This window comes from Puccinia triticina, chromosome 3A (assembly GCF_026914185.1).
Source record: "Puccinia triticina chromosome 3A, complete sequence".
Classification (NCBI taxonomy): Eukaryota; Fungi; Basidiomycota; class Pucciniomycetes; order Pucciniales; family Pucciniaceae; genus Puccinia; species Puccinia triticina.
In genome coordinates, this window is record NC_070560.1 from 5,769,991 (window position 1) to 5,841,171 (window position 71,181).

General features: G+C 46.7%; 7 protein-coding genes across 7 annotated transcripts; 4 read left to right on the forward strand and 3 right to left on the reverse strand.

Moving 5' to 3' along the window:
- Nucleotides 1–16,017: 16,017 nt before the first annotated feature.
- PtA15_3A626 (uncharacterized protein) lies at nt 16,018–16,623 on the forward strand (the record flags this gene model as incomplete). Its single annotated transcript, XM_053167612.1, has 1 exon — nt 16,018–16,623. The coding sequence occupies one exon, from the start codon at nt 16,018–16,020 to the stop codon at nt 16,621–16,623; it is 606 nt and encodes a 201-aa protein (XP_053018812.1).
- Nucleotides 16,624–21,271: 4,648 nt separating this feature from the next.
- Nucleotides 21,272–30,428, forward strand: PtA15_3A627 (uncharacterized protein; the record flags this gene model as incomplete). The annotated part of the gene is made up of 13 exons (XM_053167613.1): nt 21,272–23,264; nt 23,354–23,513; nt 23,595–24,150; nt 24,219–24,291; nt 24,338–24,698; nt 25,455–25,748; nt 25,819–25,981; nt 26,057–26,287; nt 26,361–27,116; nt 27,211–27,728; nt 27,800–30,177; nt 30,252–30,298; nt 30,381–30,428. 13 exons carry the CDS (start codon nt 21,272–21,274, stop codon nt 30,426–30,428), a joined length of 7,578 nt encoding a protein of 2,525 aa, XP_053018813.1.
- A 3,864-nt stretch (nt 30,429–34,292) lies between these two features.
- On the reverse strand, nt 34,293–34,623 carry PtA15_3A628 (uncharacterized protein; the record flags this gene model as incomplete). Its single annotated transcript, XM_053167614.1, has 2 exons — nt 34,293–34,354; nt 34,446–34,623. The coding sequence occupies 2 exons, from the start codon at nt 34,621–34,623 to the stop codon at nt 34,293–34,295; spliced, it is 240 nt and encodes a 79-aa protein (XP_053018814.1).
- Nucleotides 34,624–37,802: 3,179 nt separating this feature from the next.
- On the reverse strand, nt 37,803–38,739 carry PtA15_3A629 (uncharacterized protein; the record flags this gene model as incomplete). The annotated part of the gene is made up of 3 exons (XM_053167615.1): nt 37,803–37,872; nt 37,959–38,484; nt 38,547–38,739. The coding sequence occupies 3 exons, from the start codon at nt 38,737–38,739 to the stop codon at nt 37,803–37,805; spliced, it is 789 nt and encodes a 262-aa protein (XP_053018815.1).
- A 2,818-nt stretch (nt 38,740–41,557) lies between these two features.
- PtA15_3A630 (uncharacterized protein) lies at nt 41,558–44,341 on the forward strand (the record flags this gene model as incomplete). The annotated part of the gene is made up of 7 exons (XM_053167617.1): nt 41,558–41,716; nt 41,784–41,864; nt 41,982–42,269; nt 42,406–42,601; nt 42,673–43,004; nt 43,096–43,798; nt 43,866–44,341. 7 exons carry the CDS (start codon nt 41,558–41,560, stop codon nt 44,339–44,341), a joined length of 2,235 nt encoding a protein of 744 aa, XP_053018816.1.
- Nucleotides 44,342–45,858: 1,517 nt separating this feature from the next.
- PtA15_3A631 (uncharacterized protein) lies at nt 45,859–47,207 on the reverse strand (the record flags this gene model as incomplete). Its single annotated transcript, XM_053167618.1, has 3 exons — nt 45,859–46,660; nt 46,744–46,939; nt 47,021–47,207. The coding sequence occupies 3 exons, from the start codon at nt 47,205–47,207 to the stop codon at nt 45,859–45,861; spliced, it is 1,185 nt and encodes a 394-aa protein (XP_053018817.1).
- A 14,479-nt stretch (nt 47,208–61,686) lies between these two features.
- PtA15_3A632 (uncharacterized protein) lies at nt 61,687–62,953 on the forward strand (the record flags this gene model as incomplete). Its single annotated transcript, XM_053167619.1, has 5 exons — nt 61,687–61,689; nt 61,757–61,799; nt 61,891–62,609; nt 62,693–62,781; nt 62,848–62,953. 5 exons carry the CDS (start codon nt 61,687–61,689, stop codon nt 62,951–62,953), a joined length of 960 nt encoding a protein of 319 aa, XP_053018818.1.
- Between the last annotated feature and the right edge of the window lie 8,228 nt (nt 62,954–71,181).

Below are 71,181 nucleotides of genomic sequence, written 5' to 3' on the forward strand. Positions count from 1 at the left end.
CTCTAAACAATATGTGTTCCAGTGTTTGAGCATATTCCCAGATTAATCTTTGAATTCCAGGATTTTTCTCCAGAGTTTGTCCTCCATATGTTGATCTTGGTCCTTTGATGAATACCCCCACATGTTCAGGAATCTCGTCTTGCAGAATCCACATCATCTGGGCCTGGTATACCGCCACCAAATTTCTTGCACCTTGAGGTAATTGAGTGAGTTGAAATTGTCCTAATGGAGTGTCAAAAGTTGTGAGAGGCCTTGATTTAGAGAATGTCAAAACAGACCCGGGTATAATTTACACCGCCGGTACCCGTGTGTTTTTACCCAAAAACAGGCACCCAGCACCGCATCCAGCACCGCCTGGCGGGTACCAGCGGTCTTTTAGGCGGGTATCAGCGGTACCCAGGTGTCCTGGATCTAAGTTTCAATAAAACAGTGATTTACAGAAATTTTTATCATGGGTTTGCCCTGATTCTTTTGTCTAATGACTCTGGTTAACCCAGCTCTTGCGCCCCCATTGCCTTGTGTATCTATCAACAAGACTGGCGCGAGTCCCGCTAACCAGCCTCAAGCCCCCATTCCATTAAGCCCCCATTGTAACAGGCGACCCCGGGCAGCATAAAAAGCCAAAATCCGGAGCTGCAAGAGAGACATCTCACATGAAGGGTTGACAGGTTTATATGCCCATGAGGTCCTCTTTTTTTTGAATTTTTATTTTCCCTCTCCACCGGTTTCCAGGAACCCACAGCCGCTCCCGTACACTCCACCGTCTTCAAATTCCCCCTAAACTACGCCACCTCCTTTTTTATCACTGCATCGGCCGCCCCTTCGGGATATTACGCCCCAAACTCAGCACAGTACCCAGGCAGTTTTTTATCTTACGAGTTGTTTCAACCCCAAACTCGTCCGGAACTATCAACAACACCCCATATTTCGACCCCAACTCGTCCAGAACCCTCAAGAATGTCACATAAATCAACATCACCCTTATTCACACGCACTACATCCGCCCCTTTGGGATATTTCGCCCCAAACTCGGCACAATACCTGTTGGAATATCGCGCGCGCGCTCTCGTTTCCGCTCCCTGTCCTCCGGTCTCTGCCTCGCCAGACTTGCCTCATCGCTCTCCTCGAAACTTCTCTTATCTCTTATCTCCAACTTCTCAATCCTCAAACATGTCTCAACAGCCTCAAGAACCATTCTCCATTGCAACCACATTCTAGCCACATTTTGCAACTCCTTCAACCACAAGTCGGCCCCTCGATCAAGACTATAAAAGGACCCTCACTTCACCACCTCATTCTCTCCCTCAGCAGTCTCAGCGATCTCGATCTCTATCCTGTCGCCCTCACCTCAAAATCTTCAGCCTCAACTGCTCGGCCTCCGCTCCTCAACCACCACAACCATCAACATTCCCGTCCTCAATCTATCAATTCGATTCCGACTATTCCCTTCCTTTTTTCTTTACTTTCTATCCCTCTTCTCACTACTCATCCAATCCAACCGCTTTCGCCATCGGCTCGACTCTCCATCATCATCTCCACAGTTGATTCTAGTCGCGCCTACTCTCTCGTTGGAACTCATCAATTGGCTTCTTCCAATTTGTTGAGAAAACACTAACCACCTGACTCCTCGATATCATCATCTTCTCACCGACTTCAATCCATTAACCTCTATTTGACTTCTTTTTTCTCACAGTGTCTACTATTTCTCCTTGTTCGATATTGTCTATCTCAGTCTTTCTGTTCTGATTCCCTCTAAAACTCACTCCTATTGTGGTATGCTCATTCTCTTCAAAAATTCAATTTGTTTTCTTTATCAAATTCTAACCTTGTTTTTCATCCAGTTCTGGTTCTAGTTTCAATTATAAAAACTGTTTTTTCTCAATACCCAGGCAGTTTCTCATCTTACGAGTTGTTTCAACAGGTTTCAACCCCGAACTCGTCCGGAAACCTCAAGAACACCACATATTTCGACCCCGAACTCGTCTACAACGTTCAAGAACATCACATAAATGAACATCATCTTTACTCACACGCATTAAATGGTTATTTTCGCCTTATCGGACTCAGTATGAGGGGTAATGTTTTTTTTTTGTAGCTCACATCCTCAATTAGTTGCCTTCACCTTTTCCGCTGACACTTCAACTACAGCTTTTTTGCCCATAAAGATTCGCATCCAACACCGAATACCCGTTTCTTGGGGACCCCCTCATCTTGTAATACATCCGCTGGTAACCTTGGGATTCTATTTCCTTTGGTGTTCACCTCAAACTCAATTACCCTTTGAGTTCATCCCTAATATTTTGGTCGCAATGGTTGAACTTGTGTGAGTCAAACGCTCATAACACGAGTGAAATACAATTTTACTGGCGGGTTGACTGGGCTGAACGACCATGCCTGTGATTGTCTGATTCATAACACAAAGCTTGCCAACAAGTTGACGTATGGGGAACTTTACGCGCTGAAGGGATTTCTTGTTGGGACGAAAAGACACAAAATGTGTTTTTCTATGTGTGACGTCAACGGAAAACATGAGGTACCCCCAAACTATCCAGAACAAGACATTCAAATCAGGTCCCTTGGCCGTATCAACAAACCTCTTTGTGATCTTGATAATCAACGAGATGAAGGCACAATATCCGTTGTTGTTTGCCATGACGGTGTCGATGAAGACGTTAGTTATTCCCTTGCATGACCTAATCAGAAACTGACATTACCACTCAACAGGACAAAGAAGATGAAAGCATGCTAGTTGAATGCGTTGTCCCTTGGAATAATTTGGCTAAAACATTTTCTGAGGCTTTTACGGTTGGCAGACAAGTCTTGTTCTGTGGTACGTTAGGAGGGTGGAGTCAAAGGCTTGACATGATGAGCGTAAAGGTGAGCAGAGAATCATTAGTGAAATTTTACGGTAAAACACATTCCTGACTCCTTCTCAGGTGACCAGCGGGTATCTTCACAACGGACAAGTCAGGAAATAGCTTAAATAGATTGTAGGGATCACCAATGTTAGGTTCTTGAGGGTGATTGTTGAGGCTCCCGATTGATTAGGAACTGGTGCAAATGGAATTCAACTCAAAATCCAACTGCTCAATTGGTCAAGATACAAGATTTCGGATCATGGCGGCCGCATTGCGACTCAATTTAATCATTTAGACCCTGCGGGCCCAATCAGGTTGATACCGTTGCATCCTAATTTCACAGATTTCTTTTAAGTGTGAAGCTAACAAGTAACCTTGGTGTTTCCAATCTTGTAAAGCTGAATTTCCAATTTCCTTCAATAAAGAATTGCCTTGAGATGATTGTGATTAGTGTAGCATTTCAAAATTTGATTAAGCTTCTATTTCCTTTCAAGTTTAAACAATTAAACGGTGGTTATTGAAAATTTTATGTTACATACATAATTAATAAGTCTGAGCTTGAGGCTGATTTTCCTGATCATTTAAAATTATAGCCCAGAGTGAGGGTCTTTCTAAATAATCGAAGTATGTTTTTATTTTTCCTAGGCCAGTTCAATGAATGCTAATTCCTCAATTTCCAGCTTAAACCAGGGAATTTTGATAGCCCTCCATCTTATCACAACAGCAGATCTTCTGATTTTTTGTCAATTTTCCATGTGCCTGTTTGAAATACGCACTTATCATTCTCTTCAGATGACAAAAAAGAACTGACATGTAAATCTGCTTTTCCTCTTCCCAATTCTCCTCATTGTTCTCAATTGATCTTTCAACCGCATCTATTATAGGGATGGCACTTTGCACCCGGGTACCCAGACGGGTGCGGGTACCCGGACAGAATTTCAGTAAAATCAGACACCCGCACCCGCACCCGCACCCGCCCAGCGGGTACCTGGGTGCAAGTGGCGGGTACCTGGAGGATACCCGGGTGCAAGTGGCGGATACCCGGGTGCAAGTGGCCAGTACTGGGGTGCAATTGGTAGAGATGGTTGATTTGAATCTGGATACCCACTCATGTTTGGGTATCTGAGGCGTTTTTTTCCCAATTCCTGGCATCCGCATCCGCTGGCGGATGCCTCCGTGTGTGAGCGGATACCCGCCACTCAAAAGGCGACCCTAGGGGTGGCGCCTGTCCTGTCCGTTTGCATGGGACGCCGTGTTTTGTCCTGTCCGTTTGCACGCAAGCGGACAGGACGCTGTGTTTTGTCCTTTCTGTTTGCGTGCAAACGGACAGGACAACATGTTTTGTCCTGTCTGTTTGCGTGCAAACGGACATGACACCGTGTTTTGTCCTGTTCGTCATTTGCGTGCAAACGGACAGGACGCCGATGTCTTTCCTGTCTGTTTGCGTGCAAACGCGGACAAGACAGCCCCAAAAAGTACTCCGTCCTGTCCGTTTGCACGTAAACAGACAGGACAAAACATCGGTGTCCTGTCCGTTTGCGTGCAGGACAAAACATCGGCGTCCTGTCTGTTTGTGTGCAAATGGACAGGACGGAGACCAGGACAAAAAATTGGCTCCACACAAACAGACAGGACAAAACATTGGTGTCCTGTCCGTTTGCGTGCAGGATGCATGTGTAACCCTTCGCATGCATATTGCTTGGTCAGATAGGCGGGTACACGTGCGGGTACCCGGGTATTGAATTTTTGGCTAGCCCTGACACCCGCACCCGCACCCGGTATCCGCTGGCGGGTACCCGCGCCAGCCACGGGTACCCGCGGCCATCCCTAATCTATTATATTGGAAACTCAATTTTACTCCTTCCAGAATTCTGTTGTAAAGCCGTCAACAGATACTCAAATTAGAGTTTGAATTCAACTTTAAATTTAACCAAGGTCTGCAACGAGCGGCAGCGAAGCCGCCTTGAAAGTCTAGTGACCGGAATAGACGCGTCATCAAGAGGTCCTCCCCTCGATGACCGCAACAGGTTGGTCATTGAGGACCTCTCAATGACCAGAAAAGCAATGACAGACCTGTTCCGGTCATCAAACAGGTTGGTCATGGTCATTGAGGGTGCTCCCCCAACAACCAGCATGGTCTTGTCCTTGAGGGGAGTGACAACTCCCCTTGATGATTGCACCAAGGACCGTCCTTGATTACCGGTCTATTGTCAGTCATCAAGGGCAGCTCAGAGAGGGCTGGGGGTCCTGGGGTCACCCGATTAACCCGGCGGGGGAAAGCGGTACTTGGGGGCAGTACCCGGGTACCGCACCGCTTTTTCCAAAAAAACGGGCACCTGGCACCGCCTGGCGGGTGTGGGAGGTACCCGCCTGCGGGTGCCGGGTACCGGTTGACATTCTCTACCTTGATTTGTCCACTAATTCCCATTTGTTGTATCCTCCCATGATATTGCCAAGTCCATAGCAAGCTCTCCCTGCAAAGGATTCAATGAATTCTTCCGTCACAGGAGGTAAGCCAGCATCTTTAATTGTCACTTTGTTCATTTCTTGCAGATCATGCACAATCCTAAGTTTTCCCTCATGTTTGGCTACACAAAATACTGGACTTGAACAGCTTGAGGTTGAGGGTTCGTAAAGTCTGGTCCTAATTTGTTTGCGCACTAATTCCGTGTATTCTTCCTTAATTGCCACCAGAAGAGGTATTGGTTTCTTCTGCCATGGAGTATGTTCTATCATTGGTATGACATAGGGTAAGCCATAGGAGTGTTTCAACAGTCCACATTCCGCCGGGCAGAATGCTAGAGCGTTTTGTCGGATAGTAATGAGATGCTTAAATAATTTTATTTCCTCTGGCCAGAGCCAACCTTCAGGTCCAAAATTGATGACTTTCAAATGTTCTTTGGTTATTTTTGCTGTAGGTTGAAACTCCGGTGGATTTGGTGTTAGAGATGTTTTATAAGGATCTTGTGATAAGGTAGGTTGTTGAAGAGGTGGATTAATTGACTGTGGCATAGCTTGGTTGATAGGTCAAACTTTCTTGGCAACCGGTTTTTATTTAGTCATACACCACAAGTTATCCTCTTTCCAATTTTTACAGAGATCTTGCTGCGCTGAGGCCCCTAGTCTGGTGACTGCACCACAGGAGAAATCAAGGAAATCTCAAGTGTTCCCTTGACGCTCGACGAAATATTGAATGTCTGCTGGACGCTTGAGGGAGCAAAACGTCCGTTAAACCCACAAGACATGGGCTTTGCGTTGAGGGTTTTGTGACGTTGTCAGATCCCTCCCTCAACGCGAAGTTTGTTTTAACATCGGGGCGGTTCTGGGACTGCCTGTTTTTCGGATGTACCAGTTCTCTCAACGCTCTGCCAAAGTGTTGAGGGAACAGTGGCCCGGAATCAAGCTGTTATCTGAATGCACCAGTTCCCTCAACGTCTGGTAATCTGTTGAGGGAACTGGAGCATTGGAAGAACAATTGGGTCCCGGGCCGCTGTTCTCCAAGAGTTTTGGAAGGGCGTTGAGGGGACCCTTGCGTCCAGTCAACATTATGCTAGAAAATTAGCTTAAGGGCATGAAAGCACCTTTTGCTGTTTGTTTTTGGGCTTTGCATGATGCCCCATAAAGTCTCTGATAAGTTTTTTTTTTGTTAAAAAAGTACTTGAACAAAAACTCAAATTGATAAGCGTGAGGTTCATAGTGGAATCTCATAGGAAGACGGTAGATATGTGGAGAAACCCAGCTCCCGACAAGAATGATTGCTGATCGCTTATCAGGTAAAGCATCAGTCTTAGGTCATCAGCCTCACCCTCAGGGTGGCAGGTTCGACTCTTGAGTTGTGCCAAACCCTTTTGGCCCGGGCGACTTACTGGGCAACGTTCAATCAACGTTGCCTGGCCAGAGTGGCAGGGTCAAACACATGTCCTCCCCACCAAAACCACCAAAACCAATTGTTGGTTAAGAATGCGCCAACCGTGTGACAACGTCGCCCTGCAAGCAAGAGTGCAACATTTGAGTAACCTCCAGGTCCTGCGATGACCTAACGTTGGGCTGCTCCTGTGGTGTAGTAAGCTATTGATTTGTAAGTCTTTGTCCAAAGTTGGAGGTTGTATTGTGATCTGAGGTAAGGTTTTCTCCTTTTCTGGTTTCTTCCTGAGACGCAGGCACATGTTCTTAACCCATCCCAGCTTCCTTGATATTTTAGATCAAAATTTGATGGAGTCGGTGTTGTTTGAGAAGCGCAACTGATTCAAATGCTGAGTCATGTAAGCTGTTATTTGTGCCAATTGTGTGGGATCTTGTCCTAAATGTTTCAATTGATTCCATCCTTGTCCAAATTTAGCAATTGGTACCGTAATCCTTTGTCCGCTGTCACCTTGAAAAGATATAAATTCGCCAGTGCCTGGATAATCCAACGTACAGTCGTAGTCAAAAAGGAAAGGTCGTCCAAGGATACATTCTTTGGCTTGAGGTGAAACAAAGAGGTGTACGGGTCCGGAGAATTGCCGAATTCCAATGGTGCAGTTTTCCACTACTCCCTTGATATCACATCTTTCCCCTCCAATGCCTCTCATTGGGATCTCTACTTTGACTACTTCTATATCTAGATCAATTGCTGCCTGGCTGGGAATTACGTTCACCATCGATCCTGAATCCACCATGAATGGTACTTTTTGTCCAGAGATTTTAGTGTCGATAAATTCCAAGGCACAACTGTAGTAAAAGTTATATTCTGAGTCTTCTTCCTCTTGTTTGAGTAACATCAAAGCCAAAACTTTGGGATCTGATTTTTTTCTGTCCATGTATGACATTGCAGAGGTTTTGTACCCTGGAATTTGAGTTTGAAGTTTGTTGATAAATTCTTGAGCATAAGTTGGAGAAATTGTTGTAAGTTGAGAAAATGTAGTTGGTATCTTCAAGTTTTCCAGTTCCGTGACTAAGGCCGCTTCCGCTGACTTTTCTACCTTTGTGAGAGTTGTTTTTTATTAGGGTCCAAGATCTGCCCTGGCGTCTTCCTAGTTGCCGGTACTTCTTGAATGACCTCTTCTGGTCCGTCTTCTGGGTCCACGTCCATTGCTGAATTGTTTTTTTGTGCCGGGGTTTTTTGTTGTCCACGGAGCGCTTCTGCTCTAGTTGTTGCTGCATTTGCTTCAAGTTTAACCTTTTCAAAGTTTGCTGACCCAAGTCTTGGTGGTTCCCAGTCAATTTTGTGCATTGAAGAGATACAGTTGGATTCTTGCTGAGTTTCTTCATTGTTGATTGAAAACACAGCCGTATGATTGGTTCTGAATGCCGCGTTGACTTGTGTTTTAGGTTTTGCGGAGTCGGCAGCTACCACCTTTCAAATAGGTCTGGAAGGATTCCAAGGAATTTTATCCCCATTAGGTAAGCAGAAGTCCTTTCCCTCCTGTTTTACTAAGCCTTCTCTTTCATCTTTCTGTGCTTCATAACTCATGGATGTTGGATGACCTTCTCGATGACAGTAAGCACAAGGTTGAGCTTTGTAGAGTTGTCCAACTGGTTGTTTGTTTCCGCAAGAGTATTCCGCCTTTGGTGGGTTTGCTAACTTGCCAGTTAGTGCATCAATTGCTTTTGCCAAACTGTCAACCTGCTTTTGAAGCACCTCTGGTGAGTTTTCTTCAACCATTTTCTCCCGCTTCTTGCTGTTGCCTTTTCTCTCATCCAACTTCTTCTGCATTGCTCGATTGGCTTCACTGAACCTGCTTCCTACAAACGTCTCGTCTTCTGCAGCTTGGACTTTGTAGTGAGGTGGGGTGTGCAAACTCCACTTTTGGAGTATGGAGTGTCCAAGAGGCGGGCAGGGAGGAGCAATGTAGAGTCAAGGGTTTTTGTTCTTTTCACTAGCAACAGATTAAGATTCGACTGCTCACCAACTCGCTAGCACATTTGGATCGAGTCCTCGGCATAATTGGTTTGGTGTATGGTAAACACTCGTCGGGATAGACCTGAAATCGTAGGACCGCTACCCCCTCCGACTCGAGCAAAACACCCAAAGCAAACAAAACAGTACAAGGAACTTCTCAAGTTACCACCGCTACCACCGCCCTTGTTTGGAGAATTAATCGATCCATCAGAGGCAGATCGTCCTCCTTCCCCTTTTACATTGGCACTCTCGCACATCTTTTCCCAGTTCTTAACTCAACAATTTGAATCTGGTCAATTACTCTCAGCATCCAATCTTCTGACATCAACACCCGGCATAGGATCTATATCTGGTGCGGCATCTTTGTATCGACCCCGCAACAATCAACCACGGTCGACATCTCCGGATCAAACTTCGTCCGATACTTTGTCATTTGTCCAGTCAAGGGTCCCGAGCCCCTCACCAATTCTACAGTTCAACGACTCTGACGAGGATTTGAGTCATCAACTACATCTTTTTTCCATGTCACAAACGGCATCATCCGAGGTCACTCCAAGGAACAAGTTCCTTCAGCAGCCCAGCGTTTACAAGTCGGAAGTCAAACAACTCACGGCCGACAGATCAAACTTCAACAAGTGGAAACGTGATCTCTCAAGGGTTATCTTGTTAACACTGAATCATGCGGCTTTCTTCAACAATTCGGACAACTACAAGAAGATATCCATACAGGAAGAGACCTGCTTACTCTATCTCATTCAAATTACGGTACACAATGAATTATCGTCCCTTGTTGACCGGTACACCAAAGGAACTGAGGCTTTTGATGCGGTTCAAGCAAATTTTCAAGGCACAGTTCGGTTTCGTCAAATGGAACTTATCGACAGACTCCTTGAATTCAGGATTACTGGACCCGCCACTGACCCATCGCAAGTCCAAGGTTTGTTCAACAAGGTGTTCGACGTATTTGCCAATCTCAAGAATGTTCAGGCTGCACTGCCCCCTTTGGTTGAGGGTCTTATTCTTCAGGCCATCGCACCACCTTCGCCCACCATGTCTCGGTCTCAGTTGTTTCAGAATATCTCCCTCCAACTGGGGGATAGGAAGAACGTCACCGCCCGCGAAATCCAGACCATCATTACTTCGGCATATGGAGAAAGCAACCGGTTTGATAATAATCAGCCCTCGACCGTCTCCGTTTTTCAATCTTTTCAACCTAACTGGCAAACGCCAAGATATCAACAACAACCTTCTCAGCAACCTGTGGGCCGGTTCAACAACAGACCGGCACAATCAAGTAATCAAACGACACATCGCCAACCAAATGTGGGAAAACCTGGAAACCCAACGGTGGACGACATATTGGCAGCTCTCAACAACATCCGGAAAGGCAACCAAGGCCCGACGGATCCAACATTATTTAACGGCAAGCCGTGTTCATACTGTGGAGTGCAGGGGCACTGGAGGTCATCATGTCCGACACTCCGCGACAATGCCAAGTTGCCGGCCCCAAACACTCTTCTACCTGGTTGCCCCACTTCCGGTTTCGCCCGTCTGGCTGCACCCCCGAACGACCCACCCACAGGCCCGGATCGGAATGTGGCAGTTCGTTTGGCTGTGGGTGCGGATGCGAAGGGTGCCGTTGACGCTGGCACGGTTTTGGATTCAGGGGCGACCCACCACGTGAGCGGATCTCTCTTATCATTTTCTTCCTTATCTCCCATCACGCCGCCGATGAAACTAAGATTGGCGTCTTCCGATGGTTCAATGCTGGCAACCCATAGTGGACACCTCAAGATGGTCAATGGGGATGGTACCCTCATGATTCCGAAAGTACTGTACAGCCCGGAAATGACCGGCACACTCCTTAGTCTCGGCCAGTTAATCGAATCTGGTTTCCAACCTTTCTTTCTCCCAAACCACGACATTCACTTAGTATCTAGTTTCGCTTCCATCACCGCCAAATTCCATCATCGATCTTGGATCTTAACTCCGGCTTCATTCAATTTCCTTTCTTCTTCTGTCCGCGCGGTGTCCACTCGTTCTGCTAGCCAAGTCATCTCTCCAGCATACGAATGGCACTGTCGGCTAGGTCACATCTCCGACTCAGTAGTAAGGGAATTCTTAAAACGCTTTGTGCCATCCTTCGATCTAAAATACTGGACACCCTTCATTTGCGAAACATGCAAACAAACCAAAAGTGAACGACATCGGCATTCCTTACCCGAAGTCATTCCTCGTGAGAATCGGCTCAATCTTCTTGTTACGGATGTCATGGGCCCTTTTGACCCTGATGTTTCTGGCAATAAATTTCTCCTCACTATTCGCGACCACGCCACCACCTATTCCTTTGTGTACCCTATGAAATCCCGCTCGGAAGTGCCTCATATTATCATTGCACTTGTGAAGAAACTGGTCACTCATTTCAAGACATCTCCAAAATTCATTCGATCCAACAACGCAAAGGAATACACTGTCAAGCCTCTCTCAGACTATCTCAATTCTGTGGGTTCACAAATAATCTTCACCTTGCCTTATACACCGGAGCAAAATGGGGAAGCTGAGCACCTCAACCAAACTCTAGGCGATATCACACGCACAACACTTGCTCATTCCAACCTACCCCAGAAGCTCTGGTCTTATGCGTATCGATGCGCATGTTATCTAGTCAATCGAATTCCAAACCAGTGCTGTAAATCAACTCCTCTTGAAGAATGGGCTGGACGACAGCCATGTGCCGAAGCATTCTATCCTTTTGGTTCTCGGGCCAGCGTTCATATTCCTAAAGAGCGGCGTCGAAAACTCGATCAACGAGGTTGGACAGGGTATCTTGTTGGTTACCAGGACGACGAGAGGGGCTGGTTTTTTTGGAATCCAACAACTCAGAAAGTCATTAATTCTGAGTGTGCCACTTTCTTGGATTTTCAAGGGAAAATCATTTTTCCAACTCCACCGTCCTTAGCTAACAAACCACTTGCCCGTAGAATTCTGACCTTGGGACAAGAACGCACCAAGGAAATTTGTGACGATCAAGACAGTCAGATCGATCTTCTTCAAGCAACATCCAATGTTGATATTCCAAATACTCTGAGGAATGCGCTACGTTCTCCGGCTGGCGCCGAATGGCGAAAGGCTTGCATATCTGAATGGAATCAACTTACTGAAATCGACACTTTCGACATCCTGGAGAAGGAAGGCAAACATTCCATTGGAACCCGCTTTGTCTTTGACATCAAACGCAACACCGATGGCTCGGTCAACAGGTTAAAAGCGCGGTTTGTGGTACGAGGCTTCAAACAACGGCTTGGAAAAGATGTTTGTTTGACCTTTGCTCCGACGGCGTCTCTGTCAACTCTGCGAATCCTTCTTACCTTGGCGACACGAAATAAATGGATTATAAACTCTTTCGACATCACCGGAGCATTCGTTCATAGTCCTATTGAAGAAACAATCTATGTCGATCCTCCTGTTGAACTCTTTCCACATCTGGAAGGAAAAGTTCTCAAACTCAAGAAGGCCTTATATGGTACTCGGCAAGCCAGCCGGTGTTGGTGGAAACACTTCAAGGGATTATTGCACAGCTGGGGTTTCGAGTGTGATGAGGTGGAGGAATGTTTGTATCAATACAGGAAGGATGACTCCATCATCATAGTCTGGATACATGTTGATGACGGTATAGTTTTTGGTAACAATCAAAAAGACGTTGACCTTCTTCGACAGAACATGGACAAGAATTTACGCCTCAAGTGGGACTCAAGGCCTGACAAGCTCGTGGGAATTCGACTTGAATATGAATCCAACGCTATCTTCCTTTCTCAACACATGCTCATCGATCAATTGGTAGACAAATACAAGAAAGAGGTTAATGAACATTTGATCACGACCCACACTCCTCTAACCGGCGACAATCTTACAACTTCGGACGGAGAGCCGGTGTCGGCAACTCTTTACCAATCGTTTATCGGCTCCATCAACTATCTCGCGCTCGGCAGTCGACCAGACATAAGTTTTGCGGTCAATTATCTTGCCCGATTCAGTGCTAATCCAAATACCTCACACTGGAATGCCTTATCACATCTAGTACAGTACATTCACACTACTAGGTCCAAACAATTAAAACTATCGAGTTCGGGAGATGAGATGGTGACGTGGGTGGATGCGAATTGGGGTGGCGAATTTCAACGGTCCACATTGGGATTCGTCATCACTCTGTTTGGTGCTCCGGTGGCTTGGGGTTTGCGGAGGCAAAAAGTAGTGGCAACTTCAACATGCGCAGCAGAATTCATTGCACTGGGACAATCGGTCGATTTTCTTCTTTTCCTTTTACCCATTCTCAAATCACTCGGCCTTCATCTCAATCTATCAATCAAATGCGATAATAGGGCTGCGGTCTTGATTTCCAACAACAACGCTTCAAAAGGCAGGATGAAAAGTTTGGAGCGCAATTTCTTTTTTGTCAATGATGCCGTCCGTGAACATCAAATAACGCTTCACTGGGTTTTGACAGACGCAAACATAGCCAATTTTCTGACCAAACCGGTGAAGGCAACCATTCACTCAAATTCAATGAAAAAATTATTTCCTTAATGCTCTTACGTTTTTATCTCATGCTTGTCTGATTGATTTCCAATTTTCCATCCTCAACTCCTTCTGTTTCTTAGTTTTTTTTTTTTATCTCATGTCTTTCTTCATGTTCTTCTCACATTTTTGTAGTTAGGGTGTGGAGTTTGAGGGGGGGTGTAGTGAGGTGGGGTGTGCAAACTCCACTTTTGGAGTATGGAGTGTCCAAGAGGCGGGCAGGGAGGAGCAATGTAGAGTCAAGGGTTTTTGTTCTTTTCACTAGCAACAGACTTCATCCTCAGCTACATCCATCAAATCTTCTAGGTGGGGCGTCTTGGGATAGCCATCCTTGCCATAGGGAATCAGGTCTTGCTTGACCATTTTGTGTTTGATCGACTTCTGTAATTCTCTAGAAAAAGCCATAAAAAAGAGGTGAGTAACGTCTTGTTGGTCTCTAAAGTTCTCATTAGCAACCAAATACTTTTTTATTAATAAAAATTTGGGTTTACTTTGTGCACGGAGGGAAACTTGTTGCACACGGGAATTTCTGTTGACTCGACGTCACGTGACGTCGGGCCCCCCTCCGTGCGCGCCACCAGCTCCCCTCAAAAAAATATCTGCACACAGGGGTTCTGTGTGGTGACAGGTGGCCAGGGTGAAGCAGTCCGGCCATCCGGAGGAAACAATCCCCTCGATGACCGGAATAGGATAAAAATAATCAGACATACTTCGCGCACTGCGAAAAACACTTCGCGCACTGCACAGTGCGCGGATTCCCAAACACTTTGAGCACTGCGGGTAAAATACGCAAATTTTTGAAGATTTTTTTTGACCAATCAATAGACATGCCTCTCATTGGCCTCTCTGAATTTTTTGGGAGTTTTTCAAAGCATTCTTCTATGTTAAAAAAAAAAACATTGAAAACCAGAAGAAATGTAGGATTTGGGCGCCTAAAAAACAAGGTTCCCATAGCCCAAAAATTTCAAATCATTTATTGAGTACTGAAACATGTAAGAACAGCTACTTCAAAAGTTTTCAGCCACATTGTGCAAGCATACGGGTCTGAAAAATAACAAACTTCACCACATATTAGCACATTGCATCTAAATTATCCTGATTTTTCAGACCTGTATTCTTGCAAAAAGTGGCTAAAAACTTCTGAAGTAGGTGTTCTTGCATGTTTCATTACTCAATAAATGATTTGGAATTTTGGGGCTATGAGAACCTTGTTTTTTAGGCGCCCAAATCCTACATTTCTTCTGGTTTTTAATGATTTTTTTTTAACATAGAAGAATGCTTTGAAAAACTCCCAAAAATTCAGAGAGGCCAATGAGAGGCATGTCTATTGATTGGTCAAAAAAAATCTTCAAAAATTTGCGTATTTTACCCGCAGTGCGCGAAGTGTTTGGGAATCCGCGCACTGTGCAGTGCGCAAAGTGTTTTTCACAGTGCGCGAAGTATGTCCGAAAATAATTAAGGCCTTTATGAACAATTTTTTAAAAAATGAAGAAGTTGCTCTGATTCTCAGGGGACACCCAGTCCTGCACATCTTGCCAGATTTCTAAAAATTTGTTGATAAAGGCCTTAAAATTGACTCTAAAATTTTATTTTTATCGTATTGTGAACCCCCCTATTTTGAACCAAACCCAAAACTATCCCAAAACTTGTTTATAATTGGGCTCTAAGTGTGTGGAAGATCTGAGTATTGCTAACTAGGTTGGGATCTAAGTGCATACTTATGTGATAAAGAAGGTTTTGTAATCTTAATGGACATCTAAACACTCTAACACTTGTTTCATGGAATCCCGAAGTTGGAAGGTGTATACATGTGGTACACGTTTCATGCATCTGTATTTTGTGAAATCACATTTTTTGATTTTTCAAAACGGTGGATGCGTGTCCCTCTAGGCTTCCGTACATGACTGCACGCAAAGCATTTTCTGAGCCATTCCCAACCGAAAACGTTTCACTTCGGTCTTAACAATACCAGCCGTAGTGTACATAAATAGACAGATGTCCAGAGCGCTTTCCAGCCCGCTCAAGTTCGGCACTCAAGACACCAGGGCATCCCCACCACTCTCTAGTCCCGAAAAATAATTGAGATTCAAGCAGCTTCAAGCAAAATCGCTCGACCGATACATACATACTTCCTTTCATATCAAGCTCAAAGGAGACGAGATCATGATCATCATCGCCAAGAAATGCGTATTTTACACTGCTATCCAAATGCTAGGGGCCATTCAATTTTTAAAGTGTGCTCCCATGGATACATTTAGTAAGAGATTTGCTTGCATTGAGTTCGTGATTCTGCACTCTGACTGATTTGCTCATCCCTCATATTTTGGTATGTACTAACAGAAGAGACGGAAGAGGTAGCATCTTCAAGGTGTGGGCACTCGCCCGGAAACTTTCATCAGATGGGTGTGTCAGGCCCTAGAAAAGTCACTGGATTTAACCTAGATGGGCAGCAGGGTATCAAACATTCAGACTTGAAGGACCAATGTAAATAATAGCATATCCAATTTTCCTTTTAGAAAAGTCAAACATCTTATTGATTAACTGTTTCTGCATTTAGCAGCTAGCATTAGTCATGATATCCTAAACTTCGCGAGTCGCCAGAAACCCGAACCCGTGAAGCCGGAAGGTGATCCCGACAGCGAGCAAAACGTGATTCTTCGTGAACTGAGGGAGGAATTCGATAATCATTCCAACGAGGAAGTTATGACACTCACCAACACGGAAGGTTTCCAAATAGTAGAAGATATGACCAAGATTCTCAATCAAATTGATGCGCAACTAAGCGATGTCCAAGATAAAGACCGCGAAGAAACAGAGGAGATCCTCGACCGGGTTGATGAATGGGAGGTCAGGGTGAACGAGGCGGAAGAATTAAGGTGGATAATGGACAACCACCGGCAAACAGGGACAACGGAAAACCATTACTACCATGACGAAGTTTCCGGGGAAATGGGGACAATGGAAAACCATGATTACAATGACGAAGTTAACCGGAAGACGGCGACAAAGGAAAGCCATGAACACATTGACAAAGGAGCTGCCGAGGTAACCAAATACATAGTCCAGGCAATCCTGAAGCTACAAAAAAAGCTGATTGGACTTATTTATCGAAATCGACAAGACGTTACCGCGCCTCTACGTCTAGAGGAAGATGACTACTTGAAGGGAATTGGTACCTGGAAGGCATGGGCGCAAAAAAATGGGATAAATGAAAACGAATTCGTTGAGATGGTTCAAGAGGCAATCCGCAAGATGGGCGGAGAACTGCCTTATCCAGATTCCCGACGAACCCCGCGTGCCACGGAGTAGGACCCCCGGTAGTTTCTTGGAAATGTGCTCAACAAAGAACAACCGCTCAAAGGATCAGGAAACAGCATATTTATATTCACACAAGCACATGAAAAAGTTACCAATCCTAAATCAACATTTCATCACCTGCTCCTTGACAAACATATCCCGGTTTTTACCTTCCTTTACTATCGGGAACTCATCATCTTTCTTTTGGTTACATATTTTGCTTTTGGGACTTAGTTGCATAATTTGTGGTTATCTTCACAACTGCTGGTGTTCATTCGCTTGGGGTTCCTTTCCCTTTTGGTGTGATATTGCTTTTTGGTGTTTTTTTGCTTGGTGGTGTCATTTTTCTCGTTGGTACTTTTTCTTTCTTTTTGGTGTTTGTTTTCTTGTTTGTACATGTTCTACTGCTTGTTGGCGTTCTTTGACTAGCTTGATCACAGCAAGCCTCGGATTCTGTCAATTCATGTTACAGACAGCCCTTCTTAATGCCGCTGAAGATATGGCATTACCAAATGGGTCTGAGTTCCTTCTAGCCAACGCGACACCTTGACTGAGTTAATACTATGTATCGCAAGTGAGCCCTGTGTGAATGTCCCAACTTGCATGCCTGGTCTCTCCACTTCAAGCTAATTTTTCCAAGTCCAGGTCCCGTGAAAACTTGCTGGGGAGAGCCATTTCGCTCTTAGTCGGCCCCTCCCTTCTGTCACTGAGGTGACGGGTATACTGTGAGACAGAGACCCTTCGAGATACTTATCCAGAGAGGCTTGGTTTATACTCGCAGCCAAACGAGCGGAGCCCGGGTGAGGATTTCTTGGTTGCTGGCGCTATTTTGACGTTTCGTGACATTTACTTTTCTTTGCTCATGGGAACTATTAGATGAGTGTACCCCGAATGTGCGCAAGATGCAACACGCGTTTGCCCCAGTTTATTTTCTTTGGTTCCCTTATCCTTCCCGTTTTTTCTTTCAACATAAATACACAATATGTGTCCTGTGCAGCCTCCCGACCGTCTCCCCAATGTATCTTTTCCCTTCAGCCAAGAAACAACCAGGCATGTACGCGATTATGATCGGAAATCTTGCCTCCTATAGTCCATCCATGGAACATTTGAGCACCGTCGAAATTATACCTTGAGAGACAGATATTGAACTAAAGAATGGTGTCGGCCGAGGCTATTATTGCTTACCTTCGATTATAGAATGTACATAGAGGATAGATACATACTATGAGCTTTGTCCACAGGTTCAGGGCGGCCGGTGGTCGACTGATGCCGCCTAGACCATGATGCCAACATAAGGTGACATCGGCTCATGTTGAAAGAAACAATCCGTCCCCCTGAGAGTATAAATTCGTGGGATTTGTGAACCTGATGACGGCGAACTGTCTCCTGCATCGTGGACAAGAATCATTGGGGTGTTGTATTGTGCCCGGGAGTGAACAAATCGTCTCACAATCTGAATTTTATCGGTGATATGATAAATAGCCACCGCTGCGAACATAGATTGGCACTATCGAAAGGTAGTTGGAATCAAGCACCGTTACATATGTAGTTGGTATCACGATTCCTTTGTAGTGGCAGTGATTATGGAATGAGAGAAAAATAAGAATCGTTTGGCTCAGTAGAAGTTTAAGCAATGGTAGAATCCAACAAACAAAAAAACAATGTCTACTTCGTTTTGAACCTCAGTCCATGATGTACAGCGCTTTACTTGGTCGCGTCAGTGATGTGCTTGCTGAACGGAGATTGTTTCCGCGGTCGATTTGGCTTATAAAAGGAGGGCTCAGGCAGCCCATTCGGTTCTGTCCCCCACCCAACTTACTCCCAACTTCCTCCGGTTCGAGAACGATTCCCTTCATATTTCTGGTGAAGCCAGACTCACATAGCCTTCTCCTGCTTGCTCTCATCCTCGAGATTCTCTTAACTTTTCCCACTCCGTCAATCCTGATAGTCGGAATGACTAGTCGACTCGAGGCTTCAAAAGCCAGATTTCCCAGACCTCCATTCCCTTTTATATCACCTGTGGATCCAGGTCCCTCTTTTGATCGTTCTCTCCACGTCGCTCCCTCCATACTGGGGCATAGCCCTTAGCCACCGCGTATTCACCGATGAAACAAGTGTAGACGGATCTTTCGTGAAGCGATTCAACGAGTTTTATTTTGGGCTGGATGTATATCAAGCCGTCTCGCTATCATGGTTCGGAGCAGACGTGATTACTCTTCCATCACTCCTTCAATACGGCTTTTCGATACCTGTTGGTATGGCGCTGGGAGATTATGGCACCATGCTATCAGTTGCCCTTAGTCGTTGAAATGACGTCCTCGTCAAGCATCACATTTCATTTACTCTTGCACGATGCATTCTGTTTCATTCTTATTCTTCCAGATTAGTTTATGGGCGCGCAAACGGGACTAATGGCCTATTCATCATGACTGACCAACCAAAATCTCAAGTCAGCCAAGTGTCGTCGTATCTTTCTCAAAGAGTCATCGCTCAAATCTATTACGTTTCTATTACAGGATGCATGATGCAAGATTGATTTGCTTCAATCTCTCATCCGGTGCAAGCAGGGTACATCCTGGCACTTCAACGTTTCTCACTTGGATCATCGCACTTGATATGCTGGATTATATATCCATTTCATAAAGTCGCAACAGGCGTATCTGATCAGGGTTCTATCCTCATTTGAACGTTTCTCACTTGGATCATCGCACTTGATATGCTGGATTATATATCCATTTCATAAAGTCGCGACAGGTGTATCTGATCGGGGTTCAATCCTCATTCATGGGATGGAAGGGTAAATATCCTGTTCGAGTTGGATGCTTTTTCCTCTCGGCCATCTCGCGATTCGATTTGCTTTCTATCCCAGGGCTGGGCGAGCAGATTATATCTGCGATGCACTCCCGATGTCACCTGATGACTCCTCTTCGCAATACCCAACAAACACACTCAAAGACTCATTATTTTGTTGTTGCCGGGCGTTCGGCGCGTCGGGTGACACATGTGAGCTCTAACCTTTCTCCTCTCTTATCAGCAGGAAGTCCTGCTCTTACTAGGACGCGCTAACGTAATTTTAAATTTTCTTGAGCATCCCTAGTTCGGCTTGACATGCGAGATACTCCCTTCGTCTACTTTTTGCACCAATCTGTTGGCTGAGCCAGTCCCGAACAAGTATATCAATCCACATTCCATCGTTCATTTCTGGCCACTTCGGAAATTCCCAGACAGGACGACCCACCGAACTGACCTTAAACTTAAAGGTACTCGATCTCACTGTCCCATATCAGACTGACCAGTACAGGATCAACTCTTCTCACTGATGATTCTATTCGCTCTCAGGCCCCCTTCATCCTTCCCCTTGCCCCGGGCGTATTCAAAACCATCAACTTTTGATCCGGGGGATTAGGATCCTGCCGATGAGATCTCGATTGCTGCTCATGTTTGAGTCAGGTGGCCTTTCTGCTCGCACTCGGGCACTCTGCGCTTGTTGCACTCAGTCAAGATTTCTGAGCAGTTGATTGGGAAGATATCCCAAAGGTTTCCTCAGTTCATGGCACTCGATATTCCGAAGGCTCCCTCGCCAAACAAACAGGAGAGGATGACCCGGCGCAAGAATTGCCTCGATGTTGTGCTTTGGACTCGCTGCCGGCTCCCCGACCGCTTCATAATTCATGGACAGGGCTCCAGCAACAACCTTGCCTGCCATCGACTGTCTCCGGAGTACCGCATACCCCCAATCTCCAGCGGTTCAACATACACGGGCTTCACAATCACTGTGTCCGATACACGATTACTTCGCTCCCCAGAGGCTCCAGCAAGAACCTCATAGTCATCGATCGTCTCCGAAATCCCGCAAATCGACCGATATCTGTCGTGTTCCGGCTATGCGATCGATCGCAAGCCCCAGCCTCATTCCGACCCCGAGTAAGGGTAACAAGTGTGTTACGATATCTATGGGAAAGCTCTGATTGGTGGCCGAGATGCGAATTCCTCGTGCTTGAATGACTGATTGATGGTAAACATCGAGCAGTGTTGTATGTAGACTATATTTTTCTCCTTCGTTGGCTCGTCTCGATCTGTTATCTTGCTCTCCGCTCTCGGTTAGCACTGATCATCCTATCGGAGGACCGCACTGCTGACTGGGAAAGTGGTGAATAACCACATTCACCGGTCTCAAGAGTGTCGATCGCCGTGAATGGTTGAATAGCAAAGCAGTTTCCTTCATGGAAATACATTTTTCTCTCGTATACTGTTGCAGAATCATTTTCTCGATGTTGATAGTTTTCTTGGGTTGTCTGGTGTCAAGTAAATTGTAACACCCATTTGACCACTGGTCTCCTTGACTTGATGACTTTGTGAGAAAAAATTGATCGGTGATTTGTTGTGGATATGCCCAACTGGATCCATCTCTCGCTGTTGCCTCAACTGATGATACCGGAGGGAACGAGAAAGAATGAGAGAATGCACCAAGACTCAAGTTGCTGAGTTTTTTCACCACCTGCCGATAGCAATTGCCAATTGCTCTCAGTCTCTGCGAAGATGTGCGCAATCTGTGACAGCATGGGTGTTGGCTGTGAACAGTCAGTGACAGCTGGTTGTCTGCTCCAGCGATCGCCCACTTGGACTTCACAGCACTGCACCACCGCCGCAGGACACCGTCATGGATTCCCTCGAGGCAGCCATCAGCCGACAGGACTGGCCAAGCGCAGAACGACTAGCAAACTCACTCGACATCGAGCCAGCATTCATCCACAAACACATCCTCGCCCACCACCTAGCATCGGCCGAACAAGGCCCCATCAGCCTAGCCTCACTCGAAACCGTGCTCGGAACAGATCCTACCTGGGTGGCTCGGCTGATAGTCAACTACCTCAACAGACCTACCCCCTCACTGCCATCAACATCCAAATCAACTTATTCGTACCCTCAAGAACATAAGCTGATCAAGATCCTAGCCGAATCGACAGACCTTTGGCTCGATCAACTTTCGTCTGCTCACCTCGATTTTTCACTCAAGCAAGCCCTCGGCGAACCCGTAGAAGAGCCTGAGGACGCAACGAAGATTGATAGAGTCGAGCAGCTAATCAAACAAAACCCGGAAATTGCTGAAGCTTGTTCGGCGAAATGGTTTTCAGTGCAGGCGTCATCAAAATGGGAGGTCTACAATCAGATTTATCAGGCCGAACAAGCGGATGAAGACAATCAACACGATAAAAATGAAGCCGTGGAAGATGAAGTGGAGGAGACCGCTGATTGGGGGGACCTCGAGCTTGATCCAATCGAAGATCTGGGCGAGGCTGTCGATCAACCAGACTCAAATCCTCCCTTTATTTCATTCCTTCAATCAGATCTAGATGAACTGGCATTGCTCTTTGCGTCTCAACTCCAGCTGGATCGATTGAAAAGACTGCTCGACACCCACCATCTAAGCCTAGATTCAATTACCCTATTTGATTCGATTCCATTGCACGCACGACCGGGTGATCTGGACTATGGACAAGACCTCATTGCTCTCCTGCCCCGGCCTATCCCCAAACCCAAGTCATCCATATCCTCCAAAGACGTCATCACCTCGATTTTTAATCCTACCCAGCAACGATCTCTCTCGAGTGAACTAGCTGAGCAGCAATTAACCGACTGGTATTTGTTACGTGTCAAGGCTATTGATCATTTCACCGGCTGTATCGACGCTGCCATCGAAATCATCCAGCATGGTGCGGCCTCAGGAGTACCTGGCCTCGAATCGCTTGCTGAAGATTTAAGTCTGCTAGCCAAGCTCCTCTATGATGCCCCGTACTCATCAGGTGAGTATGATTGGACCCTGGAGGAATGGTCGGCCAAGTCTCCCGATGAAATAGTCAAAGCCTACCTCGCTGGATCATGCCCTTCCAGTTTGATCAAGGACATCCATCGATTGGTTTTACCGTACCTCGGGGTACTCGAAAGCCGAAGAGCAAGAGCTTCGATCCCCGGAGCTGAATCTACGATTCCGGACTCACTTCGGACGTGGGCCCTCAACCAGGCTAATCATTTGCCGATGCTTGAAGCCCTCATCAAAGCCAGTTCACCCACGAACAAGCTCCCTGAGCGGCCGATCAAAAGCAACGAAGACCTCGCCCGGATCCTCGTCGCCTGTCTGTACACAAGCTCGTCCGTTAATGAATGGGAATGTATGGGGCGGATGTTTGAATGCATGCCTGCCTTTCCCGATAACATCCCCTCCTCTGACGAGTTCAATTCGGCAGACTACTTGCATGGGCTTTTCACGACTAGCAGCACAGGCTCGACAACATGGAGCTCAGGGGGGGCCACTTCTGTCTACGATGCGTTGCGACTGCTTGATACGGGACGACTGTCATCCATTTTAGATGGCCTGGACGAACATCTAACGACTGCAGAGGTTCTAGCTCGTTGGAACGTGCCTCTCAGACTTGCCGATCTCGTGCTCAGGTTCCATGGAAATAAAACCGCCCAGCAGAAACTGGCGACCAGGATTGCTCGACAAGAGGGTGGGATCGAGATGGAGAGCGAGGAAGAGTGGGAAGTGCTGCTGGAAGCTATGATCGAGTTATCCCAGCCCGGCCGCGCACTGGATTTGTTGGACAAACAAGAAATCCCCAAGCTTTTTTTCTCTGGCTTACTGACTTCCGGAAGTAAGCTCTTCCCTCCGTTCTTTTAGTCTCTGTGGGCTCAAGATATCAGCAAAATTCTAATGATCTGTTCTGCGCGTTTTTTTAATCAGAGTTCAAGCTTGCCAAGTCCTTGTTTTCTTCGACCTCCGATGGTCCTTTACTAGAGGCCTCAACTCAGGAAGAGCTTGTCATCGCTGCATCGCGCGAGTTTTACGACAATGCCGAATCAGGCAACTTACACACAAAGGAAATGAAGATGGCTTATGATTGGTACGTCAGATATCTGAAGCACTGTACGCACAATACATCTTCAGAACAAAGTGTGAATTAACAAATGGTGCTTTATACCAGTCTTACTGTTGTGCCTCAAACTTCAAACATCAAAAAGGAGCGAGACTTTATCGAAGCAACCAGTCGGTTGGCCTCATTCAAGATTGAATCGCAAGCAGGGGTTCTCATGACACCCATCGAGTTTCGGTTGAAACCCAACAAATTGGATCTTATTGCGAAAGTACTCGAAGTTAACCGTACGGCGTATGAGCATCAAGACATGATCATCGACTTGGTCAACAAGCTGGGTTATGGCGAAGATTCACTTGTTCAGATCAAAGCGTTGTCGATGGTAGTTCGATCTGCGATCGGGGAGGGAAATCTGTCGGTTGGGACTGAGACATGTGAGCGGATGCTTGGGATACTTGAACGCCTGAAGAAGCGCTTGAGACAAGACGACCGCGCAGGGTTATCATCCAGAGTGGAGGAGGCCTCGGAAGTGGTCTGGAAGACGTGTGAGGGGATCAGCAGATACGGAGGCTATGGGGCCAACCACGCGAGTCTGCACGGCTTCAAGACCAAGTTCATGGCCCATGCGATCATCATCTGTCCACCCGAAGAGATCCCGCGGCTGCTGGTGGAATGCAAAGAAGCGGAGGCCAGGGAGGCGTGTGAGGAGAGGAACGGAGTGGAGAGAAGCACGAGGTCGGACTCGGTGCCCCGGGCGGGCTCGATGTGGAACTCGACGGAGCTCGAGAAATCGTTGAGCGACTCGAACGTGATTTCGGGAGGAGGGACTCACCTGGGTCTGTTGGCGGGGACAGAGCTGGCCAGTCGGACGCTCGAACGGGCCGCCTCGCTGTTCCCCTTCAAGAGCAAAACCTTGCCCCCTCTGGGCGGGTTCCGATCGGTGGTGACCGACTCTAGTCCGCCTCGGATGGCGCTGTCGACCTCGATGGGCGCCGCTCACTCGTCCTCTGCTCGTCCGCCTGCTCGCCCGGCCAGTCCTGATCCACACCCGCAACGCGACTTCAGCGGCGCCCTCGAAGGCCTCCTCCAGCCCGATCAAGACCAGCAGACCGCCGGCTTTGGCGTCGCTGTTGGCACGGATCGGTTGACGGCCGCGCTCAGTAACAAGTTCACGTCTGGCGTCGGATGGCTGATCGGCGCGAATGAGGACGAATTGTCTTAGCCTATACATCATCCTTTCTCTCTCTTTCTTTCTTTACATACCTGCACGTTCTCGTCGTTTGTTGTACATAAATACCAAGCCAAGAAAGCTTTCCTTATCAAGGTAGTCCATTGACCGTTTTCTCTTGAGCGTGTACCTTCTGTTGGGTGGCTTATCCCCCAAGGAGAAGGACGGCAGATTGTTTTGAGTGGACTGTGCTGGATAGATGTAACTGATACTGGGACGTCAGTTGATGGGAGGAGGGAAATGCTCTTCACAGCACTTGAGCTTCCCCTCTGAGGCTTCAGCCATGAGCCATGAGCCATGCCGGCCTCTTGTATTAAATACATATTTTACACGGCCTCGGTAAGGGACGCTGGTTTTTGAACTTCTTCTGCATGATGGGTTGTTGTCTCTGCATGGCGTGGAGTGGACGATTCTCTTCTCTCAGAGTGGGGGGCTGCGCTGTGGAGATTTTTTAAGTTCCGTTGGGCATCTTCAAGTGTCCGTCTTCTCTCCTTCCACTTCTTCTTCGTCTTCTTCCTCTTTTTACTTATTTAAACAATTTTAATTCTCTTCTTTCCCGCTTTCTTTACAATACAGTCCGACCACCAGATGTCACCCTCCTCGCTCACTCGCCCAGCCCAATCGAGAACTACCACCACCACCAGCCAAACACAACCCAACCACCCCTCGATCACCCCAAACACCACCACCGAACCACCCGCAACACCCACACACACCACCACTCATGCGCCCGGAAGCAACAGCCAGGTCACCGAAGAAATAGAACACCCCCAGACCAGCAGGATCATCACCACCACCAACCAACTCGACCCCCCAGAGGGCCCCAACTCCGCGCCCGCCTCGGCCTCCAAACGCTGGGGCGCTGTCAAGGCCAAGCTGGTCCGTGGCTCGTCTGTCGGATTGAGCCCCGTCGTTCGCGACAGCTCCGGCCGCGCTGCCACCGCTATCAACCAACTCATCCGAATCAAATCCAAAGACAAGAAAACCCTCAGTGGGCCCGCACTTACTGCCCAACTCTCCAGTGGATCACTAGCAATGTGCGTAGCGTGCCTCCTCATCATTTACTGAGCTATCACTTCTTTCTGAATGCTGTCTTTGTGTGTGTAGAATTATGCTCAAAATGGCCATGGACAGAGATGAACATGGCCAGCATCGAATCCCGATCCTCATGAACTATCTCAAACTAAAAATCAGTGACAGCATCCATCCATTCCATGCAACTCACGCCGTCTTCAAGATTGAGCTGGAATATGGAGATGGCTTACTCAACGTCAGTGTCTCCGATCATCTTACATCTGCCGTCCTGATTTATTCACTCTCTCCTTTTTTCTTTCTTTGGCGACAGTGGGTCATTTATCGTGAACTACGCGACTTTGTCAATCTTCACGCCGCGTATAAAGCATCCAACATCGTCTCTCGGAATTCCAACGATGTCACCTTACCCAACTTCCCTAGGACTTCTTTGCCGTACTACAACTTACTTAAGCGCGAAGGCAAGGCTGAAGGCAAGGCAGAGTTCGCTCGACTCCAACGAGCCGGCCTGCAGGAGTATCTCATCAAGCTCACCAAGGCTACCGTTCGTCTGCCCTCGAACAAGACGTTTTCCATTTGCCAAAATTAGTGCTGAACCCATTCTTCTTCCGTGATAGATGTTCGTTCCGGAAGCAAATCGACTCTGCAAATTTCTCGAGATCTCCGCGCTTTCTCTAGCCTTGGCCAATCGAGGCGGGTTCCAAGGCAAACAGGGATACCTCAGAATCATGTCCAACGGCGCATTTTCCAGGCGCCAGCGAGCCGGTTTCCATCCATTCAAATTCAAAGGTCGCCGCGAACCCAAGTGGTTTATCGTTCGGGAATCTTACCTGATCTCAGTCGATGAGCCAGATCAGACCGAAATCTATGACATCTTCTTGGTAGATGACGAGTTTCAACTGAAGCGGCCCACCCGTCTCCTCAAGCAAGGTATCCATCTCCTCGATTGGCATGATGCATCAAAGGAGCAACACGCACCAGCACTCAACTTTGAAAATGAAGTAGATCCCAATCAGTCTGCCCAAGGCAATCCCTCAGGCAGTGGCGATCCTGACGAGGGCGTGACTGCTGAACTAGCCGCCGACTCTCGTCAAGTCCAACACGCATCATCACACGTCTTTTACATCACCAACTCGGAGCGCGAGGTCAAGCTGATTGCCAAGAATGAGAGACAGATGGATCAATTTATCGCCTCGATCGAACGTATGGTGGCTAGGTCCATTTGGCACGGAAAGAACCGATTCGATAGTTATGCGCCTATCAGGATGAACGTCTCTGCGCAGTGGCTGATCGATGGTAGAGACTATTTTTGGAATCTCAGCAAAGCGATCCTACTGGCAAAGGAGCGGATCTACATCCATGACTGGTGGCTAGTGAGTGATCCACTCAAATTCGTCTTGAAGAGAGGTTTCACGTGTGAATGACCCACATTTCTCTTCCTCTCCCTCCGCTATGCACGCGTTAAAGTCGCCAGAACTCTACTTGAGAAGACCGCCGGCACAAAACCAAAAATGGCGACTGGATAAACTGCTCGAGCGCAAGGCGAACGAAGGAGTTCAGATCTTTGTGATCGTTTACAAAGAAGTATCTAATGGCTTCACGCCCGTCGAATCAGGCTACACCAAATCCCGACTTTTATCATTATCACCTAATATTCACATGCAACGATCTCCTTCGCACACGGGGACTGGAAACCTTCTGTGGTCTCACCACGAAAAGCTGTGTGTGATTGATGAAACGATCGCGTTCATGGGCGGACTCGATCTGTGTTTTGGGCGCTGGGATACGCCTGGACATGCCCTCATTGACGACGCTACAGGTGGCTTGGACTTTATCGAATCTGTCCATCCTCAATCCGCTGAAGCTGCGGATGGCCAGATCTGGCCTGGTAAAGATTACAGCAACCAGCGCGTTTCTGATTTCTTTAATCTAAGTAAACCTGAAGAAGATATGTATGACCGTGACCGAGTACCCCGACAACCCTGGTATGTGAAATCGATTATTCAATTCATCCTTGCATCAATTGAACGTTATTTTATTTAAACACACTTCCTAGGCATGATATCGGACTACAGCTGGTTGGCCAGCCTGCGCGTGACTTGTGCCGGCATTTTGTTCAGCGATGGAATTATCTTTTGCGTACCAAGAACCATACTCGTCTGATGCCTTTCCTCATCCCGCCATCGGACTTTACACCGATGGAGCTTTCAGAGCGTCGAATCATCGGGACTTGCGAAGCTCAGATCTGTAGATCGTGTGGGCCATGGTCAATTGGGACCCCTAACAAAGTCGAACATTCGATCCAAAGCGCTTATGTCAAGGCGATCCAATGCAGTGAACATTTTGTTTACATCGAAAATCAGTTCTTTATCACATCCTGCATTGTCGAGGGAACGGTCATCACTAACAAGATCGGGGACGCCCTAGTTAACCGAATCATACAAGCCCATGAGGAAGGAACTCCTTGGAAGGCAGTCATCATCATCCCAACCATGCCTGGCTATCCTTCTCCGTTGAATGAAGATGCCGCAGGCTCTGTCCGTCTGATTGTTGATTGTCAAAACAAGTCGATCTGTCGAGGAGAAACGTCTATCTTTGGTCGTCTACGTGCTGAAGGAATCAACCCCAACGATTACATCAATTTCTTTAGTCTTCGTGGATGGGGAAAGCTGAAGAACGGCCAATTGACTACCGAGGGAGTCTACATCCATGCCAAGGCGATGATCGTCGATGACCGGTGTGTGATCATAGGATCGGCTAATATCAACGAGCGATCGCAAAGAGGCGATCGGGATTCGGAGTTGGCATGCGTGATCAGAGACACCGACATGATCGATAGTAAGATGGCCGGGAAGCCTTACAAAGTCGGGAGATTTGCGCACACCATGCGCGTCCGTCTGATGCGGGAACACCTTGGGATCGATGTTGATGCGATGGATGCTGAAGACGCAAATATGGACTTGATTGATCATCAGGTCAAAGCCCAAGAGGAGCATGCCCAACACCAGGCCGAGGCTCTGATGACACCTAAGGTTGACCACAAATCTTCGTCGACCTCCTTGGCTTCTCAAGCTTGGGATCCGGATCGAGAAGAACGAGAGCGAGCTACCTCGCGTGAGGGAATCACCCAGCTCATCCCACCTGGCGCCAGATTTGTGAACGGAATCAAGTCGATGGGGCAAAGTGTCAAAGACAAGTTGGACCCTCACTCCAACGATATTAACAAGGGTGGCGATCCAGGATTGAACATCTCAGTTCATGATCGGCTTTTAAAGCAAACGCGCGAAAATCCACAGGTGGCCAAGGGTAAGGACCAGTCCAAGCGTGGCGAGGCTGAACCGACTTCGCGACTAGTGGCCACATTAGAAGAAATCGACCGCCCGGTGAATGCTTCTAGCGGTGAGCCCCTAGCTGCATCTAGTGGGAAAACCTCGACGGGTCGGCCCCCAGTCATCGTGCAGCCTGACTACTTGCGCGAGAAAGAGACCCCTCCCAACGGTAACGGCAAGGCTCGCTCTCGATCGCCAACCGAGGAGTCCAACGCCAATCTTCGCTCCGCGACACCCACCCAATCCCAACCCAAAGCGACGGGTCTACCACAACATGAATTCTTGAATGCAGAGCCCAACATCCGACGGAATCGAACGCTGAATCCGAAGAAGTCCCAGTTCGTGGTCTCGACGCCGTCGATCGAGGTGGATCCGAATGGGTTCGAAGATCCGATTGACGACCGATTCTACGATTCGGTGTGGACGGCGATTGCGAGTCGAAACACGCAGATCTTCCGGACGGTGTTCAAGTGTGTGCCGGATGACAAGGTGACGACCTGGCAGGGATACAAGGAGTTCGCGGCGTGGGAGAGTCGGCACGGGAAGCCGTTGAGGGAGCCCGCCCGCCCCGCCAGCTGGAACAGTTGTGGCGGAAACGGCGAGGAGGATAACTTGAACGTGGCCAATAATGGTGCCGCGGCGGGAGGGGAAGGGACGGCCAATAAGGGCGGCGAGCCCTCGCAGCCCGCGACGCTGTTGAATGGCTCGCAAGGTCAGTCCAATCAGCCGACAGGCAAGGAGGCCAAACAGTCTTCTTCGCGCGCGCGCGGGATGAGTGTGGCCAGTGGGGGGACGCTGGGCGGCGGGGTGCGGGTAGTAGGCGAGGGCCATGGCCGAGCAGCGACGACGACGGCGGGCGAGAGCGAGCACCTCAACAGCAGCGTCCACACGGCCCATTCCAAGGAGCCCTCCTCCGGGGCTGCAGGGCTGGCCTCCTCCGGCGGGACGATCTCGAAGGCCGGCTCGTCTACCACTCGCAAGAAATCGCTCGGAAGCACCAGCAAATCCGCCGAAAGTAAGAAGGCTTTCGACGAGCGCGCTGGCTTCACTGCCGCTGAACGCGACCAGATGGAGGAGATGTTGACCGAGGTCCAGGGCCATTTGGGTCCGCCACTCTCTCTCTCTCTTTCTCTTGGTGGTCTTCTCTGATAGATGATCTTCCTTTTTTTTTTTGGATAGTTTTGTTTCCGACCCGGTTTATGGAAAACGAGGACCTGAACAATAACGTAAGTCACGTCTTCTCCCCCTATTGATCTTATGGGGTTTTTTAAATTAACTTGGTTTTGTGTTTATGGCCATCGCCAATAGTTCTTGTTTCAAAAAGACCGGATCCCTCCGTTGGCCATCTACAACTAGGAGCCCGCTTTTCGGCCCAGAAGACCGCCGTTTTGGGGGAGGTCGGTGATAAGGACATTTCGGAGCGGCTTTCTTTTCCGCCATCACGGACGATCGGCGCGCTCTATCTCTGCATCTTCTTCCTTTCTCTTTTCCAATCCTTTGGGATCTCCCAGAAGAAAAACAATTTTTGTCGCAGTAAGAACCAGATGTCCATAGAGAGCAGCTTTACTCACCTAAAATATCGTTACCTATCAGATCTATCGTCATTATATAGTCTTAGCACCCCTTTCCCTTCCATCTCTGTTACCCCACGATAGGGCTTCGCATTATTATTATCCGTTTACCGTACACTTTTCTCTTAATTATTAGCCTCTTTACAGCGATAATTATTGTAGTCTTGTAGTCTATATGTGTGTATTCCTGCTACTACTACTCATACTACCTTCTTCTCCGTCTTTGTCTTTTTGTATCTTCGATTTCGGACTTTTTCCTCCATTTTTATTTTCCGGTAGTCGTACTCATCTGATGTTGTGTTTGTGTTGTGCGTCGATGTGTTGTATATAGCCATGTGATCCTTGTTTTTCGTTGTTCCTATCTTCCTCCTTCGTGCTCTGAACTACATGATCTTCTACTGTCGTCGAATATCACCAGTCTTTTTTGGGAGGCTCGTCTCCTTGCCTGTCTTTTTTTGAACATGGAGGAAGAGCCCTACCTAGTGTGTAATGATTCGAAACAGCACCTTTTTCAGACAACAAGCAAGCTGCTGTTCCTCATGGTAGATGACTCTGTATGAGGCTTTCAACATATTTGCCAACAGTCTCTCTGTTACTTTGATAGATCGTTGGATAAAAACTCATGATCACATGTTTCTTTGATACTGCTGAGGCCTTTTTTCAACAGTCCTGCTGATGGGTTTGTCTGGCATCAGTATGGCAAATGCAGAGTTCAAGTGGCCATGATCTGGCCCAGCGAATGTGTTGTTGGAGCTCTGGTTCTTGTGCGAGATTAGGCCTACCAAAGTTGCTGCACACCCAGGCAGCTTCTTTTATTATATTTGATAGATGCCCTGAGAAGCCTACAAGAAGTTGATGGGCATTGGGGGCCTAAGAAAGCCCATTTTTTTGATATATTAAGAGAACGTAAAAATTGAACAGTGCACATATCAGTGGGTAAGAAATGCAAAGGCCATATCCACCATTTGCGGGGTTCAAAATCCCATATTCAAACAATTGCATAACAACATGAAATTTTGTTTTGGCTAGGAGCTGTGTTTTCAAGTTTTGTGGCCTGCCACCCTGGCATCTCCATGCTTGTATTCTCTTGATGGTTTTATGAGTTGATGTGCAATTTTGAACACCATGATTGAGCCCCTCCAGGGTGGTGGTCAAACCGCCTTAACCTCCATTTCTTATTTCCCCCCCTTTTGGTCAACCAGTTTCTTTTCTATCACTACTGTCTCTTGGTCTTTTGAGGCTGAAAAATAATTTTCTTTGTACCTCTGTATTTTTGAATTTCAGGCATGCATGAATTGATGCATAGTTTGTGTGATAAATGAAGCTGATTTTATTGCTTGGGGATGTAGTAGAAGTGGAGTCAACCACTGCCTACATTGTGGCTATTCCCTGACTACTTGGTGTCCATTTTGTGGTGGTGGCAAATAGCTTACAGCCTTAGGGGAAAGAATACAAGTTTCCATCCACCCGGGCCAATTTTGAATAGGGCAGGAAACCTTTCTGGGCCTCAAACCTGGGCTTTAAAAGCCATAAATATCAGTGAATTAATACACCTCATTGGCACAATTGTTAACAACTCACACCTCGAGGTCCATCTGCGTTGCATCATCGGCTGCTGCTGGCCCAGAGATCAAGTCCCATTGTCAACACCACCCCTCTTGAAACAACTTCCACCAATCATGGGGAGTTTCATTGCCCTTGTGCGCAGGGGACTCATCTGTATCATGTTGATTTCATTGGCATTTACTGTTGATAGAGCAATGTCAGACGAGTTATGCGGCAAGTGTCTTGCAGCAGGCCAAAGTCATGTTCTCACACCAGCCACTCCTCATAACCGTAGAATCGCTTGCGGCAACTTGTACGTCAACGCTAGAACATGCGCGTATATGATTGATACCGAAGTATTCCACTGCAAAAACTGCAACCACTTGGCGTACTTCGCGGTGTCAAATTGCGCGGTTAAGAGCCACAACACCAAGTCCCAACGTCAAATATACTACCCTGCAGGATCATCCTCAGGCTCCTAGAAAAACACTAAGGTGCAAAAAAGGGGAAACCATGCATGTATGACTCAAAACATGCCCCCCGCGGAATTTTTGTGTTTTGCATACACCCTGCGCAAATCTCTTTCATGATTACAGTACGGGTTACACAGTCCTGTCACAAATCATGACAGGCATGCACGTGCCATTAACTGTCTTACACGCTGCGGCCCGTTACATTATTAGTGGAGGACTTCCTGTCAATCTGGGAGCTCAGCTTTTTCCAGACTTTGCAGGGAAATCTGGGCTCAATCCTCCCAAATCCCAGATCTGCCTAGATTTCCCTCCAAAATGTGAGAAAATCTGGCTTTTGAGATTGAAGGGAAGTCCTCTAGTAACAGATTATTTGTAGCCTTGCAACTAATGTAACAGACCTCATTTTTTGGGGCCATCACTGGTGTTTTCCAGGCAAACCAAAACTACTGTTTTTAGCCCAAATTTGACTTGTTATCTAGCGCTCCGCCAACGGTCGGCCAATGTGTTACGTTACAATATTTGGGCCTAAATGCGTAAAGTATTGACCGTTATTTTTAAGAAAAATGTGTTAATTTTATCAAAAAAATATCCAATTTTTGATACTTTACGATAAATTACAATACGTTTTTGGCTGTATCTGTGAAAAATGGCCAATATTTGCTGTTATTTAGGGTATTTTTGCGTATTTTTGCACCCGTGAGTGTTATAGTTAACTTATTTTAAACGCTCAATAATCAAAATTTCCTGCATTGTATCTTATTTTTCAATACTTCACGATACTTTACAGTTATGCTTAACTGTAGCGGCCCACCGTTGGCTCCGCGTCCTCCAATGACGTAACTAGCCCAAAAAAGAGGCTCTTAAATTCACATGATAACGTAACACACCGCCATTATGAGTAACAGTAACTGTAACCGCCAAAAAATGTTACGTTACTGTTATGTTACCTTTATCTGTAATGTAACTGCCCACAGTTGATATTACTACTCTACTGTTGGATTGCCCTTTAAGTGCGGAGAGGATTTGGGGCCACTTCTACCCATCCATCCCGCAAACTGGCTTTTACTTTTACAGACTTGTCTAGGTAGCACTTCTAAATCAAGTCAGTTAGGTTATTTGAAGTCCTCAAGTTTCATCTCTGAACTCACAGACAGTAGCAGCTGCCAGAAAATATCACAATGTGAATAATTAATCCTGCCTAGTTCTACCAACTACTAGACTTTGTTACAAAATGCGCAAGAGGCTTCTTTGCAAATTGCAAGTCAAAAAAATGCAACTGCAAACGGCTATGAATTAATGCAATTATCAAACCGTCTAACATTGTAGACCTGGTTGGAAAATTTGACCATGAAACTTTTTAGACAAAGACTACAAGAGGGAAGCGACTCGAGTCTTCCAAGAGCGAATTAGAATGAATTGACCCACTAGTTGGACAACCGGTTTGGGAGCAAAGTAGGAGGAAAATAATCGAAGGCAACGCTCAAAGTTTGTACAGTCAAGCGTGCAATCGTTTACATTGATGCTCAAGCCACATGAAGAAAAAAAAATCACATTGAGAGGCGTCTCATGGAAACTGCATTTTTTTCTTTAGAGGGGACTCCTGCTTCCCGACAAAGAACAGCTCCTAGTTTTCAGATGATTGGTTTTTCGTTTGGTAGATGGTCACCTTGGCCACCGACTTTAACGTCATGGGCTATAAGTGAGAATTGAACAAAAGAAGAAGAGTAAATTAGCACTGAGCGAGCACTTCCTCACCTTAACACACATCAGATCAAACCACATACCTTTGGGATCTTTATCGGCCACTTGTGCACGGCCCGCACTTCCGCCTACGGTCTTCTCGCCATGCATTTTTCGATCTTCGTTCTCTGCGATCCGCCGAGCATCTTTTTCTTCTATCTCTCGCCCACTGATATCATGGCCCTTTTGATCGGCCTTCGAATCATGAAAAGTGGCCTCCATTTGGTGATAGTATATCTGTGAAGCTCGGCTTGAGTATTTTAAGTTCGTATGGGACGAAGCGGCAGTCGATTTTAATGGCTTTGGAAACAAAGAAGCGTACAACTATGACCACTTAATTCACTTACGCGGGTTCGGCTTCGATGAGCTCTTGGGAGATTGGTGGATGAGGTTGGATGAGATAATGACGAGCAAGTAGACTTTGTAGTGGGCGGCTTATATTAATTACCAAGGGGCTCTATGGGGCAGGCTGAGTGGCAGAGGCTGGTACCTATTTACTGCACAGCCTTCTTTTTTCACTCTCCATCTGCGATCGCGCACACAGAATTATTATCTGATCACAATGAGTGACGTCATCCTCCGCGGGCTGCACACTTCTTCGTTTGGTGAATTGCTTGTGAAATGCCAAACCAATTCTAGGCTCATAGAGAGAGAGGGATGCCGTGCCCTTCAGAGGTATACGCTGGCTCCAAGGCTGGCAACCACAGAGGGCAAGGAACGAAATGTCGAATCATCAGGAGGAAAACGGCTGCCTTGCATCTAGCTAGCAGAAAATATTAGCGCCTGACAATCAAACACATAAATATTTGAAGCCCAGACCTATCCCACTATATTGGCTATCATGATGATCGTGGCTAAGAAGGCTGCCTCAAATTTCAGCCGACTCTTCATTTACTTTGCCAATTGGCACGAGGAGAGCGGCTTCTAACAAGTCTTACTCGATACTGCCCGACCTCGACAGCACCCGTAAGGCCGCATACTGGGCTTTTGTTCCTTTTTTTGGCGACTTGAGAACTCTTCTTTTTTATCTTTCTTGCTGTTTGATATCCGTAAGGAGTGACTAACTGTTGGACCGGCTTGTCCGAGAAGTCGTCGGAAAGGGCTTGCCCGACAAGTTTTGCAATCCGGACCCAGCAGAGTGCAGAATTTGAACTCGTTGGACAAAAACTGTCCGCCAACTGCTCGGACAAGACTGTCCGAGCACGAACTTAACACAGTCCCTCTGAGAAGGTCGCGCTTCGGGCCCTCCTCGGCGGGACTTTGATCAGTTCGGTCCCAGCAGCTAATTTTTACTCAGGGAGTTTTTTTACATGGGGATATGGACATCCAGCAGGAATCACTTCAGGCAGAAGGCCGCAAAATTGAAGTGAGCTGCAGAAGCGGTCTCAGGATGGCGCGTTATCATGGCTTCACAGGTTGGTCAAAATCTTGTGGAGCCAGATCCGACGCTAGAGTCCTAGACTATGCCATAGTCCAAAGCTTTCTTGCTGAAGCTTTTCACTGGGGTACACGCAGATGGCAGTCTTGCCCGGGCTCAGCTGCTACAGCCCGCCTCCTGCTCAGCATCGAACATGCCTTTGTGGAGCAGCATACAGCACAAAGGAAGTAGCAGCAGCTAGACTCAGCAGTAACTGGAATCATATAAGTATGGCCCCAAATCGATCCGTCCTTTCCTCATCAACACTGCCCAACTCCCAAGGCATTGTACTCTCCCTAACTTGTCCAACTCACCCAGAAGCTACTGCTAGGTAAGCAAGCTTTCAAATTAATCTCAGCCCAAATCTCCAATCCGAAAATTGAATTCCATCAACCTTCCAATATCTACTACTTTTCCAGAACTACAAACGACCTCAGGGAAAAGCTTCAAATATGGAGGATTCTGCTCAATCTGAAGCGTCCAAAATATACCGTGAGCAACTTGTAGTGGTAATTGTGGATTTTTTTTTTTGCTTCTCTTACTAATTAAACTCCTTCTTCTTATCCACATGTGAATTCAAAGGTTTGCTTATGGCATACGAGCGCGCTTCGAAAACTCCAGCTTATCAACGTTATTTTCGCAGCGAAGCAAAGAAAGACCTATACATAAATACGAAGGCCAAAATTATTTCCTTGAGGTTATTAGTTGAAAAGAAATTTTCTCCGAAAACTTCAGTAAAGCACCCCAGACTTCGGATCTTGCGGATGCAAGACGATGCTGTCCTTCGGAATCTCGGTACTCCTTCTATTCCACACTCAGATGCCAAAGGGCAACTCAGACCACGATGGAAGGGACCTATCCGTTGGGCCGGCCAATTTTTTGTTCCTTGCCTAAATTTTTCTTGGATGGGATTCTTATTATCTTTACTTTGGTTGTCTTTATTGTATCAGTTCAAACTCTTCTATACTGAATTTTCAAAGTAAATAAATATAATTTGAACAATCCATTGAAATTTTCTGCTCCTAAGAATGTTTCTTAAGTTTGTCAAACTCATTTCATTTTGCAATCCAATAATAGGGGTAGTAAAATGTTTTGCATAGTTGATAGATTCATAAGCATAAGTATGAATGAATTTTGGCCGTGACCTGCCTACATGACCCCAATCAAACTCACTGATAATTTGGTTTTTATGGATATATACATCAGAACTGAAAGCAGCTACTGAACAAAAGGTATTTTTAGATAAGCAAATCTTGTGCTTTTTTTGTGGAAAAAGGAATAGCATTCAGATTATTTTTTTTGTTTGAATTTTGAGAATTGAAAGAGCCGCCACATTGCAATATGAGACCAAACATTTGTATCTATATCTAGGTAAAACAGCTGCAACTACGTAAGCTGGAGTCATATTCATGAGAGTTTTGGGGAGTTATGGCGGATCGATTGTGGGCAAACTGGAACCTAATCAGAATTTGTTTCAAAGCACAGTGTCAGCCCATCTTACCTGATTCCCTGCCTCCCCAGCGGGAGTAGTAATCCATTTGTCACACTAGGGTTTAAGGGCGGCTCCGCCGCCCCGTGACCACTATTGCATATCATGTAGTTATACAATTATGTAACCAAAAACTGTCACTTTTTCCTTTATTTTTCCCTCTATTTTATGGCACAACGGCAAAGGAGATTGGCATCACACTGAGATACGGTGAATGACCTCGTCTAACAAACGCACCGGGCCAGTGACCGGTGAAAATGCGCGGATCTTGTTTGATAGACTGGTTATGGATAAGCGGCCAACAATCTTTGGCCGAATAAAGGATGAATAGAGGGGGTCAGAAGTAATGGCCCAACAAGCTACCCCTCCATTATTTCAACGCAAATGGAGGAGTTAGAAAAAGACTCGAGTTTCAGAGTGCCGTTGAATGAGAGCCACAACCTCCCAAAAATAGGATCCTCATTAGACCGCTGGAGGCGAATTTTATAGAGGGGATCAGAAAGATGCGAGGAAGGTGTTGGGCACGGAGCTTTGGTTGGGGAATAGAGATAGGTAATGTAGTTGTCTTGCGTCGGGACACGGCGTAGATTTGATAGAAGAATTGATGAGCTGACTGTTGGGGAAGCCATTGAATAGGACCGGGTGGTTGACCGAATCTTGAGGTCTTTCCAGCTGGAAAACAAGCGCCCGACGATGTCTTCGGCCAGCCAGCCTGGGGTGTCTCGGTCAGGGTTCTGGAGGAGGAGAAACTTTGTGATGGTTCGACGGCTGGCGAGGGCTTCCATGATAGGCTCCTTGAATCGGCTCAAGAAGCATACGCTGATCGCGAGGCTCTCTAGGTGGGGGCAGCAGTACAGGACCTCACAGAACACCGAGCCGCCGCCCATGCCCATCGAGCAGGGCCCGCCCCACAGGAACTGTAGCGAGCGAACGTGTGCGGCTAACCTGTGCAGACGCGGGCGACGGCCGATTGCCAATGCGCGGGCGCTCTCGACCTCGTCCTTTTCCTCCGCCATCCGGAGCTCGTCCTCTGCGGAGGGGCGAGTAAGCGTCCGAAGGAATAAACTTGCCTCCCATGGGTTGTCAAAAGCCACGTTGCTGAAGAGCGTCTCCTGGGCGCACTCTCGAAAGGTCGGGCTGACCAGCGCGAGCGACAACAAGGGATTCTTTGGGAGTTCTGCAAATGTGAGAGTGGTTCAATGTATCATATCGAAATCAGATGAAGAGATGGCGGCTGACTGTTTGGGGGCGGAGGGGGGTAGTCATGCCAATGCCGCCTCGGGAGTGCTTGGAGCGGTTCGATCTCGGTGTGGTCGAGGCTGAAGCTGCGATGGGCCTTGTTGGTGTTGGGGGGTGGGTTGGCGGGTGGCGAGGACAAGCACTGGACTATGAGCCGGACTGCCTCGGCGGGCAGGTCGCTTAGCTTGGCCATGCCGGATCGCCGCTGATGTCTTTCGGTGGGTAATTTACCTTTCGCTTGCTTGCTCACCACTCACCCCTCAGACCTTGCACTTGATTTCCTAGCTCGGCTGCGTCTTCCTAAACAGGACCGGGGTCCATGCAGACACTGTTAGCCAGGGTGCTGGTAGCTTTTATTTATTTTTGTACATACTTCGCCTCCTCTCATTGGGATAGTCCAACCATCCAGCAGCTTCCTTGCCAGCCGCGAACTCCCTTCAGAGGGTCGCCCCTTATGTGTACATCCAAGCCCTTCCAAGCCTCATTGATTTGGATCCAACAAGCCTTGCGACCGAAACAGTCGTCATCACATCGCGCTATACTTAATCAGCTGGGTATCGCATCCAGCACGCATCAACATCCTACCTAGCCTCGCCTCTACCGCCCAGACCTCCCTCCACTACTCAAAATCCACTTGCGCCTCACCCATGCAGTCCTTGGCCCTTCTCAGCGTCTGTGTGCTTCTCTTGATCCAGAGTCAAGCTGTCTATTGCCCTTTTAAATGCAACAACAATGCGGGACTGGGGTTGGTTAGTCAGCTGTCCGCAAGAAGTTTATTGAGGAGGGGGGCATTTATAGGTCTATCCCGGTATGCGGTCTGAGATTGCCGGAATTGGTGAAAATCCTCTTCAAAGGAATTGGAAAGGCCCAGGCAATCATTGTTTCCCTGGACACCGTCCAGTGTCCCAGAAATGACAAACAGACTGTCTCTAAATATTTGGGTCTCCGTTTCTGGGACCCAGTCTCAGCTTCCCGGAATTGGCGGACGTCTTCTCCGGGGTAGTGGCATAGGCGGCAGAAAGATGACATCCTGGGGAATTGGTGAACGTCCTCTTCCAAGGAATTGGCGAGGCCCAGGCAAACACTGTATCCCTCGACACGGTCCAGTGTCCCGAAAATGGTGAACAAACTCTTTGTAAATATTTGAGGTTCCAATTCCGGGACCCGGTCGCAGCTTCCCGGAAATGGCGAACGTCCTCTTCCGGGATGGTGGCATGGGGCGCAGAGACCTGATATCCTGGGATACGGTCATTTGCCGTTAAATAGTCTCAGTTTTCAGTTTCCCAGATTAGGAGATTGACCTCAGCTACAATATGGAAATGGAAGTTTGATGATTGTGCGCACACAGACAACGGAGGGGGAAGTGGTAGGATCGGAAAAAGCAAAAGGATAAGGATAATTCGTGGTCAGTTGAGCATGGGGGGAAAGGTATAAAAAGGGAGGGCGTGTGGAGTATGGGAGGTCACCGCTTGGCTCTTGCTCGGCGCCAATTGCTTAAAGAGCCAAGTGGTCCAGGGCTTTTTGTACCTGTGAAATAATTGTACAGCTGGCAGCCTGGGGAAATGCTGGCGGTTTTTTTTTCCGGTGGGCTTGTCGGTCCGCTTAATGTTAAACTGCTAATTAAGCGCTCACCGGAAAGTCGCTGTACGCCACGCGGAGCGCTCTCAGTAGGGAGGGGCGAGGAGGGGCGGCTTCGTGTAAAACCCCTGCGCCACGGGTTTCACAACCCTTTCACAGAACAACCTACCTGCACTCCGTCACCCCCCTCAACTAACCCTTCGACCCTCATGCTGAGCTAAGTAGAAAGAAGATCCCCAACCGTTGTTAACAGAACCCTCAAGACCTCTGTCGCCCCTGTTCCAGAGTCCCTGCCTCAGTGAAGACCTTTGGCTCTTACACTTCGCCGCTGGCCATGGCGAGCCTCCCGACTTGTATCAAGTTAGCAAGATGCTTATGGATTAACTCGCATTCGGTAGCAGTTTGAGCTTTGAGCTTAACAAAGCCTCGAAGTGAAAGCCCCGCGGGGTTCCTGTCTCACAGTAGAGGAGGCCGCACTTCGTGCGAGGCGCTTCGCGCCGCGCCAACGGCAAGCAAACTTGTGTAAATAGGTTTGGTTGGGTTTGTGAGTGAAAAAATCCATTGATCAATTAAAAACCATCGATAGCTGCCAAGTTTATAAAAATTATGCTTTCTAGGAAGTATAGCCCAGATGATAGCAGTGATGCTACACACATGATCCATGACTCCTGCTCCCCCAATATATCATTGCCATTTTTTTTATCTAAAAAAGTAACAAATGCGTGATGACAATCATGAAAAAAAATCAGAACAAGAATGGCAATCCATCTGTGAAACTTTCCGGGTTGAATGGAAGTTGCAGTTCCGCTGAGCCCATGGGTGCGTAGTGGGAAAGTGAGCTGCTATAAAGGGCACGCTCAAAATATTATCACGGAGGCATCCAAAGTTGTTTAAAATTGAGATCCTCCGTCAAAAAAGCGTCACACCGGATCTGTTGTGATGTCTTTTTGGTCCTTGACACGGCACTGAGACGTTCTTGTCCGACGGTTGAATCAGCAGTCTTGGAAGACCTGAAGCGACAGGAGTTGTGTCAAGTTAGGTTAAGTTAGAGTGTCAGCAATCAGGCGAGGCTTATCAACTGGTCCAATCTCTTGGCACCTGGGACTCTCCCTCCCAAGCAGTTCCTATGCCTGGAAGTGGGGTAGAGCGCAGTTGTGTTAGGATTGTTGTCCAAAATTCCCTCTCCATTTTCCACAGATCCAACTGCACCAGCATATCCAAGTCTGGTTGTATTTCCAAATGCAACTTGATGTTGATGTGATTACATAAGCTGTTGCAGCAGCAGCAACGCTGTCTTTGTGCTTCAGCAGCACCAGCAGCAAAATTACTGGCGGATTCCCAGCTCTATCCCTCTGAAAAATTGAACTTCCGCATTGAAACATAAAAAATCCAAAGCACATCCCATCCCCACCAACCACCACCATCCCGTGCCTATGGAACCCTCAGCGAAAACACGAACCGGTGGATCCACAGCTGGAGCATGTTCCTCAACCAGCGCGCCACATTCTCAGCTGACTTCAGCGAAGTCCAGCTCATCATCACTCGGGGTTGGGCCAGTTCCATCTAAGCCGAGTGAATCTTGGGAGACTGCGGTAAGCGGCATTTTCTTATTGTGGCGTTCATTGATAAGTACTAACTGGTATTTCTTGCCTTCAACAGTATGTCTTCGCCTTCATTTACAAATTCACCTCGTTGTGTCACGATCTTAAAACCGGGTTAAAGCTCCGTGCAGCTCCGGACGTCAGTTTTTCTCATCATTGCTTGCTCTGCATTCATTGTCTCTTTTTCTTCCAAATCAATGAAATAATGTTTAAATGACCCGCCACTGATTAATTTGTACTCTCTAATAATTTACAGCTTGAGCGTATACTAGAAGTAGATACCAGAACGGTCTCATCAGAACCAAGTGATGAACCAGACGCTACTTCGTCGGATGCCCGCGAAATTCTCACAGCGATTTTGACTACGTTTCACGACAACTTAAAAACAGCGAACGCTAGCTCGTGGGCGAGATGGCTGAAGACTTTTATTGAAGACCTTGTAAAGCATGAGCGCCAACAGCCGGTGTTCTCGATACTCAAGTGGAAGGAAAACTATTTAAAGACCAGAGAGAATGGATTTTGGGACCTAGATTGGCATGAGAAAGTAAGCTCGAAACCTGGACACCGTCTCAGCCCGTAATTTCTCTGGAGAGAAAATAAAAGGAATCCAAAACCTACCTTTGTTTCCGTTCAAAGAAATCATTCTAACGCCTTTTCTTGATTTGCGTTTGCTTCTCTAGGTCCACTTGCTTCGAATACTTGTCGATCATCAACTTACGTATTCCGCGAAGATCAAGTCAATTATCGATGAAAATCATGACAAATCTTCAGCCAAGCCGACCAAACAAGCTGCCGATACGAAACCCTTCCAAAATCCATTGTCGATTAAGCCACTAGGCACAGATCGCCACTCACGTTATTGGTGGCAGATTGATGGTGAGAGACGAACTATGGCTCGATCTCAGCTATTTCCTGATCTCACACTGGTTCTTTCTTTTTTTTTGAAGATTCTCCCAGGATTTACGGTTCTGGGAACCCGCATAAGCCTGATAACTACTGGATTGTCTTGTCAACCACTAAACCCGAATACGCCGAATTAACGAGCAAGCTAGATGCCAACCCTGCACTCCCACCACCACTCCAATCCTCTGATATCTCTCATGGTGCAGCTGCTACATCTACAACCAAAGAATCTTCCACCCAAAAGGTTAAGATACCTTCGATGTTTACAAACACTCGTAAAAGGACTGCTTTGCAAGATCAACACTTACAGGCTGAATGGCAGTTGAGACAGACGCTGGCCGAAGTTGCACAGGCCAACATTGAAGCAGGAGAGCAGGTGTGCCCATCTTCCAAATTCATGTAATTTACCACACAAGGATTCAAGTTGTAATTATTTCTCACGTATATTATTACTTTCAATTTTTCAGAGAGTTCAGCAGCTGATGAGAGAAGCAGAACGGTTGGAAGAACTCGAGGCGAGGAAACAGCGCAGGATAGCCTTGGCAAATGCTCCAAAGCGAGATCCGGATCTCACTCGGTCGACGCCTGGATTTGGAGTTCGTTCACGACTCAGATCACAACGTACCAAGCCAGATTACGTCGTTGACTCAGACGCATTAGATCGACAACTCGAACGCGCGATTCAACAGTATGAGAATCCAAGTGCAGGTGGATCCGACTCTGGTAGCAAAACTAAACTCTCTAAGCGCAAACGCAAAGGAAAAGCCGCCGGTGGTCGAGATAGCGATTCTGAAGACTCCGAGTATACTGGCCAAGATGCCAGCGCGGCTGGAACAAACGAAGTCGACGAGGAATTTGATGGAACTACCGAGACCGGTCGCCCATCGCGTAAACGCCTGTGTGCTTCCAAGAAAGTACCTGCTCCAGGGGAGAGGCGCAGTCTAAGGGTACGCACGAAAGTAGAGGTTGAACCGGAAGAAGAACCTAAGCCAGTGGTCATCGAGGAAGAATCACAACCTTCAGCCTCCACCTGGTCCCGTTCTAGAGCCCCAGCTTCGCCGTCGAATAGTGAAAATGTGGAAGGAGCGAGTGCGGACCCAGTCGAGTTGAATGGCAACGTCAGTGTCTGGAGTCGCGGGAAGCTGATATACGTGGCTGGAAAGAATAAATGTAACGTCTCTCCAGCGGGTCAGTAACGTGAAGGATCTATTTTAACTTTTACTCTTTAATCCTATAGATGCCTGCCAACCCATGGTATCATCAGAGATGAACAGCGCAGCCGATTCAACGACGCATTCACTTTCAGTGCTGCAGGCCCGACTAGAAGCCATGGCAGGAAATGATGACGATGATGATGAGAAGATCACTAATCTCCCGGAAAACTGCATGCAGGAGGATACAATATCAACCAATCGCAAAGCCGGGAAAGAAATTGAGCAAGGACCAACGCATGATCCATCTTTATCGAATCTATTTGAAGCAGACTCGCAAAACAACTCAATGCAAGTGGATGATGAAAAAAGCAAACCTGCTCCTGAAGATCATCCTTGTGGAAAGGCTCCGGCTCCATCACCCATCGCCGAATTATTGAATGAAAAGCATACTCGGATTCAGTCGGATCAAGACCAAGCGGCAAACCATCAAATCAACAACGCCAGTCCCACTGGGCCTATCCAGCACATCAATACTCCAGTTCTATCCAGCGTTGTTTAAACTTCTTGGGTCTGATATTAAAGCATTTGCAATCTGTCTCATTTGATCACTTTAGCCATGACATGGCTTGATAGCATAGATAAATCTCTCGTGTTTGCTGATCGTTCTTGCGTGGCAAGGCAGGATTATAGCGTATCAATTTTACTTCAATTACCATTCTATTTACTCGATTGATGTTGTTGTTACCCATATTTTGCAGATATTACAAGAAGCAGAGGTCCGATTTTTTCAGTCAACTACAACGCAGAGAAAAGGCAAAACACTCCGGCCTCCATGCAAGCCTCATTGTCTATATCACACCTATCGTTCTTATGTTCATTTTTCTACTGTTCTGCTTCATTCTACCACTTGTTCACTGAAAGAAGGAAACAATACATATATTATGTTGCTAGGGAGAATCATGTTAATTTGTCACTCCAGGCAAGCAAATACATACCATTATGTCCATGGTTTCGAAGAGAAAATATGTGATTGGCTTTTGAGAGGGAAGACCCGAGCTTAACAAAGCCTCTCCGATCCGAAGGAGAGCTACGCTCCCCCGAGGAGGGTACGCTTGTGTTAAGTTCGGGGAAGACCCCCAGTTAACAAGAGGCAAAATCTGGTACTACAAAAAGGTATCCACCATATCCTTGCGGTAGCTGATACGCCTCGAACACACAGAGTTATTTGTAGGCAAACTCAAGGCTTGGTTAACTTGAACCTGCGTCAAAAAAAGAGTAATCGAGACGAAGTTAAGCCCTCAGCTCTGGTAATCAGAGGAAGTTGTGGCATGTGTAGCTTAGTGGACTTCAGCTTCAACGGTACCAAATTGTGAACGTAGCAACCCCTCACCATTCAAACGCTATCTTGGGATTTGTCAGATGACCATTATTTCTGCTTCAAGACCGCAAGGTCTGATCGCATCCTTTTTGGGTACATTGAGAAGACCCATCATAAAAAAAAGATGTAGTGAAAAGAAGAAATATGATGACTTCCTTGCATCAAATTCTCATTATGATTTTCAATCTTACGCAACGATGTAGCAGGGGTTGTCAATAAAAGATACTTCAAACAAAATGGATTTTGTGGAAAATACGGCATGCTTTCCAAAGGAGAGGGTGAAAAACAGATGGACCAGCATTTAATTGACAGAGTGGATCGATAGTTTTCGATCTTCACCACCGGAGCCCAATAAGTTACCATCAGAATTCCATCCAACGGCGAGGATTTTCTGGTTCGATAATTTTTGGTTTGGATTGGAAGTGGATTGCTTTGAAGTTTGGCTGGGATTTGAAATAGTGTAAAGAGATTGTTTGGTCGAACGAGTGTCCCAGATCTTACATGTACCATCGTACGATCCGGACAAAATTTGGAGTGAATTTGCTCGTGATGGGTTAGACGAAACTGTCGATACTGGTGCTGAATGTCCATGTAATACCAATGAAATATTTTGAGTCGCTACCGTTTAAAACACACACGCCCATAGAGGGAGCAGCAGAAATGAAACGAAAAATGTCAGCGAAGTGATCACTTGAGTGCTAATATGCTTGGTGTCCTGAATAGGCAATTTGCACTTTACCATCTCGGCAATCCCAAAAGCAAATTGTTCTGTCCATACACCCGGTAACAAGCAGACCTTCCCGACCTTGACATTCGTCAATATCCAGCAAACACTTCTCCGGTCCAGCCAACTTGGACCATTCTTCCAATCCAGTTTCTAGATCAAATCGTTTCACAGTGTGATCGTGGGAAGCAGTAAAGACCTTGTTGGAATCGGACTTTGAGAATATCGCTCGAGATATCTTGGACTGGTGGGCACTGACGACTTGAACCGGCTGCTTGGATATCACGGAAGATCCAGATGATTTGAGATTTTGATTCTTTTTTCGCCGTTTCAAGTTGCGAGGGTCTTCGTTTGGAAATTCAGCATTCTCAGGTTCGGTTTGACGGTCCCCGATCGAAGAGGACAGATCCCAGAGTGCCAGCACCCCCTCCCAGTCACCTGTGAGTAACTGACCAGCGGACTGATCATGCTCGCATGATTGAATTGTACTGACGGGCGACTTGTGAAGTGGTAAGACATGGGTGTTTTTGTAAGAATAGCTTTGCTCGAGTTGCAGCAGATTTGTTTCGGACGAAGAAATTTCCCAGATTTTGACGACTCGATCTAGTCCCCCACTGGCAATTCGACTTGGTCCCGAAGAGTCTTTAGTAGGACCGTTAATCCAGCTGACCGATAGGACCGGCTGTTCATGACCTGATATCGTTAGTACCGGCTTTGTAGAGTCAGAGGCCGAGAACAATCGGAGATTTGAGTCGTACGAAGCAGTTAAAAATGTCCTGTTTCCCCAAGAGAATACGATAAGAGAATGAATCAGAAACTACCAAAGTAAGTTCAATTTCTAATCAATTCTATTGCTGACCCTTGCTTGGAAATAGATAAATCCGAAATCCAATCATCGTGTTCTAAACTCTGGATAAATTTGGGCGGCAGGACGCTCTCGAGATATTCAATTTCAAGGACTGATTCAGTTGATAGACCACGAGAGTCTATGAAGCTTTTCACAGACGTCCTGAGAAGTTGATCGTTGACCACGAAATCAAACGGTACGGGTTGATCTGTGAGGAAATGTCATACAATAGAAACACTCAGCGGGTCAATTTTATCAGGACCGTCTTGGAGTAAAGTTTTTGACTGACCAAGTTGAAGCACTTTGTTGATCAGTTGACTAAGTTGAAACCTTTTCCAATCAGAGGGAACCAAGTACTTGGCATTGGGTATTGAGTATCGAATCGACTTGGTTGTCAATCTGACAGTGATCATCGTTTGCTGCTTCTGCGCAGTAGTAGATGTTATGCTCTCTGATTGGATGGCAGTTAAAGCCATGTTGTCCGTTGAGGTTGGTTTTGAGGTTTCGCTGGGTTTTTCTTGCTGGTCAGTTTACCTGCTATCTCTGGGGGAACTGTACCGGGGGTTAAGAATTATTGAGCCGATGAATATGCATTATGCATGAATGTTTCTTTACTATGCATACCATACCGCAGCGGCGATAGGACCCAGGAAAGCCCCCAAGGAACACAGTACAGCAATGTCAGAAAAGCTTGCCTAATTTTGTGGCTGAAATGACTTCTGCATTTCAGCCACAGGCCTGTACAGCTTCACTGTACAGGCAGAGAAAACCCGTTCGGGCAGCTGGTTTCGCTTGACATGGGTGCCGGGCCGGGCGAGGGGCGAGGGGGGCAGGGGCGGCGAAGGGCCGGATCGCAGTGAAATTGCTCCAGGAATCCAATGGTGGGGCCCTCAAGGCCCCAAAGTGGAAAACAAAGAAACTGGGTTTTTTCTTCTGATGGCATTCCTGACGTACAGGAGCCATACAGGCTTTGAGGCTGAAATCAGCGGTCCGAAAGCTGGCCGCAAGCTTTTCTGACATTGCTGTAACCAAAAGTCCTAGATTTTTCGGAAATTTGTACATTTTATGAGCTCCTTCGTACATATCTTGTGTGTAGACTCAGGGCTGAGTCAAGAAATTCATCAATTTTTGTGAGTACCTTTTAAAAAACCTGGACAGTTGACTGCTGCTCGCAAGGTCCCAGCCTCCTGCGGGCCTTGCAGCATTTGGCTGGTCGCAAAGCGACCCCGACCGGAGGGGGGGACTTTTACATATGCTAAAACACCCTTCTTGCATGAGTGTTTTCCAAGGTTTTGGTGGGAGCACCCTTGCATTCATCACCACTCCTTCACTTAGAGATGGCCATTAGCACCCGCTGGCGGGTACCTGCCACTCTTTAGCAGGTAGCTATCTGCCCCTACAGGCAACCATGGCAGGTGCAAAGCTACATGCTTGACTTTTTACCAAAATTGAACACCTCAAGCCTGCTGGCTGGCACTTCCCAGGGCATAAAGGACTTGCTGAATAGTGGCAGGTACCCGCCAGCGGGTGCCAATGACCATCTCTACCTTCACTACTGCATAAATTATTTCTAGGTTTTAGCACATTATACATCTACATGTTCTCATCTTTTTGGTTTTTGTTTAATGCGGAAGTTTGACTTCTACTATTGAAAAAAAATGAAATTCATGATTTCAAACTTTGATTCCCTGGCACTGAAAAAATAGCAGGGGGAAACCCTAGCTTAACAAAGCCTCTCGAGCGGAGGGTCCGGGGGACCCCGCCCGGAGGGCTCTCCGCAGGAGAGGCTTATGAGTTATGTCTTGATTTAAGCAGGAGCAGAAAGGATCTGCTACACTAAAAATCCCAACCAATATAGAAAAACTGAATACACAGAGTTTTAGGTTCTGTTCTTGCAAGGAATTTGAGCCACTCATTTATCTTGTAGCCAGAAAAACTACTCCTGGAGTCCCAAACAAGTGGAGCCTCATTTGGAAGACTTGTGCATTTTTGATCTTTTGAAAAGGTCAACAGATTGGGATAGAAAAAATCTGAGTAGACCAAATTGTAGAGAAAGAAAAGTAGCATAGGGTACAGATAGGGCATATTGGTGGAGAGGCTGGGGGAGGAGCTATAAAAATTTTAAAAACCTCTCAGCCAAATGAACTTTCTGCTCCCGCGTAAAATTTGGGATAATGCGCAAGTCCCTCCCTGCGGGAGGGGCGGCTTCGCCGCCAGCCACAGCGCTCCCACCAGGGGGGACTTGTGTTAAGTTAGGGGGAAACCAGGTTGCCAAAATTGGTCAGCACCAGGGATCAAACTCAACCCACAAATGATCCGCACATGTGCAACAGCACTACCCCACTGCACCATGAAGGCTTGGGCAGAACCCCTCTTGTGAAATAATTTAAACCCCCAGCCCACAGCTTTTGAGTGGTTAATTTGTAGGGCTTTGGCCTTGGCCCAGCTGATGCTCAGCTTTGGCCATGGTCCAGCTGATGCTCAGCTTTGGCCATGGTCCAGCTGATGCTCATCTTTGGCCCCTTACTGATCATCAGCTGGCACAGCTGTCAGCCATCTGCTAGTTCAGACAGCACAGCAACTGACAATCCCGCTCCAATTAGTGGTCCAAATACATAGTCTCCTCGCAAGGGAGAACACTGAAAGCAAGTGACATTTACAGGAAATGGATCAAATAAGCATATAAGTTATAACAGAACATATAGTACAAGTAAGAGGAATTCCACCAAGGATTCCTCAGATTAGAATATACCACACCCACATTGATTTTAGTTTTGGCCAACTTGAATATTGTGATTGGTGCTTTTATCTATCTCTTTTTCTTTTATCTTGTTTCCTTAAATCTTTGACCTCCCCCACTTGAACTTACTGGTAAACAGTGTGGTAAGATCAATCAACATGTTACTTTATTAAATTAGTCTTATATTACATATTGTGTTTTGAATAATGCTTGGATCTTTCCTCAAATTTTCTGGTTTTGTTATGTAGTAAATTTATTTTAAACTTCACACCAAACTGTAAAAGCCAGACCCAACTTTAAACAAAACCTTGAAATTGACTTCCGCCCGAGATGTCTTTGTGTCACGACCCAGCGCTTGGTCGGCCTCTCCCTGCCCAGCCCATACTGGCAGAGGGCAACAGCCAATGATCATGGCCTGGGGTTGGTAGGGTAAAGAAGATGCTCTGGTTCTTTGGTATTTCTCTAGCCCGACTCCTTCACCCCCTACTGGAGGAAATTGGCTCCGGGGGTGGATTTAGCCTTGGGCCTCACCTGACATCTGTCAAGATGCACCATGTGGAAAGGATATCAAAAATATGGAGTTGAGCTCGGTCAACAAAACCAGAAAATTTGACAAATCATCCAAGCTTTATTCAAAACACAATACTACATATAAGTTACGGACTTACTTCGTGCACTGCAGAAAAATCTTTGCACACTGTGCAGTGCACAACTTTCCAAACACTTCGCGCACTGCGGGTGAAGGAATCAACATTTTCAAGATTTTTTTGACAAATCAATAGAAAATCTTTTGATTGTCCTCTGTGCATTTTTAGGAGTTTTTTGAAGCCTCCTTGTATGCTGAAAACACCCATCAAGAAACAAAGAAAGTACAGTCATTTGGGGACCTGGTATTAAGGTTCACGCATGCCAAAAATTCCAAATAATTTATTAAATCATGATAAATATGTATTCAAGTATTTCAGAACTTTTTGTGCACTTTGTGCAGGAACATGGGTGTGAAAAATCAGGAAATTTTGCACGAAATCCGTCAAAGTGCGCCAGTATGTGGTAGAGCTGGTTGATTTGAACCCCGGTACCCGTTTGTATCCGGATACCTGCAGCGTATTTTGCCTAATATGAGACACCCGCACCCGTACCCGCGGAGCGGGTATTGGCTTTACCCGTTCTGGGTATTTGCGGGTACCCGCCGCTTAAAATGCACTAAGGGGGTTGGGCCCGCTTAAATGATCGAGGGATTGTTTGTTGGCTCAAGTCAATGAGCGGACCCAGGGTTTGGATCCCACCTGATATGTACAACCCAGGAGGCATATAATTTGACAGTACAGCTGTGGTGCCGCGAGTGTGCAGGGCGGGTCCAAGCAGGTGGTGCCGGGTGCCTATTTTTTGGCAAAAAGTGGTGTGGTACGCGGGTGCCAACCGGTACCTGGGTATAGATTGACATTCTCTAGCCTGCACAGCTCAGCTATATCCGTGAGCAGGTGTGGAAACAAAATACCCAGGTACCCGCTTGTTTTATGGCAGAACATCACACATCCGCACCCGCACCCGCACCCACTGGCGGGTACCCGCTTGTGGGCAGCAGGTACCCGCAACGGGTAGATCTTAGACTCAGCTGGGCAAGGACTTGGCCAAAGCTTAGCATCAGGAGGACCTCCTGGGTAGATTCTGGAAGATGAGGAGATGAGGACCCCGGCAAGCCCCTACTAGACACCCTTACGTGATACCCCGGGAATTTGCCATTTTGAAACGGCTGTAGTTTTGATTTTTTGGAGAGAACCAACTGTTTGAAACCAACTACGTCAGTATGTTCAAATTTTGGAATAGTGGATTGAAACAAGTTACATAAGTAACATCTGCAGCCATTTGTGGGGGTTTTGGATAAGAAAAGTCCAAAATTGATGTTCTGGTTGTCATTGCTGATGTATTGATTAAAATCAATGAAGAATCACTTTTAGGTGCCTTTCAGACCTTCCTCAACCATTATAATGTAACATGGGAGCAGGAGAGAACAGGGAGGAACTAACATGTATGCACACTATGTTTGCACCTTCAAGCACAAAAACAAATTGAAACAAAACACGTAAGTATGTCATTTTTTCCCTTGGAAGGGAAGACCAGATTGAAACAGGGCACATCAGTATGTCCCAGAAGAAAAAATTCCCAGAAATGTCCATTTGAAACAAGTTTCACAGGTTTACGTAAGTATCATTTTTGCCAAAAAAATCATTTTGAAACAATTTACGTAAGGGTGTCTAGTAGGGGCTGGCCGGGGTCCTAGGAGATGGTTGGGAGATTTGGGTAGATAGTGGTTGGATATTAGATAGATGGAGGTGTGGTGACTTGGCAAGCGTTACGGAATGTCCACCTGGTGATAGCGCGGGCAGAAATGCAGATGTGGCTGAGTTCATTGTGCATTCTGTGAGATAAGCACTGAGAATGATTTCAGAAAGCACAAATAAAAGCATGTGGAAAGGTGAATGCACAGAAATCACAGAGCAGGAAAAATTGTGGATTGCGGACCATGGGAGGTCAGACAGATAGGCAGAGCAGAGCAGAGGGCAACAGCTGGACTGCGGCTGATCAAATGCATGGACTGGATAGCAGAAGCGCAGCAGCAGGTGAACCAGGGCAGCTGAAGCAGAGGCGCTGGTGAGAGACTGACTGATGGGGGGTAGATAGAGGGCGTGGGAGGTCAAGAATTGGAGAGGAGCGGAGGCTGGGAGTGTAGCATGCATAATTTGGGCGGAGATGGCGGAATAGTGTGTATTTGGGTGGGGATGGAAGCAGGCAAGCATGGAGGAATCATCTTACTTACTACTAACGGTGGGTTGCTACGCTAAAATTTCCGTAGCGTGCGCTATCCACTAGTTTAGCATTGCATAGTTCCTGAAACAGTGCCGTTATCTGTAGTGCCCGCTACGGGCTGCTACGCTACACTAACGGGCGCTAACAGCGCTATTAGCTTTTTTAGCGGTTGAATAGCACTGCCTCGCTTTACTCTCAGCGGAAGTTACACCATACAAGAAGGAAAGATGGGGACCTGTCCCCATACTGAGAGTACAGCAAGGCACTTGAGTAGCCGAGTTGTACTGGAGCCCGCCTTGCCAATCTAGCACGTGGGCACTGCTGAAGCAAGTACAGGGAGGAGCCACCCAAGGAGAGGCTCGGACTCGGGCCATGGTCCACCAAGTCCTCCTTTCATTCCCTCTCTCCAGGATCAGGGTGTAAATGGTTTGGGCCGACCCGAAACCGACCCGAGACCCGTCGGGTTTTGGGTCGGGTTCGGGCACATTCTTGAAGAAAATGACATGACCCAAACCCAAACCGACCCGACTTGTAAAATTGTTGGGTTGGGTTCGGGCAGCCTATTTCTTAATTGGGTCAGCCTGCGACCCGACTATGACAGTCAAGTTGGGGGCTTTTGGGGCCTATGAGGTCAGGTCAACCCAAGACCCGAGCCGAGCCGACCCGGACCCGACCCGAAATAGTATGACATCGGGTCGGGTTCGGGCAGCATATTTTAAAATCTGCCCCAACCCGACCCGACCCACGCTAAATGTTGGGTCGGGTTCGGGCGCTGTTTTTCGACCCAAAACCAACCTGTTTACGGGTTGGGTTCGGGCACATTCTTGAAGAAAATGACATGACCCGAACCCGACCCGACCCGACTTGTAAAATTGTTGGGTTGGGTTCGGGCAGCCTATTTCCTAATCGGGTCAGCCTGCAACCCGACTATGACAGTCAAGTTGGGGGCTTTTGGGGCCTATGAGGTCGGGTCGACCCGAGACCCGAGCCAAGCCGACCCGGACCCAACCCAAAATAGTATGACATCGGGTCGGGTTTGGGCAGCATATTTTAAAATCTGACCCGACCCGACCCAACCCGCGCTAAATGTTGGGTCGGGTTCGGGCGCTGTTTTTCGACCCAAACCCAACCTGTTTACACCCTGACTCCAGGATTCCTTTACTCACAACCTACTCAAGTCCTGTTCCCAAAAGATTTTCCATTCCATCACTCCCCATCCAATTGTGAAAATTTTTTCAGTACCACCCACCCACCCATAACAAAAGAGCCCAAAAGGGCTGATTTATTTTAAGCCATTAGGGCAGATTTAGAACACAGGGTGAGGGTCTTACACCCTTGCCGTCACACTCCCGTGTGTGCTGCTCCGGAGAGGAGGATTATTGACCTCTCTTCGTCCTCCCGGCACCCTGAGGCAGAGTGGATACTGCATATTCAATCAGCAAGCTATTGCCCCAATTATTGAAAGCACAGCTCATTTTCAATCCCTAGTGTCCCTAATCAACATATCTACCATCAGGAAAAATAAATTGTCACTGGACTACAGGTGACATCAGCCTAAGTCCACTGAGCTACCCACAAGTTGCACAGTTGGCCGCATGTACAGCCCCCTGTAGGAAACAAAGGGGCCATTGTAGCCGGTAGTACCAGAGCTGGAAAAAAGTGACAGCCATTATTGCTTGATGTCACCTGATTTCTGGTGACAATTGATTTTTCCTGGTGTACACTACGGAGCGCAGTCAACTGTGGCTCAATGCAAAAATTGGGGTTGGGCCGCCCCTCCCGCGTCCCGCCAGATATTTGGGCGGGCTTTGTAGCGGGAAAAGATGGCACCTGTGGTTGGCTTGACTGCCAGAATAGGGTCAACTTAAGACCCTCGCGTACGCCTGCAGTCATGCAAAACACCAAGGCTGGCCTTCTGTTGGGGCAACACGGTTGGCCACTTATCCAATGTGGGCCTGCCGTAAGTGCCATGGTGGGTATTGGGTTGACAACCAAGGGTTATATCACCAAAAATAACCATACCCAGGTTTGAACCCAAGCCTTCCTTCCCTGCCTTTTATACACCGCAACAGGCACATCAGTGCAGCGGCACTATGCCAATCAACTAATCAATATTTGTTTTCTAAGATGCTGGTCAAAGCAAGTAAGTACTATCAAAATATCAATTTTGCAAGTCTTCTCATCACAGAAGATCCTTGAATTCTTGAAGCTCTCACATGTAATTTATTTTTTTGTGTAATTTCTCTCCTATGTAGCCTTTTTCCTTAGATGGAAAAAGGAACAGAAACTTTTTTTTTCAATTCTTCCTTGGCTTGACCAATGAATGGGGTTGGTAAACAAGGGAATGATCACTGTGGTGTTCATTACCTTGGTTCATTGTGGACCAAACCAGCCAACAGCGTTGGCTTGCTCAGTTGGGCAAGCCCTTGTCAGCTGGCAAGTCCTGGTGGACTTGTTCTTACTGGTTGGAAACATCAACATGGATTTCAGACTGGCCCCACCTACGGATGCCATTTGCCTTCTCCCCAGGGCCAGATGGTGTTGGTTGGGCAAACACGTTTCCCCTGTTCAACCCAAGTACAATGCCGACGTGATGTGTTGGAAGGGTTGGCATGACACTTTGGTCAGATGGGTCAGACCAATGTACATCTGACCCATCACTGCGGTTGACCTACCCTTGCTGTCAGATGCAAGGCGGACAGGTCAAGCCTGCCCTGTTTGAGAGCCCGCAGCCAAGCTGACGCAGTGCATCCCAGGAGACGGACATGTGGTGTAGTCCTCTTCCCTAAGGCAGAAGGGGGTGAAGTTAAACTAGCACCGGGCCTCTTTCCTAAGGCAGAAACTTGCAACGGTGGTTCACTGATTTACTCTGCCACAGCTGGGGTTGTAGAGTAAAGTAAAAACCTGTTCTTATCATTTTAAGCCCCATTGTTGACGCTAGCGCCTGGATATTTGTGTCATGTTTACTGTAACTGGCCTTTTTTGGTACATCTGTTACTAGTAAATTAACGCATTATCAAGCAGAGTAACACAATTATCCAGAAAATTAATGTGTTATTGAGCACTGAAAGGCCAAATTAGCCCTTATCCAGCCAAGTAAAACGCTATTGAGCAATGAAAGGCCCAACCAGCCATAAAATGTCCTGTTATTGCTCAATATCTGCTGCTCTGGGCATAGATAATATTGTAGTGGCCTTTAAAAAAAACACCCCTCCGGTGCAATATCAATATCACACCATATTGCACTGTGTCTATGGTTCAGGTGAGTGTAGAGGGACCAAAAATAGCTACAATGCTGTTACATTACCAATAGCCGTAAAGTAGCAACCCAATGTTGCCTGGCAAGGGGCTGACTGGTGTGCTGGTATGGAATCCCCAATTTTTAGGGAAGCGGCTCAAACCCCAAGTTATATGGCTTGTTTGCTACATAGAGTGTTCCGTTCTTAATATGAAATTGGGAAAAAGTCATGATTCTATAAGCTAGTATGATTCTATAGCAACTCATTTTAAGAAAGATTCAATCAAAATCAGGGAGTTTAATTCACAGGCAGTTCATTAATGATGAAGATCAATTCACATTCTTATGTGTTTATGAATCATGATTCAAAATTTATGGTTATCATGATGTTTCCTTTGTACAAAACTGTTGGACAGTCCCAGCAGGGACTGGATTTTCTACATAAGGGTTTGGGGCCTGTGTTCATCCAATGGAAAATGTAAACAAGACAATCAGCTCTCAGTTTGAAAATAAAGCAAGATTACAAAACAGCTTAACAGTGGTAGACAGCTTGAATTTTCCTGGAGTGCAACACCAGGCACTCTCTGTTTGTTGAATAGGTTTACAGGTGTATTCTCCAGTTTTTTTGTTTTGATAATTTGCAGCTACCACTGAAGTTTAAACCAATACAGTCGTGAGTGGGAATATACAATTGTGGCAAGCCCTGTGTAGAATTAACTGCTTACTAAAATATTTAGTGGTGACTGTACCCTCTAAATTTTGCTCCGCTTTCAAAGCGCAAATGCCTAGTGTCTGACCTTTCTGTTTTTCTGCAGATGAGTTACAAAAAAAAGCTACTGGGTTCTTGGTTTGTGCCAAAACAAATATCAAAGCTATTGTGAGCAACAGAAAGTTGGATGTATTTAGGATCCACATTTTTCACTCCGAGGATTCTAAAAACAGTTCAATACCTGAATTAGGTTAACAGATTGATTTGTGGTGAAGTTTGGGATTCTAGCTAAACTCGATGAAAATTTTGGCACAAGTTGCTAATGGGATCAGAAAAGGGTGCGTAGGCTCCGATTGAGGGGTCAGAAGGGCTCTTTTAAATGTACCAGTCTCGGATTGCAATTTTGTGCGATTAGATTCAAATTAGCAGGCAAAATTTCAGCAGGCTGTGCCATGCATGACCTCGGTCGTTCAAGAAACGCAATTGACATTTCAATGAACAGCAACACCTTCCTGGTTAAAGCAACCCCTTGGGCGAAGAAAGGCTCAGAAAAACCATATTCTCCTTGATTGAGGTTTGATCACTTAGTTATGTGACGCAATGCGGTTGAGCAGTTTTTTTTTGGCTGATGACCAGACAATCATCGTCAAGGGCCCTCAAGGGCCCCCTTGAATTGACGCATTAATTGATATGTTTCAGCCGGCAAGGTGATGACAACATGTTTCCCTGACAATTGAATCAATTTTGGGAAAATATTGCGCTCCATTGCTGGTACTTGGTATGCGAAAATACCAGTTTGACCCAAACCTGGGAGGATTACAGACCCCTTGGGAACCACATATGTAAATGCATACCCAAGGCCCTAGCTATGTATTTATGTAGATCTTTGGTGAGGTCGCAACGGGGGCATGGCAAGTACTGACATGGGTGAAATCACCTGACCGGTCCTCATTTCCCCCCCTGAAGGATCGTTCCCGCGCGCGCGGGAGACATCCTTCAAGGCCGGTGTGTTACACTCAACCAGCGGCATGCCAAACTTGCCAAACATGGCAGTTTGGCTGCCATTTACAGTCGATTGACTTCGCAAAAGTCATTCCACTTTGTTCCTCTTGTCAACATTTTTTCATATCCCCCCCAGGACCTAACCCAGGACCTAACCTAAGGGCTGGTTGGGGTGGTTAAGAGGTGGGATGTTGTCGGATTTCGACGAAAACTTCAAGTCGCGCGAGGTATGGCAGCCAAACTGCCATGTTTGGCAAGTTTGGCATGTCGCTGCTCTCCTGTAAAATACCCTTGAAGGATGTCTCCCGCGCGCGCGGGAACGATCCTTCAAGGAGGGAATATGCCAAAATATGTATTCTCAAGCATGTTGGCCCGGATGATAAGAGCGCGATGAAGCCGCAAAGCGCGGATCAGAGGGGGGCGCCTCCTAGCTTAACACAAGTCCCTCGCTTCAGAGGGCCCGGGTGTAGCCTGGGCTGGCGCGAAACGCGAGCCTCCGAAGGAGGGGCTGGGGACATTAGTGAAATTTTTGTCCTGAGAGCTTGGGGCTGTTTGGCAGGGAAAATGTTACCCTCACATTTGCCCCACCTTCCTGGAGGAAAACCCTTCAGCCAAAACAACCGGGCAAAAGGCCTGATTTTTCTCTATCTTTCCGCGCTAGACAGGCCACCCGGGGTTTTCAACTTCTCCGTCAATAATTTTAGGGAGTTGAAAAATTGGCTCCCAAGAATTAATAAAGGGTCAGCCTTTATGCACACTAAAGAAATACCACATGCACACCATTTTTGGTGTGTATTAGTGTGCACTCCAAGAAATTGGAGTGCACACCCATGCATTCCAAGAAATTGGAGTGCACACCCATGCACTCCAAAAACATGGAGTGCACCACTGCACACCCATGCACTCCAAAAAAATACTCATGCACTCCAAAAAATTGGTGTGCACACTCATGCACTACCTGATTGGTAGTGGATTTCTCTTTACTCTCACCAATGGTAGGCTTCTAGTAGAAAGTCTAGCATAGAAATTCTATGCTACACTACACTTGAGGGCAACTTGGTGTTAGTCAAGCTGTGCTAACAGCAGCCCTTTTGCCTGTAGTGTTAATTCACCCCTACTGCTGCTACACTACAGAGCGTTTAGCAGCAAAAAAGGCCCAAAAACCCACTCCAAAGAGCTTCAAAAAGTGTAGAAGGATTTTCTATGACCTGTGCAAGTTGGATAAGAGCAGAGAAGATGCAATTCCCCCAATTCTGCCATAAGAATCATGCAAAACTACACCACACCAACACTTTGGTTAGCTTATTGAATATTAGTCTCACCAGGATGTAATTGCTCAAGTTGGTCACTTCTTTTAGCTTGGTGAGTTCAGCCTCTTTTTTAAATCCTGGATGTATTGATTTCACATGGCTTCAATCCACTTTTTTCAAGTGATTGGGTGTGCACTCCAATTTTTGGGAGTGTGGGAGTGTGCACTCCAATTTTTTGTAGTGAATGAGTGTGCACTAAAATTTTTTGTAGTGTATGATTGAGCACTCCAATTTTTTGGAGTGCACAACAATGCACTCCAAAAATGATTTGAATGTGTTATTTCTTTGGTGTGCAGAAAGGCTGACCCTTAATAAATTGACTCCCAAAAGTTGTTTACGTCACGCGGACCGCCTCTGGACGTCTGTCCCCGGTCCGCAGGACCAAATTTTTACCCGTGCGCATTTTGGGAATTGGAAAATTAATTCTACTCTCTATAGTAGAATGGGAGTCAGAATTTTAATTTCACAAAAAATGATGGAAAATAAAGAAAAATTTATACCTCCACACTGGGGCACCTAAAGCCCCCCAAAATTTTACAGCGGCCATAAAGCACTCTGAATAGCACCTGATGAGCTTCACGGCATTGGCACACCCCAGGAAAGGGGTGTGCTACTGTGGGTATAATATGGTGGATTTCCTACTAAGGAAATCCACCAAAGCCTTAGCTACAGTGCCCCAAAGCCCCCCAAAATTTTAAAATGGGCATAAAATTCTCTGAAAGTCACATGGTGAACTTCTTTGCAGTAGGAAGCTCCAGGAAGGGGTGTGCTACTGTGAGTCTCATTTGGCGGATTTCCTTGCAGGGGAGCGAGTGAGGAACAAACAGTTCCCCCCTGTCCACGGAGGCGGTATGAGTGGACAAGGACCTGGGCGTGCCTGAAGGGGGCCGGGTACCAAGTCATGCACATTGAAGAATCCCGGCCACGTGGGTCATATAAGTATGAACCCGCGGTGCTGATGGCGTCAAATCCCTCAGCGCTCTTCCCCCCCATCATCACCTAGAGCCGCTCATCTTTCTCACAAAAACCACCTGCCCACCTTTTCACTGTTAGAGTTCTTTCTCATGCCCAGAAGAGGGCTTATTTCTGTTGTGTTTCTTTTCCTTTCCAGAGGGTTCCACAGCCAACTAGGCCACCTCTCTAGGCCCCTTCCCATAGTTGTATTTCCTCTGCTCCCCATGAAATACACCTGCACTTAGTTCCGAGCCCATAGTAGCCAGACTTGCTCCGTTGGAGACTTCTGCACTGCTGTTCTGAGTCCCTGTGCATCCTGTGCACTTGATCTTCTTCAGATCATCTCTCATCCTTCTCAGGCCTCTGCCATATTTCCTTTATTCAAATGCAGGGTTCTTTGGGCTTACGCCCAAATCCCCAAAACTCTATGTTCCCTTGACATAGAGATGAGATGCAGGCGCATCCTCTTCTCCTGGTAAAGGTCAGAAAGGGTCATGTCATTAGCCCTTTCTGCTTTTCCTCCCGCACTTGCTAGCGGCGCCAAAGAGCCGCAGCAAGTGCCAGGCAAAGAGCGGCAGCCGCAGTGGATACTAAGGAAATCCTTCAAAGCCTTTGCCACAGTGCCCCAAAGTGCACCAAAGTTTTGGATCATGAAATAGAATGCTCTGTAACCAAATGGATAGCTGCAAGGCAGTAACACACCAGCATAAAATAATTTTTAGCCAGCTGGGGATTTTGGTCACATCTTCTACTAATTGCCTCCGCCACAGTTTGTGGTAGAGGCACTATTAACTGTGGCAGAGGCACTATTAACTGTGGCAGAGGCACTATTAACTGTGGCTGAGGCACTATTAACTGTGGCTGAGGCACTATTCACTGTGAAAAAAACTCAAGAAACTGGTGCCAGTTGACATGCAATATTAAAAAGGCTCCTTTGTAATATTGCATGTCAACTGGCACCAGTTTCTTGAGTTTTTTTTCAGAGTGATTAACTGTGGTGGAGGCAATTAGTAGCAGATATGACCAAAAGCCCCAGCTGCCTCAAAATTATGTTATGCTGGTTTGTTATTGCCTTGCAGCTAACCATTTGGTTACAGAGTATTTTATTTCATGATACAAAACTTTGGTGCACTTTGGGGCACTGTGGCAAAGGCTTTGGCAGATTTCCTTAGTAGGAAATCCGCCAAATGAGACCCACAGTAGCACACCCCTTTCCTGGGGCTTCCTACTGCCTAGACTTTCACCATGTGCCTTTCAGAGGATTTTATTCCCGCTGTAAAATTTTGGGGGGCTTTGGGGCACTGTAGCTAAGGCTTTGGTGGATTTCCTTAGTAGGAAATCCACCAAATCAGACCCACAGTAGCACACCCCTTTCCTGGGGTGTGACAATGCTGTGAAGCTCATCAGGTGCTATTCAGAGTGCTTTATGGCCACTGTAAAAATTTGGGGGGCTTCAGGTGCCCCAGTGCAGAGGTATAAATTTTTCTTTATTTTCCATCATTTTTTGTGAAATTAAAATTCCAACTCCCATTCTGGAGAGTAGAATTAATTTTCTGATGCCCAAAATGCACGCGGGTCAAAATTTGGTCCCGCGGACCGGGGACAGACATCCAAAGGCGGTCCGCGCGACGTAAACGACTTTTGGGAGTCAATTTATTAATTCAATTTTTCACCTCCCTAATTTTATTGAAGTTTTCATTTTCCTGTGTGCTTGTACTACCTGCGTAACTGTATGGATCTGTGACTGATAGGCCCAACAAGGTGCCTCCATGAGAGACCCTCACTCAAATGCCAGGGAATGGATACTATTAGCCCAAAATATGACAAAAAAAAGTTATGCCCATAAAGCCAAGATGCTAGCTGACTACATGCCAAAATTCATGGCATGTTAATTGGCTTGATGGCTTGGGAGTTACAAGTGTCTGAGTTGCAAAAAGGCAAAAAAAGCCACCAAAAGCCAACGCTCTCAGGCCATGGCTGGAACTTTACTCAGAAGCCTCTTTCAGAAGCTCGTTTCGCGAGGCGCCTTCGGCGCGCCGGGTCCTTCGGCCCTGAAACGGGTGCTTAAATTCGGCCGACCGCGGGCTGCGCAGATCTTGCTCCGGTCTGTGAGCTGACATCATCTTGCAACCAGTGGCGACCAGTCCCACCACCTCTCAGACTCCAGCAAAACCACACGAACTCTATTCGACTAATGGTGAGCTTCGCCGGATCTGGCAACGCATCCCTGGGTCGATGAATGCTGACTTGAATCGAATAAACAGGATTCAGACCAAGATTTTCACATCAAAACCTTGTTCTATCAAGGTCAGTATTCCAAAGTTCCTACGTTGTAGCTTGCCATCCAGCAGTCTAGATTCAAGATTTATGTTGTGGTTCATTCTTTTGCAATTCATAGGCTCATATTCTGAGTCGCATGATGCGATCAGTGCCATCAAGAATCCGTCTTTCCAACTCGTTTTGTTCTCGGCGAGATGTTTGATCTGTCTCAAGAAACCTGGCGAAGCCATCAAGTTACTCAAACAACATCACGAATCGGAACCGGCTGCTCGTGCCCTGACTCTTCTAGCTGAATTTTACCAAGATTCACCCATGTCGAAGGCGAAAACTGATAAGCTTGGTGAAGCGGCTGAAGCACTGATCGAAGAGATCGCAGACGAAGAGAATGACGGTCCCGACTCGGTGCTTCGTGTCACTCTTGCAACGATCTTGACGCTTGCGGAGAACCTATCGCTAGCGGTCTTTATACTTAAACAAGGCGTCCAACTCAAGTCACTCGAAGCTGTTGCTGCTCTCATCTCCCTTTACCTCTCACCTCGACTCCGTCGCCCCGACCTCGCTCGTAACCTATACATCTCGGCAAAGGCATGGGCCGATGACGCAATTCTCCTTCAAATGGCCGAAGCCTGGATCGGAGCGACCACAGGCTCGGCTGCCGGAAACAGCAACGGAAGGGAACCGGGTGGTTATCAATCTGCGTTCTATGTTTTCGATGAGGTCACCAACACAACCGCCGCTAAGCCCAATGTCGTGGGCTTGAACGGTAAGGCCATCACACAACTTGCAATGGGTCATGTTGAGGAGGCACAAGCCAACCTGGCCGAAGCTCTCAAAGTGGTCAGTCAACCTCCCATCCTTTTTTTCGAGCCAATTATTCCTATTTTTCTCAATCCGTGGCCTACCTTCCCACCTCTCCACAGGATCCAGAAAACGAAAATACATTGGCCAATTCGATTGTGATCAGCGCACGCTTAGAATCGCCTCCAACGGAAATCGCTACCTCAATCCAGTGCGTACAGCTAGTTCCCTGAGCCCGGAGGTTTTTTGACACCCAGCTTACGCTTGTTTGATTTAGGAAACTGAAAACCCTTAATCCCAAGCATCCGCTGATTGTAGATCTGGATCGACAAAGCGCCCTGTTTGATGATGCTGCCAGCCAATTTGTCGCATCTACAGCTTGAAATTCTGATGCACTGTAACAATTTCCGTTGAACCTCCGCAATCGAGTCACATGTCTTTGAATAAGCTTTTCCTTGTTAAATCCTTATTAAAGCCTGAAAATCCTTGTTAGGTCCTAGACTCCTCCGAACTTTTGTTATCCTCTGGGCTTTAAAGTTTGCTGGATCTACCCCCTCCCCAATTTTTCATAGCACGATCGTTCACAAACAGCGCTCGCTTCAATTAGTTTTCTATGTCCCTAAAGCAGTAACCCCACGAATCCCCTATCCTTGACTGGATTCCAACTGGGAGAACTTTGGAGGAAGTTTCACCCACATTAATGGAATATGGTTATGCAGACGGAATACCATTGTTGATCAAGTACAGCATGCCTAGCTTCCAAAGACGAGTCCAGTTTCAGAGGTCAATTGATGATACCTGATTAAGCAATCTACTATGCTATGAGCAACACATTAAGCAAGCAGGTATCAGGTGTTCCCAGTCAAAATGGAACACAAAACAGCGCAGAAAGATTCTTGAAACATTCACATAAGGCTTATGTGTCATGCCTTTGTGGTAACAGCTGGACCATTGAACCACTGGTTTAATCCATGGGCTGTTGTCTTACTTTAACAAGACAAATACCAGACTGTTGTGATAGCTGTGAGGATAGCAGGACAAGTGGTCTTATTGACAGGGCAAAGATAACAGGTCTCATAAGTTGAGAGCACTGAATAGAGCTGTACATGCAAAAGACTTCAAAATGTAGAAGCTTCACTTCAATAGGGGGTTTCAAAGTAGACTCGCGCGTGCATGCAAGTCACTTTGCATAACCCAGTTTTGCGGGGAGACTGCAAGTTGGCGTTCAACACTTGAGTTGAATGCCGGCTTGCCTTGCCTTGCAAGTGGCATGCGCGGGTCCACTTTGAATCCCGCTAATATTTGACACTCAGGATTCAAGCATACATTCACTATAAAAAAACTGAAGAAACTACTGTTAGTTGACATGCAAGAACCTTCATCCTTTGACCTTTCCGCCAGTTTATCCAGGTTCATACTTTGGCTCTTACCCAAGTGAGTCCAGGTTCATTCCATGTGCTCTTGAATACCAACTCAGTGTGGCCTGCCAAGCACAGCAGATCACAGCAGCTTGATTTTGAGGGAACTCCCTCTAGAGATTCTCAGATAGGAAAGGGTGGCCTGAGCCATACATCTCAAAAAGGGCAGCTCTACACAGACCAGAAATTGGTGGAACATTACCAATGTGGTGATTTATATTGACGGGTGTGGTAGAATGTCCACTCAACAATAGCATGGGAAGGAATGCACAAGCAGCTGAGCTCAGAGTACATTGGGTGACAAAAGCGCTGAGGATGATGTCAGGAAAAGCTTACCTGCGCATGGAAAGCACAGATCAGATGATATGTATATTGCGGACCACAGAGTTTGGATTGGGTGGAAGACCTGAGCAGACGGGTAGGGCTGGACTGTGGTGGACCAAACGTTGTAATGAACAAAAGTGGTCACTGCGTAGAAATGTCAAGACCCCGCCGCTCCAAGATGATTCCCAGGTAAAGTCGGGTGATCTGGAGAAACTCCGCTGCAAAGCTTCGGCGCGTTGTAGGGCTCTGAGTGGGATAAATAAAGTAAAGCACGTAAAATAATCTAGCTCCGCAAAGTAAACAGTAAAATAAAGCTCCGCCGCATAAAGAAGATAACTCCGCCACAAAATTTCGCAAAAACCCCAAGAAACAGCCGTAAAGCAAACACAAAATTTCGCAAAGCACAACCGTAACACATAAAGCAAGTCTGCAACGTATGCAAAGTAAAAAGAAGCACAACAATACGCAAAGTAAAGTAAAAAACCGTAAAAAGAGAGTCTGTGGGCAGTATCATGATGCAGAATCCTCCCTCCACCACTGTGGTTTTATAGAGAAAAGGAAGAGAACTAAAAGATATCCTCCGCCCGCCTCCCACGCACACCATCCGCTAACTCCGTTCACACACGCACACTCGTCATCCGCCAAGTGCTATACACACACGCACGTCATCTGACAAGCTCCGCTCTCACGCCAACTCCTGTCGTCTCCGCCGCTTGCCTTTGTCCGCCGTCAAACTCCTCTCTCTAGCTTCCACGCCCCTGTCTAGCCTATGATGTCAGGATCCCACACGCCACCCTTCTGGCTGCCACGGCTTCCCCCAATCACCACCTGCGCTATCCAGTCCGCGCTGGCCTGCTTAGTCTGAGTCCAGTTCCGCCGCCGCCTTCAGTTGTGCGCTCCGTTCCGCACTGTTTCCGCACCGCCTGTGCGCCGCACTGATTGCTCCGTGGAAAATTTGACACGAGTCCCAGAATTGGTCACCATAACGTGGGGACTGATAGCAGCGGCGCGTCAGTGGGTGGGCCAGGGCAGCTGAAGCGGGTGGAGCTGGGGCAGAGGTGCTGGTGAGAGACCAACTCACAGAGGATAGGCAGAAGACGTGGGGGGTCAAGTGTTGGAGAGGAGTGGAGCATGGGAATGTGACATGCAGAAGTCGGGAGGAGACAGCGGACTAGTGCGGGAAAGCATTGAATTGCGGGATTGGGTGGGAACGGAGACGGATGCACATGGAGTGTCAGGGTACGTCTCTGAGGTGACATTACTCTGAATGTAAATGATACGGAGTATCAATGAGAATGTTGCTGGCAAAGCAGAAATGACCAAACAGTTATACCGGAGTCTATCTCTACTCAATTGATAACAAGGCAGGAGGAGCCACACCTCTTGGGTAAGAGGGGCCTAGCAGAGCAACTCCGTGCTTGAATCTAATAGATTCTTGCTGCAGAGGGAATGGAGAGAAAGGAGAACCCAGTGAGCTTACCTATTTGGCATCAATAGGGGATCTGATAGGTAAACACTGGAGCCGGAGTTGGGCAAGGAAGGATGAAGTTGTAAGGAAAGAGGGAAAGAGGTGGTGGATAAACCGGATAAGGTAGTGAAAAGTGTGGAGCCAAGTGGAAAGGCCCCAATTTTTGATGTTTCAACAATATAAGCGGGCTTGGTACCAAAGAACTCTGGGTGAGAAACTCTCCTTGCCGGAGAGCCCCCTACTATATGGGAGAAATGAGTGTTGGCTCTTTTGCTTCTCCTTCTTCCATATTCTTGCCTGCTGTTCAGCGGGACTAAGAACTCAATTGAAATACATAAGTTGCTTGGGTTTGTCCCGGCAGTGGGCTCTACTCCACAGCTGACTTGAATTCATCTGCAGTCCTGTGACTTGCTTTGGCTTAGAGAGGCCTGTCTGAGGCTGTTGTTGGCTACTTGCGCTTTCTGGAGTAGCAGGTAGCTGACATAGAGGGCTCATGGTTTCTCTTCTCTTTTTCCTTTTTGGCATCATCTTACGGACTACTCATCACTACACTTACAACTTACAAACGTTGTGGTGAGCCTAATCAAAACCTTATTACATCACTCAGACACTCACCAGGAAGGAATCACCGCCAAACGCCCTCTAGAAATCACTCTGGTACATGTAATCCACGCCCACAGACACTTCATAATAGCCTAGAACCATCTCTACAAGGCGCCTCAACTTCTCAGTATTCACTTTCATGGATGGCCCTCCACAATGGGTAATAAAATATGTACAAAATCAGGTCAAAGTGGGAGAAAGTCCACCATCAAACAGAGCCAGACTATTAGGAAGGACCCTGAGTGTTCACTAGAATTAACTCCTCTATATTCCAGCAAGGCGTAACTCTTTCTCAGATGCATGGCGGCTGATGCGCCATGGTTATTGTTTTCCTCTTATGTCATCCCAAGCCATGTAGTAGATGCCTTGTTGGTTTGTTGCCTTGTCACCTTGTTGGAGGCTTTTTGTACCCTGTTCCCATCTTTCTCTTCGTCTCAGAACCACCTGTTGTCCCCTCACTATAAATGTAGAGCCTTTTGGCCCATTCTGTTTGTCCCCCATCAGATTGTCACTTTGCATCCCTGGTCACAGAATAAGAATTACATAGCCTATTTTACCACATATTTTACAGTATATTTTCCCCCTTGATTTCGTCTAGAAAGCACTATTCTCAATACTTCATCAGCCACACTTTTCTTTAAGAGTCCATACTCTTATTCTTGTCCCATATTACTCTCCCAACCTGAGAGGCAGCTTTTCACGCACTCATCCCTCTCTAAGCTCTATTCCCCCAAAGAGTAGTTCCACAAGTGGTGTCCCAACAGTGGCCTGAAGATCTTTAGATTTATAGTCTCGTCATTTCTAGGCTAAATAAATACATTAGTTAAAAATTACTCTAAAAATTCTATTGATCTTAGTAGAAAAATTACTCTTACTCTTAGTTTAAAATCTTTTCAAACAAAATTCCGACCTAGAATTCTTCTGAAATACCTTTAAACTCGACGCACCCAAGTCTTTCTACCTTAAATAACTATATCATCAACTTAGTAGACTCTAGAAACTTAACCGTAGAAATACCGCAAGAAATGCCTAACACCGGCAGACGAAGCTCTTTCTCCGGACCGTACCCTAGGTTCCATTTATCTAATATGGAAATTCCGCCGTTTGGAGGAAATACTAGACAAGCAAATGTTGGATTAGCGCCTGCGCCGATGGACGTTGGATCGTCGGTTCCGCCGGGGAACGCTGGATTGTCAGTTACGCCGAGGAACGTCGGAGCTATGCCAATAGTGAATAGCGGGCTTACATTTTCATCAAATCAAGCGCCCTCAGTGCCATTTAATCCTGGACCAATGAGAAATACTAGCCCTTCGACCACAGGAAGCGCAGCGTTGGATCCACTCCTAGGAAATAACTTTTTAAACAGTCAATACCGCCCTGCGCCGCAATACGTAAACCAGACTCGCCAATCAGGCGCAGCAGCTCAAATTACGCCACATTTCTTACAAACTAGCATTCAGCTCCCCGCCTATAACCCAGAACCATTTGGAAGGAAACCAGTTAAAATCAAAGCTGGCGCCAAAGGACTTATCTTTGATGGTACAAACATGGACATTGGAGATTTTATTAAGCGCCTGGAATATGCGGCTAGATTGGATGGCGCCCAAGGATCTGATATTGCTCTACAAATTATATTCTTCTTGGAAGGGGAATCTTTAATCAAAGAAGTACAGGAAATGGCAGAGCGGGAAAGACACGACTGGGAAAAACTCAAGCTTAAATTAGTTCAACGTTGGGGAAAAATGCTTCCGCTTCTGCAGTACACAAGGAATGATTTGGACAAACTTATTTCAACCACGATGGCGAAGGGAATCAAAACCCAGAAGGAGTTCCAGGATTTCAGTATCCAGCTAGAAAACTTAGTAGCCTACTTAGTACGCTGTCGACACATGGTTAGCGCGGAAGAAATCAGGCACTCGGTTCTAAATTGCTTATCTTTTCCTATCCGGATCGCCGTAAACCGCGAACTCATAAGAGATAACCACATGGAAATGGCCTTGGATGGATCTCACATTCTTCCGCCGTATAACACTATCTTGGACTATATTAATAGAGAACTTAGGACTATGGCTATTTTAAACGACGAAAACATTCAGAAAGAAATTCAAACAATTCAGCCACCGGCGCAGAAAGCTCAACCAAAAGATAATGCTATGGATCAACTTACTAAAAGCCTCTCTAGCTGGAATGTACAAAAGCAGCCGTCTCCATTTGTGTCGTCAAGTCACGTTCCTTATAAACCCGCCCAACTAGACCGGTCCCCATCTAGCTATAAATGTAATTACTGTCACATGATTGGACATACCATCCACAGGTGCAATCAAGTTAACTTGGACGAAATCAACGGATTAGTAAAGAAGGAAGGAACCAATGTTATTTTACCAGACGGAACTCAAATACCTTATGATAGAACCAGGCCTTTTAAAACCGTAGTTGACACTTATCACCAAAGCAGAGCACAAACAGCGGGAGTTATCAATCTACCGCCAGGAACGCATACGGGAAAAAAGGAAGATAGCGCACCAGAAGTCCAGACCTCTTTTGGAAAGCTTGAGGAGGTTGAATATGCGGAGGAAGACACTTTTGACTGCGACATTGGAAAGAGAACCAGAAGTGGTGCAGAATATCCTGAAGGGTCAGACAATTCGAAAGCAAAAAAAGTCAGAAACACAAAGGAAGAGCTCATGGACGTCGACGACGAGAGGATCTTGGAGATTGCTCGACAGGATGATTATGACCCAGTTCCTCTTCCTGCATCTTCAAGAAAAGAAAACCCCGCACCGAAGAAGGTTAAAATCCTCACGCCTCAGGACTCTACCAGCGCGCCAACAAAGGAGAAACCTGCCCGCAAAACCTATGTGGAAAGACCATTAGCTACACAGTTCCCCGACACGGAAGAGAAGTTGGTCTCACAAATGTTAAATGAGAAAATTCAACTCACCATTGGAGAAGTTTTTGCCATATCTAACGGCGCCGTGGATGCATTCAAAAATAAGATTAGTCCTAAAAGAGTTCCTATAGATCAACCTAAGACAACCAACGCTGTCGACGTCAACTCTGAAGACGAAGAGGAGGAAGCGCAAGATAGCGGTCCAGCGCATTACGCTTGCCCCTTAGGATATGTTGCTGTCACCATTAATGGGAAGCAAATTCAGGCGCTCTTAGACAACGGTTCTCAAGTTAATCTTTTACCTAGGGATCTAGCGGGGAAAATGGGGCTTATAATTACTCAAAAACCTATGAAACTGCGCGGTATTGGCGGACACAAGAGTGACATTCTGGGAATTGCGGAAAATGTACCGGTTAAAGTAGGAAATATTACGAAAGAAGTGCATTTCTGGGTCTCTTCTGCGGCGGTACAGCCTATACTAGGAAAACCATGGTTGATAGACGTCTCAGCTACTATTCAATTCAAGGACAGCGGTGTGGAATCCCTCTCAATAAATAAAAATGGTCAGACTTACCTGGTTCCAATTTTAAACCCATCAAACCAAAAATACGAGACCACTTTTCCTGTCAATTCCGCCACAACTTCGAGTCATTTTTTAGCTTCTGGCACCTTCCAGAAGTAGGTGATTGGAAGGTGCCCAAATATAGTGTAGAAGAAAAGTTAGTGTTTGCGGCAAAATATAAATCAACGTCAAAAAAAATCAAGCCAGTAAATCAGTTCATGCCGCAGAACATAAACTCACCCTTATGTAGTCCTCCTTTATCTAGAGATCCTTATGTAACACCTTTAACTCCTCACCCGCCTAATTTTACCCCTACTTGGAAAATCACAGAAGACCGCCTTAAAGTCATTAATTTCGGTCCACCCGGGTGGCTCAAACCTGAAGAACTTAAATTATTCAAACATATCATCGTAATGCGGCAGGGAGGACTTGCTTTTTGGGAGGAAGAGAGAGGACTTCTCAAACACACTTACGGGAAACCTTACATCATTCCCGTCATCGCCCACGAACCTTGGCAGCAGCGACCTATTCCAATTCCTGCCGCAATTAAAGATCAATTCATAGAGTTAGTACGGGAGCGCATCCGAACAGGTCTTTATGAGCAGTCTTATTCCTCTTACTCTAGCCCGGTCTTTTGCGTCAAAAAACAAGATGGAAGGCTCAGGATTGTCCACGACTTACAAAAACTCAATAAAGTAACAATTAAGGACTCTGGAATACCGCCTTCACCGGAAGAATTAATTGAATCTTTTACCGGGAGAGCTTGCTACGGTCTGGGAGATATAATGGGAGGCTACGATGAAAGAGAGTTATCATTAGAATCTAGGCCATTAACCACCTTTGAAACTCCTCTGGGACGATTTCAGCTTACCAGATTACCACAAGGAGCAACCAATTCTGTCGCCGTATACCAGGCGCAAATGATGTGGATTCTACAAGACGAAATTCCTCAAAATGTTGGTATATTCATTGATGATGGCGGTATAAAAGGTCCTGTTTCAGATTACAATCAAGAAACTTTGGCAGAAAACCCTGGCATCAGGAAATTTATCTGGGAGTACGCCGTCACTCTGGAGCGGATCTTATTTAGAATAGAAGAAGCTGGACTCACAATTTCCGGAAAGAAATTTGCCTGCTGCGTCCCCGCGTTGGATCTTGTGGGTCACGTTGTGTGCAGGGAGGGCAGAAAAATTTCGAAAAAACAGCTAAATAAAATTGAAACATGGCCGGTACCAAAAAATGCAACGGAAGTTCGAGGTTTTCTAGGAGTCTGCGTCTATGTCAGGATGTTTATTAAAGGACTTTCAGAGCTTGCCGCACCGCTTAGAAAATTAACCAGAAAAGAC